Genomic DNA, 69,125 nt, shown 5'->3' on the forward strand with positions numbered 1-69,125 from the left:
ATATTATGTATCAAATGTTTGTATATATCATATATACATATAATACCTTAACAGAACAATATACATTAAGTCCAGTCAAGTATTTTAGGCCTAAAATATAAAAACAAAATGGAAAGAGCTGAATGATAAATGAGTTGAACACATTTCACCACTCATCCAAGATGTTTTAAGATTCCAGGGGTGAATATTTCCTTGGCTTTAAACCTTGTTCTCCAGAAACTGCAATATAACATTGTTTGATTTTAAATAAATATATGTTGTTATATGTATATCAGATTTACTTTTTAATTATTTTACATTGTACTTACTACCTTAAGGATAGAAATAATTTTGTAAAGACAGACTTTGAGGTGCATTTTTGTCTTTGACATGTGTGTGTGTGTGTGTGTGTGTGTGTTTGTGTTCAGAAACTGACCTACCTTCATGACATGTTACAGAGACCTCCAAATTCACTTCTGTACAATAACTGAAAAACTAATTTTCTGCCTCAGGTGCCTTCTCACCTACAGCTACACGGTTTGGTTTTGTGCTCAATGTTTTTTCCTTATTTTGCACTTTGATTATGATTCAGTCGTGTTTCTCATCTGGCCTCCCGTTTCTTCTTCTTTTTTTGTTTTGGATATGTTTGATGTGTGTGCTTGTTTTCGTTTTTGTTGCCTCTGCCTTTGACAGATGAATTTCTCCTTGGGGATCAATAAAGTGTATCGTCTCATTTCATCTCATCTCGTCTCATCACCTCAGCCATGGCCTCCTGCAGGAGAACATTAATAACATTAATGTTAGATGTAGATGAGTGTGCCTACAGGTAGCCAATATTTAGATCTAATCATACTCGACCATAAGTAGAATGAACAGATAGATAGATGGACAGATAGGTGGGTGGAGGGAAGGCCAATTGTTATTCATTCTTCGTTGAATGGCTTAGCTAGAAAACATGCCAGTAAAACTGAGCAACAGCGCCCCTTGATGGTCGGGATTCGTAACTGAAAACCTGCCAGGCAGCAAAACACACAGAAGGCTTCTCGGGCACCGTATATTCGCGGAAGTTGACGAAACATTATGTAGTAAGAAAGGATGGGAGATTCCTGCAGATAAACTACTCGAAAATAGTATTTACGTCAATTACCTTCAAAACCTCGATATTCCGTGTTTTCAACATGGAGGATGAGTGGGAAGAGGAGGTACGAAATACCATCAGCGTACTAGCGTTAGCTTCATGTGGCTAAGTGAGCATGTTAACGTTAGTTCTACTAGCCAGGGGATCGTGATAAGATTAGAAGGACTAAATGATCAATAGTTTAATTTCAGCATCGGTTATTATGTTAAATTTAGCTTTTCAATTGGGAGTTAAATTCGGGGACACACAACCAAATACTGGTTTACTGGTTTTAGCTTGTATTTAACTCGGCTCCTTGACGTGAACGTGTGTGGGAATCCCTGAGATAATTCATTTTCTGACCAAGATATTGCGTAAAACCCCTGGCAATGTAAATAGTTAACTATATTACTATATCGTTCTCTTCTATGCTCTTTCTATTACTTAAAAGCATCTCTCTTTTTGTTTGTTTAGGAGCAGCTTGTTGTGGTGGAGCTCTCTGGTATAATCAACAATGACTTTCTGTCCAAGTGTCGGGGCACGTGCAAGATACTGGTGAGTTAATGCTTTGTGGTAAAGAAAGACACAAAGCCGGGTCACCATGCATGACATGTACATCAGTGTAGGTCTCTCACTGCAGCATTCACTAAATCAGTTTTGTCCATGTGATCCAGGATATTGACAGCGAGAAGCCAATGATGCAGGTTGGACAATATGTGTTTGCAGGGGAATATGAAGGTAAGAATGAACCTTTAAAAAACCGACTTGTGCCTGCTATTAAAATATATTGCACTGTCCTCCCTTTCCCTCTTCTTTCAAATTGTTATGTTGGAAACATGTCACTTTACATCACCTCCAAAGAGTAATTCTAACCTGAAACACTGTCACCACTTCCAGTGATTGACTTTTGTGGTTTTAGTAATGAAGAATGGCCCAAATTGCACCGTCAAAAGTCTGATAATATCTGATAATTGCGGAGAGGTCAAGTTGGGAGTGTGTGTAGCGTTGACAGCATTACTAATATCTTGTTTTTCAATAGAAGTTATGGAAATAAAGGCATACATTTAATGATCATGGTTAGTCATTGTGGTGCTGACTATTTTTATCAGCACAAAAGAGCCTCCATGAACTCCTATAATAGATTTTATCATAATAAAGAAATGTCAAACAGAAATTTGACTTGCTATTCTTCCCTCTTTAAAGATGCTTTTGGAACTTGTGTGCTGTTCGAGGAGGGACCGCAGAAAGGTAAGGTTCTTCATATATTCTTAATGTTTATTGTTGTGTGTTGTGTGTCAGTGATATTTGAGGGTTTTCTTTTCTTTAGTTCAATTATTTCAATGTCCATTTTGACATACGTTTGCAGGAAAAGCAGACAGTGGTCCAGAGCTCAAGTACATGTGCCACACAGTGAAGAAACTGATGATGCAACGAATCTTCCTCACTGAGAAGAAAGAGGGTGAAACCAGCACAGGTCAGCCAGAACAGCAAAACTCATTATGGTGCAAAATCTGTTGTGATCTCTTTCTTCTAATGCAGTTAATATAACTTGTGTTGCTTTTTAGGAGTAACTTCACCCATTTCATTTTATATTATGCAGCTTGACAAAGAATCAACTTTGCACAACATTGTTAAACCTGAATATATTTTTTTCTGTGTTGTCCCTGCAGGAAGTGGTGATAGTGGGGAACAGCCCAATCAAGAAGAAAATGCCAACCAACAGCAAGAGACAGAAGTAGATATGGACAACGCAGATTTGGAAGACTCAGCAGAGAGCTGAGATATGGAGGCATTGCTATATTATGACCTCCCTATACAAGTGTAGAGACACCAGCATTTGTGAGGCTGTGAGGGACTCTGTCTGAAACAGAACACTTCTTGCACAATGTGTCACAATCCAATGCCTCTTCTTCACTGAGCCTCATAATCAGTGAATTTAATATTTGATACACAACATAAATGTGGTTAAATGACACCTGAAAGGAAACCAGGCTTTTACAAATCATAATCTAAATCCATTCCTTTCAAATCCACATCAGAGAGGTCCTGGGAAGGGCAGTTACAGAAATGTGGTGGAAGTCAGCTTAGCAGCAGGAAGTCCTGTCATTGTGCCTCTGATGTCATCATTTTTTCCCCCACTGATGGTGATGAATATTTAACCAGCAGAGGGAGAGAAATCTGCTTGAGCTGCAAGGTTATAGTAGCGATGTGCTCATTGGTGAATGAGCTGTTTATATGTTTAAAGAAGTGAGAAGAGTACTTGACTTAAAAATATCTCATCTTATATCCTATATTTTTCTGATTTGGTTTTATCAGCACTACCATGACTATGGAATTACAGTGTTAAAGCCAAAAGAAATAAAGTATTCGTTAAATAAATTAATTGGACTCACTGAAAACTTGCAATCTTTATTTTTCGAGTGTGGGTCTTATTGTGCTTTTTGTTGCTTTTTTTCTGAAATTTCTTCTCATTTGATGAATACGCGAAAAGGTGCTGTGTTTTTTGGTCGTTGTTGTGCAGCTTACCTGTCCCGGACAACGTGGAGTCAGTTTTATGAATGAACGAAGTTTTGTTGACTTTGAGGACGTGGCGGTTCTAGACCAATCCAATCACCAATGTTTCCTCGAAGTAGACCAATGAGCGAGCGACATCGCACTCGCCTTGTCCGAGCCCGATTGGCTGGTTGGCGTTTTAGCACAGGAAGTACATGGGTGTGTTTCCGAGGGGAGGGTCTTAAGCTGCAACGAAGAACTTCCCTGAAGACACCGGTGAGTTCTCTTGATAAATTGTGGTTTAAAATACAAAAAACAACTCAAACGTGTCTCTCCTATCGCTAGTATTTAGAAGTACGCAATATGGACGATTATATGGTTGCTTATTTATCTTCATTAGACGAGTGAAATTGCAAGTCAGCAGGTAAAACTGGTACGCTAGGTTAGCCAGCCTAATGTTAATCCCTCACCTAAAACTGGGTTTTGGATGGTAACGGTAACTAATTGGAAATAACGGTCACGAACTGTTGCTGCTGACTCGTAATGCAAAGACGATGGCAAGATTTAAGGTGTCGAGACATGCAAAAGTGAGAGCACAGACACTGACGTGTAACACTAAAGCAGAGACAACGTAAGCGGTGAACGTCTGTCAGTAAGTTGATGGTAAAATAGTAAAAAAAACAATATTTATCTCTCCAAATACTGCATTATATCGCTTGGTATTAGAATGGCAATAACGTTACGTTCTCCTCATATCAACTTCGGTTGCTGGCAGGTGACCTTTGAATATTTTCTATTGGAGAAGATACTGAGAAACTGATTTTTCATTGTTTCAGCCCTGATTTGTGTGTTTGAAATTTTAATTTGCCAGTTTATTAGCATCACCATATGAAAACAAGTACAGTCTAAGAAAACAGCCCTAAAAAAATAATAATTTAAAATTGTTTTAGAGTGCTATTGATTCAACTTTATGATCATTTTGGAGACGTTTTTTATCTGGGTGTATCTAATAAACTGACAACTGAGTGTAGTTTATCGATCGATTAAGAATCCTGAGGTGTCTGTTAAATAATTTATAAACTGTTGCGTATGAATGATGCTGTTGATAGTTTGAGAACTGTAGAGCTGGCAGTAATGCAATATACGGGATGTCAGCTTCTTCAAAGTACCAGAAGTGCAACAAATAAGGGATTGCGTCAGCTGGAACAGATTAGCCTAGCAATTCACCTCTCATGGTCTCAGTATTTGCTTACACTGTGAGTCATACACTGCTATGTGCAGAGCTGAGTAGCCCTGAGTTCAAAGATGTGATCAGTACTGACAGAAAAGTGCACGGTAAACTTAGATATGCATGCAACACAAAGGTTTTTACCAGAGTGCACTGTTTGAGCAATAACCATAGCTTTTTAATGTCTTCTTTTTACCCCTCGTCCAGACAGTGTTTGTACATACGCAGGATGGAGCTGCGACCACTTGTCATGTGCTTTGCCCTCTGTGTGGTTTACGCCACCAGCAAACCCACAGAGAAGAAGGACCGTGTTCACCATGATGAACCCCTCAGCAACCGAGAGCACGACGATGCAGAGGGCTTTGACTATGACCATGAAGCCTTCCTGGGACAAGAGGAGGCCAAGACCTTCGACCAGCTCACACCAGAGGAGAGCAAGGAGAGACTCGGGTAAGAGTACATGTCAGGGAGATTGTTTTAATCTGTTAATCTTGAATTACTGATATATGAAGTCAATGGCAATCCTTTTACGTTACTGTGGTAATGACCTAGTTTCACCTCAGGGGAGCAGTAAAGTTCGTTTGAGGTGACACACCACTAGATAATATGAGGGAACAAGCTGAATGTTTGCCACATTTCTGTCATTTCTCTACAGCATGTTGGTTGAACGTATAGATGACGATAAGGATGGCTATGTGACGGTTGAGGAGATGAAGAAGTGGATCAAGCACGCTCAGAAGAGGTGGATCTACGATGATGTGGATCGACAGTGGAAGAGTCATGACCTCAATGGGGATGAAGTGGTGTCCTGGGAGGAGTACAAGAACGCCACATATGGATACATTCTTGGTACAGCTGCAGACGATCTTCTTTTTATACATTTGATGTATCCCTGAAGTGTTACCTGTGTGGGAAGGGACACAAATTTACATTGCCACACGTACACACATTAAACTAAGTCGCGACCTCTGACTTGCAGATGACCCCGACCCCGATGATGGCTTCAGCTACAGGCAGATGATGGCTCGCGATGAGAGGAGATTCCAAATGGCCGACCAAGACGGTGACCTGAAAGCCAACAAGGAGGAGTTCACAGCCTTCCTTCACCCCGAGGAGTACGACCACATGAAAGACATCGTAGTGCTGGTGAGTGACAAACACACACTCACACACGCACAGGTGTTAAGTGATGACACTAACACTGTATCTTTCACATCCCTGCTCACATCCTTGTGTTGTCTTTTCTTCCTATAGGAAACTATGGAAGACATTGACAAGAATGGAGATGGCTTAATTGATTTAGACGAGTACATAGGTGAGTCCTTATAGCCCTTTGTCATATAAGCATCATCAGTTTGTACAGGTTATTATTGGTGGCAAACCACAACAGATAGGGAATAAAAAGTGAAAAGTGCAAGAAACAGTGAGTCTTGGTAAATGTTGGAACCGTTTTGAAATGATTATAATGACTATGATAAGTACTTGTACAAAGTAGCATTGCAACATCATCAACACCCTCTCTCTCACTCCTGTCTTTCCATGCTCTAGGTGACATGTACAACCAGGAGGGAGACTCCACAGAACCCGAGTGGGTGAAGACAGAGAGGGAACAGTTTACTGAATTCAGAGACAAAAATAAAGACGGGAAGATGGACAAGGAGGAGACCAGAGACTGGATCCTGCCCAGTGACTACGACCATGCTGACGCCGAGGCCAAGCATCTGGTCTATGAGTCAGATGCAGACAAAGTACGAACTGTTACTGTTGTGTAACTTTTAAATAATTTAAAATTTCAACAGAAATTCATTGTTCTTGTGAATTTTACTTCCTGTCTCATTCACTGAATATTGAGGGGAAGTGAAACTGTGTGTGAGTGTGCTTATACAGTACGCACACATGAGTCTGTTGTAATGATTGTACTGCAGTGCTACAAAATACAGAGAATATTAATCATGTGTGAGAGATAGTTTAGATTTAGTTTAGACAAGCCATCACTCTCAGCAGTTCACTCTCATTTTGGGCATTTTTGACAATTTCATTTGTCAGTCTATTTAAGACATTGAATTACAACTCATGGGAAATGCAAAAAATACAGGCTTTTATCTCGGCCTTGCTGCTATAATAGCTCATTGGGAAATGTTTATTGTGTAATTAAGATGAGAAAATATATCTTATTTATTGTCTGCACCCAGTGACAGAATGCAAATCTTACAAGACAGACCAAATACCTACGATAACACATACAAATAAGATGAAGTATCTCCGTACCTTAGTGACAGTGTGTACTGACACAAATACAAGGCTTATCATGTTTGTTATTCTCCCTCCATCAGGATGGCCGTCTGACCAAAGCAGAAATCGTGGACAAGTACGACCTGTTCGTGGGCAGCCAGGCGACCGACTTCGGAGAGGCTCTGACTCGACACGACGAGTTCTAACATCCACCTGCCTCCAAAGACTCTGTGTTCATCTTGTGTAACACCTTACTCCTCCGACAGTGGATGGAGTACATCAGACAAGATGAGCTCGCCTAATCCAACGCCACGGACAATAATTTATTTGATTTCTTGAATGTGTCCCGTTGTACGCGCACTAACGTTCTAAGTAATGTGTGCACGCTTTGCCAGTGTGTCCTCATGCTCAGTTGTGCGTAACATTGGGATATATCGTCAGCCTCTGCTCTGCTTCCACACACTACACTTGCCTTTTCCAGGTCAGGCAAAAGACAAACAGTGTTAGATTTATTTTTTTTTTCTTTGAAAGGATGATTTCATGAAATAGCCATGTTTTGTTACAAAACCTTGATAGAACAAGTTTAGGTATACTGAATAGTTTATCTTGCCATTTATTTTTGCAATGCACTGGACTGTGAAGGGTAAAGCTGATTTCTAGCCATTAGAATTTGTTCTACTCCTCTGTCTAATCATGTAATCCGGCACAAACTCAAAACACTAGTTGCTGATTCACTTGTACTTTGTTTTCATGTCTTTATTGATTATAATGTGTCAATGCTGGAGTACAGGATGTTTGGATTATTACATTTCAGTGACGCAAGGATTATTTGGACTGGTGCAATACAGAATCATGAGTGGGACCACTCTGTGTCTGCTATACTGGTCCCCAAAGCACCCAATTTAACACAAGCTGTGGGTCCTACGTAAGGGCGGGTTGTGCTATGTGTTGTTAGTTAAAGGAATCAAGATAAATTTAGGGACTGATGGATGCTTCGTCCTCAAATGTGGCCTCCTTTCTTTCTCATCACCTCAATAGTGTGTGTGTGCGTGTGTGAATCTGTGTGTGTGTGTGTGTACATATATTACCTGTATTCTTGATGACTGACTTTTTTTGGTGTTTTGTTTTGAGACCTGTTTGATTTAGCTGAACTAACTCTTTTGTGTGCCAAGCAAAAAAGAATTTGTCCTCTTTTGTAAGCAATTTGAAAAACAAGGCTTTTTCCCTTCAAACACTTTGCCCCTCTAAATATGTTTGTTATGCTTGTATTATCACTACCACCATTTATAACCACTGTTGATAATTTTTATGGTATACCATAATGTATATGATAATGTTTTTTTTACAGGCTCACTGCAGCGGCCACCCTTTCACTAGTGACTTTACTGTAAATACGTTGTTGGTCTGCAAACAGAGCACTCTAACAATCAGGTCCAGTTTTTGTGATTGAGAAGGATGTCTCAATAAAAACATAAAATTGGAGCTTTTAGTCTGCTGTAATCTTTTGACTATTGAAGTACTAATTGTCCGGTGCTCTTCACATGGCAGCTGCTGTTACAGGTGATAGTGTTCATCATACTCCAAGCTGTTGTTCTCAGAACATAGATTTCTCTGTTGACAGCTTTTTAAAAAAAAAAAACCCTCCACTTTTCTAATAACTGCTTTTGAAATGATCTCATTTAGTATATTAATATTTAATCATTATAACATAATTAATTAAATATTGGCAATTTTAATTTACAGACACTCAGCATCACAACTGGTGGAGCTTTTTCTTGCCACTCTGCATCTCAGCATGTTAGCATTGTGACACTGGATGAACATGTAACAGGTAAAAAAAAAAAAAAAGGGGGGGGTTAGTAAATTTCATCCAAATGGTTAGAAAAGTCTTGTCTCTTGCTAAATGACCTACTGGGTTTGTTAAACATCGCCAGGTATTAATCTTTGAGATACGGATGCTTAGCTCTGTAACCTAAACCTAGCAGTACTGGGCTGCTAGCATTCATTGCTGTAGACTTCTTCTTCTAGCATGTTGACTGTTCTTAAGGGTCCTGCAATAGTTTTTGGGCAGAGAAGGAGGTCCTGCCCAGATTATTATCCCAACCTTAACCCCCCCAAACCCTTACCTAACCTCAACCTTCTCTACTCTCTACCCTAACCTACCCATTTTTAACTATATACATAACTCCATCCATCTCAAAGTATGACGCTAAACCCACCCCTCTGGCTTGGCAGGTCACTGTGCCTCTGCCTATAACCCCAGTGGGATTTATAATTTAATAACTAGTCTTGGCTCATTGATTCAGTTATACAATAACTTTACTCATGTTCAAAGAAAAAAACTGAGGCAGTTTGTAGAATAGGCATAACAAAACAATGAATGCTGTGAGAGTTTCAAACATGCACTCTGCAGCTAAAGAGGATAAATCTACACGGAACCGCACAGGGCGCAAAACTGCTGCTGCACATTTCTGTGTGAGTTTAAATTAGCAGTTTTCTACACTGAGTGATTTCATGTGGATTTACCTTACACACACAATCTCATTATTATTCGTAAACATTTGCAGACAAAATATTTGATTCATGACAGATTCATTCAGGCTGTTCTACTTGTAATAAGCTTGCAATGAATGTTGTATGCCTTGAAGAAATCTATTTTTAATTTATACTGTTTGATTTAAAAGAGTGCATTGTCCATTCAATGTCACTCATTCCTGTCATCTAGGCCAACTATATGGTATAAATGGAATATTATGTATTCTAACTGTATATACAGTGTTTGAACATATGCGTGTCTTCTTTTGTGGCCTATGTGCTTGTGCATGTATTCTCTCCTCTTACTTGTCTCAGTACCTACAGCACAAGCAGATCCATACTTTAGTGTTTCTTTCTTGATCCATAACGTGTCCGCTTGTCTGTCATCCATCTTCACCTTACCTCCTCCATTCTCTGTCGTCCACCCCGTCACTCTCAGTGCCTGCGGTATTACAGTGACGTCACTTACTAAAGGTGATAAAAATGGGATTACAACGAGCCATCACTCTCAGCAGCTCTTCTTCGTCTGGCTCTAACTCATCCTCACTGTTCTTGTCTGCGTCTTCATCTCCCAGAAAACCATCATCCTCATCCCCCAGCGGGTGGCCATCCCGTGTGTTTCCTGAGTTTGTCGACGGCCTTCTGTCCTGAGACGGACTACCGGCGTCTGCTGCCCCATCTGGGTGTTCTGATTGGTCTGGTTGGTCCAGCGATGTGGAGGGTTGGTCTACCTCTGTGCTTAGAGTCATCGATGTTCGCTCTGGTGTTGCTGGAGGTGTATCAAGGGGAGACGTATCTATGTGTACCAGCTTGGCTTTTAGAGGTGCTTGCTCTGGGGTGGGTGGGGGTGTGCTCATCTGCTTGGGGAGGGATGAGGACTGTAAAGGTGAATATGGGGGTGTCTTCACACGAGGTTTTCGGAAGGGTTTATCTATTTCTGCTGAAGCAATTCGGGTATGACTGCATGGAATACTGGATTGAGAAGAGGGGCTGGTGACAAGGTCAGCAGGGTCATCGCTGGTGGTGGTTTGTGTAGTTTGTGAATCAGGACAGGTGAACAGTGGGGTGTTAGTGGCATCACGGGTTGCAGGGCTAGGACTGTTGTTAGATAGTGCCTCAGTAGGGTCCAGGGAAGTTTCAGTTGGTGAATCAGGGTTTTCTTTGGGTGGAGCAGCATCTTGAGCCATATGTGTGGGGCTCACATCCACAGTGGCTGGGTGAAAGGTGGGTGAACTAGAGGAGCTTTTGGTTGGTGTAGAGACATTATTATTGAAGGGCGCAGGGCTGTGCAGAGTTTCAGTGGGGATGAAGCTGGTGTCGGGTGCAGCAGCCGTTCTGGGTGGAACGGGTCCTCGGCAGGAGGGTAGTTCTTGGTGGGTGTAGATGCCAGGTGTGTTTGGGAAGCTGAAGGAAGGATTACAAGTTCCATATTCTTCATTGTTGTAGGGTTCTTCCGCTATGTTCGGCATGGCGCTACCATGACCCACCTGGAGAGCAACCACAGTCATCAGGTAAAAGAAAAACAATTTTGTATCACAGAGAGGAGGTGAGAGAATGATCCTGGTTCAGTATGACGTGCGTGTTAATTACTAGGCCTTCTAACAACCAGGCAGTCTAATCTTTAGTGAATTAATGAATTGCGAATGTGAGTAATTTACTTTACAGACTTATGAGATGCCTCACCTCACCTCACCTTCAAAGGTCCTGAAAAAAAAGATCTCAAAACAAAATCCAACTGATTTGTTGCTTCTGAATCTTTTCACCACATCTTGTGGCCTTCATCAGCAGACAGTGTTGCTCAGTTGTCATGAAAATGGTTTAGTGGTTGTCATGTGATATTCCATATTTAAGTCACGTAAAAACAACTAAATCATCTCCATGACAACTGAGAAACCAAAGTCGCTGATGAAGGCCACGAGATGTGGTTGAAAGCTTCTGAAACAGTAAGTAAGTCGGACCTTGTGTTCAGCACGTTTTTGCCAAACTGTATGAACTGTTCATTTACTTTCAGTAGGATTAAGACAGTTCATTAAGGAGGACAGGAAATATAGGACAAGGATGAATATTAGCTTCAGTAGGAAAGAAATAACTCACCAATTGGAACCACCGTAAGCTCTGTGGGAGTATATGCAGTAGAGAATATTTCAGAAACTCAAACTTACTAGCGAACAAATCTTGATAAATATGAATCTGGATTATAGAGATTAAGGATCTCACCACATTGGGGTGCTTGCCCTGGGCCACACAGCCTCTCTCCAGCGGGTCCCTCTTTCCCTTGTGTTTCTTCTTCAGCCACATCACCACAGACAGGATACATCCAAGTACAGTCATGAACACCATCGTCAGGAACAAGGCTTTGCCCACAGTACAGCCTGTCAGACGGCCATCTCCCAGTGGACTAAGAGGGACTGCAGTGTACACAGGCAGACACACAGGGAGTTTGTGTCAGCCTGCAGGATCATCAGCAATCAGTAACATGCAATGTTTAAGTGTGTGGCCTTACTTGATTGTCCTTCAGATAACACCTCCACCACTATGGTAGCAAAGGTGACATCACCCGACTCTTGGTCTATAGCCATTACCTGCAAGGTATGTTGACTTTTTATCACATCATTGCCTTTTTATTTATGTCTTTATTTGTTATGAGAGTTTGTGCCATACATTTTTTATCAAACCTCACCTCTAGAACGTGTTTCTGTTTTGGTTTGAGTTGATCGCTCTTGGCGATCAGAAGCCCCTCCTGTGTGATTTGGTAGATGTCTGTGTGATTGGATGAAGGACTGAAGGTGCAGTAGATCATGGGATTGGAACCCTGTTAATTTGTGGAGAAACAGGAGGTGATGGGTAACAATCAAATACAGAACTGCTTTGAATCGTTTTTCATGTGTGTGGAGTGTGGTGAAGTGCATACTTGGTTGAAGTCTTTATCTTGTACATGTAACATCAGTGGTTTGCTGCCATAGGTGTTGACCAGAGAGGCAGGGCTATTTCCTGCAGTTACAAAGCCTTGATATTCAGTCATGTCAAACTCTGGATAAAACTGGTTCACAGCCAGAACTTGGACCGACACTGTAGCAACAGAATACTTCCTTGGGTCGTCGTCCTGATACGCCTGAGAGAAGGAAAGAGAGAGCAGTGAGATTGATATCTTTCAAGCCGGCCACGAACACTGAGTATGTGACTCTTACCATGACCTGTAGATGCAGCGCTGGAGTTGTGAGTCTGTCTGTAACCCCCCGAATCAGCTTCACCTCCCCCGTCACCCTGTCCATCAGGAAACGCCCATCATCGTCTCCTAGCATGAACACAAACGCAGTTACACTTGTTACACATGTAAGCACAGCACATTTAAAGTATTAACTTGCATCGGTGCGTATTGTACCTGAGAGAATGGCATAGCTGACTGGAGAGCTGAGTCCTCTGTCTCCATCCACTGCATGAATGGGACCAGGAGAGAAGTCCAGCACAATGTCCTGCAACATGACACACATTTGTTGCTCAACAAGTCGGATCCTCATGACATCTAAAACAGTAATCCAGTGAATTGATCTGGATCTTGCAGCTGAAATCTATCATTTGGATTGAAACAGGGGATTGTCAAAGGTCCACATGGCCTCAAAGTTGTTTGAATCTGAGTTTTAACATTAAAGCACTGTAAGAGAATACAAATAAACATAGCATCCATGTAGCATCCAATGTAGTATCATTGATAAGTTGTTCAGTTATAAGATCAGTGTGACTGAAGGAGTGTTTAGCAACTGACTTCTTCCCCCTCTGTGACATTGACTGTGTACACAGGGCTGGTGCAGATGCGACTGGTCTCATCCTGGAAAAGCAGCATGCAGGGCAGGAACTGTGGGTACTGATCATCTCCATCCAGGACGGTGATGGTGATGTTGGTGCTGGTATTGTAGCGCTCAGCAGTGCTCATTTCCTGAGATACACAAGGCGAGATTTCTTTATGGAAATGGATGGATGCATTAACAGAAGTATGGTTCATCTTCTCCAATAGTAATTGTCAGGAGCATTAGATAATCCATTTTTTCTGTCTATTTTCTAATTAATTTAGACAAATGTGTAGGTATATTTACTTAGAAACTGAACTCTGAAACAGTGAAGAATGAAATGTACATAGCTTACAGAGGCGTGGATGGTGACAGTAAGCAGGGTTTTGGTTTCATAGTCTAGAGGCTTGGACAGGATCACCTCTCCACTGTTGGGGAGATCAACCTTGAAGTACTCTGCATCAGGCTGCAGAACACACACAAACACATTAAAGATGCGGTGATTGTGTGTGTGAGTCTTTTATTTTTTTAAAGAGTGAAAAGTTAGAACTCACTGATGTCTGGTCAATGGAGTAAATTATCTTGTTGTTATCTGCGTCTGTGGCCTGGACAGTAAAGACCACAGTATTCACTGGAGTGAGCTGGAAAACACACAGACAGACAGGCACTTTAATCTTGTATGTTTTGTGTAAGCACACACAGATTTATGTACATGTGCTTGAGAAAGTGTCATACCTCACTAATAATAACAGACTGGAGAGTGTCTTCTGCAAACACAGGGGAGTTATCATTCTCATTGAGAATCTCCACCATGATCCTGTACACACTCTGCAACAACAGCAAAAAAACAAGACACACAGAGGTTTGAATGTGGGATGACGCACTGAAGAGTTATGGGTAAGATGACAGGACGAAGTGTACCTGAAGTGTGTCCTCCTCATAACACGACAACTCAGCCATGAGGACAGGACCCTGGGCCTGAGAGACAGGAGAACAGAGAGACAACACCAGATTTTGTATTGTATTGTATTTGTTGTGCACTCTTACATTTGCCTACTCCTACGTAAGTGTATCTATAGGTTTGTAACGTGCAGTTTCTCTCATTTGATGTTAATCATACAAGATTACATGTACAACATTATTCAAAATTTCATATTTTCCTTTAATGGTTACAGCGTAAGAAATGCACGTTCCAATATTGTGATGGGAAGATGACAACATTTCGGAGAAAGGCAGCAGCCACACTTGATGAATTGATGCAAACGTGTTGAATAAGGTGAATTCTACATGTGGACCCACGTCACATGCTAAATATGCTTGATGAAGATGTAATGTAGCTGTACAAAATGTTTTTAGTCTAGAAATATTTCCTTTTTACGGATAGGGTGACAGTAGATAGATTGAGAGCCATAGAGAGAGAGAGAGAGAGAGAGAGAGACAGAGTGCTAATCTGGTTGACCCTTTAACAGCTGCCATGATGTAAGACAGCTGGCTGGGAAGAGGATGACGGTAAGAGAGATTGTGTTCGGTCCAAGGACAAGGTTGTAAGGTTCAATCTCTGATAGTTTGTTCTAAACTTAGATACAACTTCCTCAATGTGGCCCCACACTATGAGAAGCCGTCCTAGTGACTCAACGAAATGGAATTACACACATAAAATCCATAATCCCTGCATTGTTTTCATGACTTCCTGATTATAAGGAAGCTCCAACGCTCAGATCAGTGTTTAAGAGGGCGTATCTCGACTCATGTACCTCTCGGTCGAGGACTTTGTCAGCTGATGTGTTCAGCCGGATGTTTCTTTCATCCAAGAAGAACCAGTCAGCATCCTTTCCATCCAGGCTCCAGTGAACCCCCTCCATTGTGGTGTCAGCCAAGAGTTCAGCAACGATTTCTCCCGAATGGCTGTTTTCTCTGATTGTTGCGAATACATCCTGACCATCCAAACATCCACCCCACCCTGACATTCCTGTGTCAATGCAAACACACACACATATGCAGAGTGAAAGAAACCCATTCATTCTGGCCAAGAACCAAACTCTAATACGAACAAATGTGAAGTGGCTGTACCTGTGGCTGTGTGCAGACATAGGAGGACCAGCAGTGAGCAGACTAGAGCCTTGGCCTGAAACAAACTCAATTTCAGCTCAATGAGGGCCATTCCTGGGCTCAGTCAGGCCTCAAGAACCAGTTCTTTCTGAGTGAAGAGAGAGAAAACAGGATTAACTAAACACGGCCATCCTTTCCCCCTTCTACAGTATGAATGAGTGGGCTAGACTTTACTCTGTGCCTTGGTGGCAACACGTCTTAAGAGTCATCATTAGGTTAAGACCTCCTAATGTATAAACACACACACACACACACACACACACACACTGCTCTGTCCCATAATTCCCTCAAATCCCTTTTAAGTGAGTTTCTGCCTGGCTTTCCCCAGTCTGAGAGCAGAATAGTAGCCCTACGATCTGTCTTCTCTTCATGTTTCTACAACCGCAAACATTTATGAGGTCAGAAGTCTAAGTAACGCTAAGCAACAACTCTGTGATCCTGATATTTGTTAGAGTTATGGAGTAACAATGAATCCCTATAGTAGGAACTCTACTGTACAGACATCTGCTTAGAAACTTGACCACAAAATTAAACTTCAGCTATGTTCCAAATAAATGAAGGTGTGTGACTAAATGTGAGCCCCAGGTGCACTGGTGCATGTGCTTGAAAGGTGTGGGGGGGTGGGGGGAGGCGTAACAGGATCTGGGGTCACATCCTACTAAAACAACAACTCTGCTGTAAATGCAAGGTAAATGAACACATAAGCTTTTCGTTTAACTCAACTGAGTTATCGTGAATGTGAACACCGACTGTCAATACTGTTGTTCAGCTGACTGACCTGTTGTTCTCAAATCCTCTGCAGCTTGTCTGTCAGCCTCCATATCCTCCTGACTTGTGATGGAAGCAGCATCTCTGATTCCCAAAACCCCGAAAAGCCACTAAACGCCCCTCAAAAAAACAGACTGGGGCTTTTAGGAATAATGACAACAATATGGCCACACACACACTAACGCACACACTGACCCCCCCACATACATTAAAAAGCAGACAGCAGCTTATGGTGTGTATCCTGGGATAAATGTCAGCTCAGAGGCTAAAGAGGGCGGGGCTTACCTCTTCAGGGGGAACGACTGAGCCAATCAGATTAGATATGGCAAGAACCTGACGGTGAGGTTGAGACCGGGTTCACAAGTGAATTTAACAGATTTGTCTGGTACAAAGACACTTGACCTTTGTTTGTCATGCAATCAAAGTTCAATGGTCGGAGTGCCAAGTCAGCTCTTGTTCAAGCTGTAGTTGCTGTATTACAGAGAATAACAGGAAAAGTATTTGTCTTTAGCAAACTAGGTCTTGGCAGCTTGTATTACACTTTAAATGTATATATATATTCACTGTATTGTATAGGTTAGAACCTGCTTAAAGACTGTGATGTACTTGTACTGCAACATGTACTCTGGCTACACAGCTTGCGCCTGTTGGATTTGTTCAATTAGTGACATGTGACAACTAATGGGGCCTGACAAGGGATTAGCTATCAAACATCGGCTGTTAACCTTCTGAAGATTAACCCACATCCTTTTACACACTTGTCTCAGCAGGCATAGGCACACACACACACACACACACACACACAAAGACACACTTAAAGGAGTGTGTCTGCACATATCTTAAGGGCTCCTGCGATGAAAGCTATCGTCTGGCTCCACAAGAAATGTTTTGGTTAGTGCAGCCTTGTGAGTGGTTTCCATTGTCAGAGAAAAGCGGGGGGAGCAGAAGTGTTAGCCTCGGGGAAAGGTTGAAGACTGCACAGTCTGTGTCCCTGAGAGAGAGTGCAGAGGACGAGCATTTCTCAGATCATATAAATGTTTACAGATGGCATTCAAGCAGCATTAACAGCAGTGAAGTGAGACGACGAGACAATCCCTGTTTGTTTTGTAATGTTATTGTGTTGTCATAATAAGTTAGAGTTAGCAATAGCTGAATAGATTAACATAGATGTTGAGTTTGTATACTGTTACTGCTGTGATTGGATATGACCACTGGATGTCAGCAGAGATGTGGTTACAATAGATGACATTATGGTAGATGATTGATAGATAACACTTGGTTTTGTCAACTACATCATCTCAACATCTGTTTTTCCAGCATATGTGTGTTTTGTTTTTTCTTCTAATGGTGTTACCTGAAATGAGCTGGACCTTCAAAACTGCTGCAGAAAGACATTTCACCAGACAAACTGATTGTGGCAGACGCTGTTTGGAGCGTAACTCAGACTTTGCTGTTTATACTCACATGCTGTGAAATACTTATTTAATATCATACTTCATATGTGAAACAAAACACAAGCATTTTTCACCACTACATTTTTTCCCATTGTGTGTACAGATTTATGTGCGAGGATATGTAAACATTTTATGAGCAAAGTAAAGTTTGCACAACCTCTCAAATAAATCAGTACCAAATGAATGCATGAAATGATTAAACACTGCAATAACAAATGCTGAATTAATGTTGTGAGACCTCGTAAATTCAGTATGCAGTATGGTGAGTGGCATGGCTCTAAAGATGGCAAAGTTGGTCCGTTGGACTAAAAACTATATGATGGATTAAGATGAAATTTTGAACCGACACCCAGAAGATGAATCCTAATGACTTTGGTAATGCCCTGACTTTTCCTCTGGCGCCAACAGGAGTTTACATTGCCATTACATTTTTCCAATATTTTGGTTTATGACTAAACACTTGCTAAGCTAATGACATTCCATCAGCCTCAGCTGTACTCGACTGTGCACCTCGACCCAACGTAGGCTGGGTGTAACACTAATCTACGTCCTCCACACAAGAGAAAGGCCCACTGGGTACAAAGAGGGTGTGAGAACAACATTTTGTTCCCTTCAGTGTTCCTCTGGGAGGCATTTCTGAATTGTGAAAAATGTATAATAAATTGCCGCCTTCATAAATCTTGATACATTAAAAACTGAATCCCTTAGCAAAGCTTTGCTGCATTCTTGTAGTTCCTACTGCTTTATCACAGTCTTCAATCAGCCCTCTTGGCCTGGAAGTGCCATGCCGTCCAGAGGGATTGAGTGTATGTTGGAAAACCACCAAAGCGAAGAGAGCCATTCCTGTGGGGAAAACTTTTTAATTGTGATTATTACAGAGTAACTGGCATGAGTCATGGATGAGGTTTTTCTTGGTATGTGGACAGAGGGTGGGAAGATCTCAGTTAAAATCAGGTGTTCAAATGTGTGTCTTATTCTCCTTTAAGCCTGGATCTCCTTCAACAGATAGAATCTCCAAAACAAATCTGGAGTGATGAGGGACTCTCTAGTCTGCTGCATCCATTAGGAAACACCTGGGTGTCCTGTCACCACACCAAAAATACTTCAGCAAGACAGACGGGCATACATGTATGTCCTTCTGCGTAGCAAGTCTCAGAGCTATTGCTTATGAGAGGTGTACTCAAAGAAAGGCTCTGAAATAATAAACACAGCAGAGATGAGAAGGACAACAACTTGAGGGGGAAGAGTTGTGGAGACAGATGTGGGGGGGTTGAGCACAGTGGGATGCACACTGGGACTGTTTCCAAAGCAGTGAAACATGACTACTTGTGTTTACCCCCGCCCTCTCTTTCTCTCTGTGCACACACACACACACACACACATACACACACATACATTTTTGGCTGCTTCAGCATGGCTCCCCTCCAGTCTCCAGACCAGGTTTTAGCTGATTACCAAAACGGGGGTCTTTGGGAATCAACACCACTGAGCAGTGCTTTTTTTTTTCCTCTGACAAAATGAGGGAGAACAGAGGAAGAGAAGACTTCCCTCACAGCTATCCTTCTGGGACTGGAAACTGAACGAGACAGAGACTAGATCGAGAGGTGACCTCACGCGCACTGCACACCTGAACTTTTCTGCACGTCTCGCTCAGAACAGGCATCTCAGAGCAAGCATAGTAATAATCATCAAACTTCTCTCAGCCATCCGCCTTTGTGATCATGCAGCGAAAGTGTGTTGTAGATATGGCCCCAGGGGGGAATGTAAGTGTGTGACTGCAGAGAAGCGACGCCCTGCCTGCATCCAGATGTTTCATGTTTCCCCTGCGCGCTCTTTGGAAAGGTCTGCTCTCAAGAGGAACAGGGAAGTCTTGGACGTACATTTCCACGGTCCATATCAACAGATCGGGTTTAAAAGCACGATGAATTCCATGCTCTTTGTGTAAAGTGTTTGGATTTTAATCCAGGAGTTTCTCATTTTTGCGTCTGGAGAATGGAGAAACTGAGGACGCTCGTGCTGCTGGAGATGCATTTGCTGTGGGTCTTTGCGCCTCCTGTGCAGGGGCACTCAAGTCCAAATCACGAGAATGGTGAGCTCACAAAAGTGTGTTTTTGGTCACAAGTTGTTTAGTTTACATTTTCATAGTTTTGTTTATTTTGATTTGATATGGAGATTATACTTACAGTCATCAAACTGAGGACACTAGTTATGGAGAAGCATGTAGAAGGTATTTTACTTTGGTAAAAGTAGTAATACTACAGTGTGAAAGTATACTTAAGAAGTAAAACAATTATTTTTTTCCAGCAAAACATTCTTAACTGTAAATGTCAGTACTCATTTCGTAGTACAGAGTATTATATATTATTATATATTAAAGTACTGAGTTATTATTGCTCTTTAATTATATGCAAGTAACATTTTATTGTTGTTTTTGTATTCAAGGTGGAGATCATCTTACCTGCATTACATGTTGTTGCGAGTTCAATCTTAAAACAATGCATCAAATATTATATGCTAAAGTAGAAAGTATAAAAATACTCAAATGCAAGTATTCAGCATTAATTGTATTAAAATACTTAATTTGTGTACATGTACTGAGCTACTTTCCACCAATGGGAGACACTATAAATGTATCCCATCAGCCAAAAACAAACTTTCATTTTCTATCTGCAGATTTAAAGAATTGTATCAGATGTTCTATTGCATTAATTTAGACGCAGGCAGATCAGACTGAGAGCATCATGCCGGCCTGTTGGTGTTGTTTTTGAGGTCAGCCATGTGGGACCGGCCGATGAATGGCTTCATTCTGATTCCCTCTCACACAGACTCACTCATCACAACCCAGAAACAGACAGTGTCATCCTCCATTAGATAGAGCATGGTCTCACGGTTGTGTATGCACTTTCTGTTTTATCTGCCTTCTAGTGATCGACCTTCTGGCAGCTCTAAACATGTCCCACCAAATAAGCGGCGTGGCCAGAGTGCAGAGTCCCGGCAGTGTGACATACAGACTACGTCCCAGAGCACCGTACCTGACTCTTCCTCGCGAATATTCCCACTTCTTGTACTCCAACCTTCAGGGTAGCATGGGGGTGTATTTGGTGGGGCAGCAGGCATCGGGCTCCAGTGCCACTCTTTTTTCTCTCTCCTCTGCGTCCTCGCCCATTCTCCAAATCCTCTCCTCCACCCTCAGCAACACTCTGCTTTTGGACTACCGGGCAGGAGGAGGAGCTCAGGGCCTCGCCAGCTTTCACTTCCCCGGGAGAAACCCCTTCGCCGGGGAGGAGTGGGTACAGTTGGCTGTGAGCCTGGAGACTGACAGAGTGGCATTTTTTGTAGACTGTCAAGAAGCTGTGGTTCTACCGATAAAAAGTGAAGAGAGAATCAACCTGGAACTGCCTCAAGAAGTTGTTGTCACTCTTGCCAGCACACCAGGAAAGAAAGACAGCAAATTTATTGTGAGTTTCTTGCGCATACTACATACTTACTCACATACTGAAAGGACAACACGAAATATCACCTTTACTGATTTATTTACTATTTACAGTATTTTGTGATGATTTTTTAGGTTAGTAGTGATTCAACTTACAACATTTGACAAAGATATTATGCCATGAAAACCTTGTAATCATGACTGCCTCCTCCTGAAAACAATCTTTTAGGACAAAATTGAAGACACTTGCAGTTCACAAAACGAATGAAAGCATCAAAAACACAGCAACATAACAGTCTACTGTACAGGAACTACAGTTATGTGTCCAACATGTATACAATTATTCTACATAACTTACACTTACATTCCATATTTTCTCCCTCCATTCAATGTGCATTCTGTATGTACAGTAAAATTTAGTTTGTGAGCATTTCTGTGTTTCTGTATGCAGGGATATTTGAAGACGGCTGAGATTTCAATGAAAGCATATCTAAGGCGACCATGGCTCTGTGACAATGTTACAGGTAAAGAGAGAGGATCTATATCAAAACTAAGTGTAAATCTTTGTTTGGAGGGTCTAATGAAAGGAAATAATGTATCTGAGTATTCCATTTGGGCACAGAACAAGAATTAATGTATATGGAGATTGCCATAAATATCCAGATGTTTACTTTGAAAAACAGAGTTCAAAGTAAACATTTCAAAGCTCACTGGAGAACTGTGATTGATTTTATTTTTTCTGGATACTACATATGTGTATGTATGTTTGTGCGCACACGCTTGTGAGTGTTTGTGCATGTGCATCAGTATATCAGTTTGTAACAGCATGCTGTGGGAGGCTGCAGCGTAATTCCCTTCTCGTTTCCTTTAGCTGCTTTCTTTGTCTTCCTTACTGACCCTGATAACTTATTACTCAATGAGTACTCTTAAACTGGGAGACATGGCAAGATTTTTTTGTCAGTGAAGAGTTCTCTTGTCATGAACAACATATAAACTATTGAATAACTGAACTTTATTTTGCAACTCTGTCTGGAATGCTGAACAGTGAAATACTCCTCTCATTTTCACAATGAGTTAAAACTCACTCACTGGGGTTAATGTGCACAAGATCATATCTTTTGGCCCTGAGGCAGAAAGTCCCCCAGTTTATTATTCCTCAGCATGGGTCTTAATTTTGACAGCATTTGTCCAGGATGTTTGTTTGGGCTCCAAATTGGTTCGTTTTCTTCATTTAAGAATCATTCAGGAATCTCTTCTCTCACCAACTGCTGCTTTCTCCTTCCAGATGCTCTGCCTCCGTCTCAGTACACAGATGCCCAAAGGTCAGATTCTCGGACTGAGAGCAGTCGAGTGTTCCAGCAGGATGCATCCCCCAGTAAACCTCAAACAAGCCATAGGCCAACGAACCAAACCAACCATTATCCCCAGGACGTCCAGAGTGACCAGCTGCAGAGAGGTGTGGTGCTGGGGCCCCCAGGATCTCCTCAAGGGGTAAAGTCTGTTTCTCAGGCGCAGAAAGACGACAGGCTGAAGAAGCTGGAGAGGAGGCTAGAGGAACTGGCTCGTATGCTGGACATGGTCAAAACTCAGGTAAGTATTGCACTTGGAGTATGTGACTTTCCAGGATAAAATAAGACTGTCAAGTGATATAAAGTGACATGACATGGCAGTATTTTTGTTTTTCGACAGAATGCAGACCTACAGTCACGTATACAGTACCTGGAGGGATGTGAGTGTGTGAGGCAGCGATGTGTGTGGGAGGGGCGTGAAGTGGAGGATGGCCAGCACTGGCAGATTGACCTCAACACTGTGTGTACGTGTACATCTGGAAAGGTCACATGCCAAGCCAACATCAAAGGTAACAATGACTCAGGTTCAGACAGCTCTCTCTCTCTCCCTCATTATTTATTTGTTCATCTTTGTTATACACATAACAAAACACAATAAAATATTTTTAAAATGATTTTACCGCACATTCAACAACCTAACACTAACACACATTCAACTGGTGTTAAGTAGGTAGTTTGCAGATGGCCATCCCTCTCCCAGACCCTTGTCTTTCTAACCCCTGTCAAAACGGAGGCGTATGTTTCGTCTTGACCTCTGACCCCGCTGGGTTTTACTGTTCCTGTCCCCCCAACACCAAGGGACCAGTGTGTCACAGACAGCTGAGACAGGTATTTTTGTGCCAGGAGTAGCGTGTTACAAAACAACAAAATGTCGATGTTGGTGTCAAAAAGCTTTCTGTCCAGGCAATCACCTAACCTAATACTTAGGTTTATGACAAAATTCTAGCAAAACTGACATTCCCATCAGATTCAAGAGTACTTTGTGTTGAGTGCCAACCAACAAATGTTAGCATGCTAACATGCTAAACTGAGAAGGAGAACATGGTTAATATTTTACCTAAACCTAAGCATGTTAGCCTTGCCATTGTGAGCGTCTTAGCATGCTGGCATTATTAAGTGCTTTTAGCTCAAAGTCTTAGTCTTGTAATGTTGAGCATGTGTCCTTGTGTGCTTGCAGTTTCGTCTACTGTAGGTGTTTCATTGTTTTAGTTTTGAAGATTTGCTTATTGTACGTTTGGTTACCCGGCAGGTCACCAGAACTTTTCAAATGCTTGAGGTGGGTCACAGTCACAAATGAAAATGAAGGTTTGAAACCCCTTTCTGTTAAGTCTGGTGTTACTGTAGTTGTCCTATAGTTTCTTATAGTTATAGCATGTTCTTTTCAATAATGTTGTTTGTATTTGCTTATGTACCTTGCTACAAGGCAAGTTGCTGCCACAGTAGTGAGTTAGACATTTTGGGAAATACACTTTTTCGCAAGTTGATTAGAAGATCAATACTACGGTGCTGGCGTGCTAATTTTTTTACCTTTGGACTGAGTGCGGCTTGCTGTTTGCCCCTCTTTCCAGTCTTTGTGCTAAGCTAGCGTCTCCTGGCTGTAGCTTCATATTTAACATATGAGAGTGGTATCAATCTTCTCATTTAAGTCTCAGCAAGAAAGTGAATGACTTCTCAAAATGTCAAATTCTTCCTTTGTTGTAACTGATCTAGTTTTTAGATCACTCTTGTGATTGTGTGACTGTCTGTTATTTGTTTATGGTTTAGCTGTAGAACATTGCTTGGCCTGCTACATTGGGTGAGCCCAATAGCAGTGCTTTGCTTTACTTTTGTCCTTTGTCAGTTCTGGCTATGGGCAATGCAGTGGGGATTAAGGCTGGGTAAGAGGCCCTGTGTCCCCCCTCCCCACTTCTAGGCATGTTGGGTACCCAAACCAGAGAACAACTGTGAAGGGGTGCGGCCATTTCAACGCCGCTGGGCCTTTAATCCTACCTCTGGCCTCTGTGAGGACTTCCTCTACTGCACTGGAAACAGCAGCAACAACTTCCCTTCCTTTAATGCCTGTAGGGACCAGTGTATGTCGGGTGCGTGCTGCCTCCGCAAACCAAGGCAGGGTCTTCCCACTGGCTACCAGCATTACAGTCAACATGAATACAACATCTCCTCTGTGAACAGGACTCTCTGGGGATACGACCAGGATAATTTGGAGGATGATATGTGGTACAGCAATATAGACTCCAACCGTACTGAGCTGGAAGGAAACTTTAAAGTAAACCTTACAAGGGTAGACTGCCGCAAGGATCAGGATTTCACTTTTACCTGTGATTACCTCTCTCTAACACAGTGCCAAGCTTTGGTGAAAGACCAAGCTGGAGAGGCACAAGTAATGAGTTTCTCCCCTGGAGTGAAGTGCTCTGATGTGAGATGTGGTGAACGTTGTGGATGCTTCCTTCAACGCAAGCTATGGAAATACGGGGAAAGATTCAGACAAGGCCATGAAGAGTGCATATGCACACATAATGGCAGAGTTGACTGTACGTGCAGACACCTTACCCAGCGTAAAGAGATCAGAGACCTCACACTAAGAGAAAGGAGGTTGTACCAGCGGGCTATCAGGAAACTCTACGCCAAGCCAGGTAAGACTGTAAATCTAAATGTTTTTGTTCCTTACCTTTTTAAAATTCAAACCATACCTTTGTATAATTATTATGGGTTTATTTGGTTCTGTGTTTGAATGTGGATTTAGCTGTGTGGAAGGGCTTTGCACTACTGAGAGCTGAGTTCTCCCCTCTGGCTGGTGATCACGCCTTCTTCCTCCCCTGGCACCGCTACTTCCTGCAATTAGTGGAGCGTGAGCTGCAGTCAATGTCATCATGCAAACTGGCACTTCCATATTTTGAGTGGACAGTGGACTCTGGGTCAATGAAGTTCTCAGCTGCCTGGCAGGCTGGATTGTTTGGAGGAGATGGTGAGCTCAGCTCCAGCTGCATCCCACATCACCCTTTCCAGGGCTTGACATCCCGTTTCCACTGGTCCCCTTGTCTCAGACGAAGTTTCAACTCCTCGGTTTGTCAAACAGCTTTTATTCATTTAACAGCCCACCTTACTGTACTTTCCTTACATTGCAGTGTTTTGGTATTACTGGTACCAGGTTTGTGAACTGATTTCCGTTGATTCCTTTAGGTGTGGCTGCCAGATGCAGTGACCCTGCAGAGGACTATAAACCAGGCAGACTTCCAAGTGTTCTCCCAGTCTCTGCAGACCTTTTCTGGTCTCTTTAGACTTTGGGTAGGGGGTCACATGGCTTCACCTTTGGCTGCTTACGATCCTTTATACCTGTCACACATGGCATTCATGGACAAACTGTGGGCAGAGTGGCAAGAGAAACATCACCATAGACAAAAAAGACAAACTTCTAGAGACGATCATGGTCAAAGCAACATCCTTTACCCTGCTAGATGGAGGCATGTGAAGATGAAGCCTTTTGATGTTACCCCTGATGATGTGATTTCTACCCAGCAGCAAATGTGCATTGTATATGTGCCCATAACCATTGGTGCACCTTGTAATATGACATTGTTACAAACACACTCACAAGGAAGTCTGAAATATCAGAAGCGTAGCTTTGACAAACACAACTCACACCACAATAGTTTTATCATTGGGGGCTTTGACAGCAGTGGTTTTGACCGACATGGATATGATCGTGATGGCTATGACCGTAGTGGTTGGGACAGGTGGGGCTACGATAAAGATGGCTTTAACCGGGACTTTGTTGATAGGGATGGATATGACATATCTGGTTTCAACCGCTATGGGTTCAACCGTTCTAATGTTACCTGGTTTGGCATGCATAATAATGGGGTGTTTGAGAATGAGAAGAAGAAAGAACATGAAGAGACAGATGAAAAAGAAGAGAGTAATGATAAGACACACAGAGACAAGGTAATGTCCAAGCTCTTTAGTGACAAAGGCTACAGTATCTATGGGTTTGATCCATTTGGTTTGGATCGCGGTGGGTTTGATGCATTTGGCTTTCGAACAGATGGTTACGACAAGGACGGGTGCAACTGGTTCTTCAATGGGCCACACTACCTGAGGTTCTACTTCCACACGCAGCAACAGTTGATGTCATCCAGTGACCAAGCTTTAAACCGCATCACCCGTACCTGCCCTCCAATGACCTCCCTGCCCAAACACTGGGCCAGGCAGGACTGGATGACTTTTGATCTGGACAAAAGCAGTGCCCTGAATGGTCAACTAGAACAGGAATGGATGGGACAAATTAATCCAGAAAGTGATGATGCTGGTATGGCAGGCACTCAAAATACGAGCAACATATGGCTTCCAATCACACCAGATCGCAGGTATCAGCATTACTAGCAGAAAGTGACAATAGCCTTGTAAAGCTAGCCCATAATTTGTTGTTTGATGCTCATTGTGGTATGACACTCAGTAAGTGTTTGCTTGGGAGAGGCATCATTTGAAGTAGGTTGCACTGTTGATTACTGGAAAGTGCCTTGCTTACCCAGACACCAACATGACCATCCCAGCCATGCAGTCGCAGATCCATGCTTTATTCTAAACATAAAACAGATTTTCTCAAGTTGCAAAGTTTTCAGTCAGTGAGTCATATTATCATCTAAACCTCTCCCCAAAGCTCTACCATCCAACTACCAAGTTTGAAACTAAAATCTTATGGTGAAAACAGAATTTAACATATATCAGCTGGCTTTACGAGGCTAATGTGGCAATAGTTAAATGTAAGTAAGTTAAATGTTTTCTATTTTTTTTTTAGCATTTCAACCAATGTTGTGATCCAATTTCCCCCCAAACACTGTCTGTAGGTTTTGTTTCAAGCTCCACTGGTTCAGCGGCTGTCCCCTTGGCTCTGCGCCTATCACCTGCCCTGACCTCTGCCATCAGGCCCGTTGCCATTTTTACCCAGAGGCTGTCTGCCATATACACAATTGTGGTTCCTGTTTCACAGAGTGGCGGGATCCAGTTACTGGAAACCATGTTATATGCCATGGCTGGTAAACACTGGATTGTTTCCCAGAAAAATGGAGGAACAAAGTGCTTTTCACAGCAGTGAGAAGAGATTGGACCATCAATTGGACCACCACTGGAGCTCAGAGAAACAGAAAGCATTTTATGATAAGGATGACTGCTGAAAGGACTGATACTGGAATAGAATATGACAAAGACTTCATTACCTTTACAAGGATTGTCCATTTGTACTGCCCCATTTGCATTCTGACATGAACTCTGTATGGTCTACCTTATCTCCTCTATATATGGTATTAAACTGTTGGTTCACCCAAATTACAAAAGAAACAAATATTTATATCTTCTCACGTACCTCCAGTGGTATCTAGCCAGGGAGCTACTTTTGTGGTGAACAAATTCCATTAAAAAGTTAAAAAGTTCATCAACTTTTCAGTAACAATGTCTCTGTTAGTCTGGATGATCCACTGACCATACTGTCAGCAGTTGGTTATTTGAACTATTTTTCGGTTGAAAGAAGCACACTGAAAACTGTTGACAGCAAGGTTTGTAGATTAAGAGCATCGGGGACATTGTTTCAGGAAGAAGATATTGCTGTTGCATTTTTTAAAACGTGATTTACACTGTGAGCAGCACAAACAAAAAAAAACAAGTAAAAAAAAACAAGACTTTAAACCAATATTTTTATATAATGATGGATCAAATGAATACGTGTGATGTGAAGGGTGTCGCTAGTAGTGACCTCAGCTCTATGGAGCTTATTGTTTTGGTTTTCGGCCCACAACATTATTGTTTTGGTCCATTCTTGCCACGCTCCTCTTTCCCGTTACCCTGTTTTTGGCAAAAAAAAATCCTAAAGAAAACTGTACGTACACTACCAAACGGGACAGACAAAGTTAGCAACTAGCTGGTGAACATATTCAAGCATTGAGCTGTTAATAGCTGGTAGAGACAAAAAACAGAGCTAAGAGAGTGTGAATATTTGACTTACATTCTTCGGGTTGGCAAAAACACGACTAAATGAATGCTAATGCTCTTCTTTACTGTTGGATGCATAAATAGGCAACTTTATAAGAGGATAATTTGTCAATGTTATGTCCACAGCTTGTTGTATTGTATTTTATATTATTACCATTTACCAAAGCATAGGCTGCTGTAAGTTTTAGAGTATATTGTCATTGTATGCTAATACAGTTGTGAGCAACTTCCTAGTTGGTGCATATGAATGCAACCGCCTGTCATCGTAAAGTGAAACAAATGTGGGACTTAAGTTGATGTTGGACTGATCTCATTAAGGACTCTGTCACTCTTTGTCTCTTTCTCTCTTGCTAATTTCACTCCCCACTTCCACAGAGTTATGTAAACTTTGTTCTGTCCTGCTTATTGTCCACATTTTCGCCTCAATGTAATACACATATGACCACACAGCCCACTGTCCCCTCTACCCCCCCCCACTTGACTCCTCTCTCTCTTTCACTGTCTGTTCATCCATCTTCTCTGTAATTGTTTCTGCATGTTGGCCAGAAGACTCCAATGGTACCCAGTTGATACACACTCGCAGACTCACACTCCCACACACACACTTTGATCTCATGCATGCTTGGCTTGTTAGAGGAAATGCCTGTTGGCTGCTGGCACAGTAGGCAGCCTCGCAAGCCCCTCTCACACTCTGTGATTACTGCCCTCTCACACACACACAAACACATTGTCTTTGTCCTTTGGAGAGACGTCATTAAAATAATTATCTGCTGAAATGTCCAAGCTAAGCAAAAAATAATATTTGATGAGCTCCCTGAAAGCCTTTGATGAAAAAGATTGCTCTCCAGTGTTCATTATGTGATATACTGTAAACAACTTTCTTTTTCATTAAAATAACTTAAACAGCCACAGACTGGGGGAAGCTGTTAGGGCCGTGATCTGATCTGTTTTTTAGGGAATCCTTCGCAAAACTGCTACTCCCTGTTTCTCCCACAGTAAATCTCTTTCAGTGTTAATAGACTTGCCGTTGGTAGTCTTTAACAGCTGGAAGGCTGCAGGCACTTGTGGTTATAGTTTCAGCCCATAAAGCATAGTGTGTGTGAGAGCAAGCACGTCTATATTACATCAGAAACATGCTGTTCTGTCATTACTGGAGAGAGAGCCGAGCCAGATGTTCCCCAGTGACGTAGAGTAGAGAGAAGGTGAAGAATATCTGCATTGATAGAGAAACTCAGTATATACTCCAACTTTTTCACCTGGGATATGCAGACACACACCCCCAAGCTCAAAAATGTGTATGCACTTAAACTTCTGTCTCATCTTCAGGGTGTGAGCTGGATGGCACAGTTCATAATGTGTCCTACAGCACGCTAGATGGCTGCCAGACATGTACGTGTAAGGTGAGACATACACCTACATGAACACAAACATTTGTATCGAGCCTGAACAATTACTCTGGTCTTCCTCTGTTCAATCGTTTTCTCTCACCTCTGTGCTCCTTCATTGCTAACAGGGGGGTAAGAGGGAATGCTATCCCCTAACCTGCCCCTCACTGGACTGCACACAGAAGGAGACTACACCTGGAGACTGCTGCCAGCGATGCAGAGGTAAGGACACAGGAGAAAAAAATCTGTACACAACAATATTTGTTTGGGACAGAGATCTAAAACAAAACATTAAATGTGCCTTAGTAAATCACTTAAACTTAATTTAGATCTAGTGGATCAATCATCAATGTTACCATCGCACAGGATGCATATAGGGGCTCATCTTTGGCAGTCTCTCTCAATCAGTCTCACTTCACTGATCTGAAGTCAGAGTTTAAAAGGGTTGTTCCAAAATTTAATTGTCTAATTTTCTCACAAAAAAAATCTTCGAAAATCTGTTTATGTCTGTAAACGATTCCTCATGTTGGTTTTGGTCAGACAGAAACTTTATTGGTCTTGTCAACTAGACGAGACAGAGGTTTGGCAACTCAAAATTGTTGTTACTCAGACTTCCCTCTATTAATACAAAGTGTTGACAGTTTAATACTAACCAGACAGACAGCAGGGGGTGCAGATGTGCTTCCACAGGGGAGGGATGATATTAGTCCATTTGTCCAAGCTGAAGTTTTATCCTACAGAAAGAGGCTTTTTTTCTTTCTGTTCTGGTGTTGAATTCACATTCAACCATTCAACTGCTGGTAACACCATAATAGTAAAGCAATCTTATGTAAAATGTGTTTGCAGGTTGTGTCCATTCTGGTGTCCAGTATGATCACAGAGCCAAGTGGAGGCCAGTAGAGAATCCCTGTGATGTCTGCTACTGTTTGGTGGGTCTAATACCAACTGACCATTTAACCTTCCATGTTTTCTGTCACCTTCATCTGCACTGATACTGTTGTCTCCTCTCACCAGGAGGGTCATGTTCGCTGCGAGAGGGAGCGGTGTAACACTCCATGTAAAAACCCAGCTGCTCCTCCCCCCGATACCTGCTGTCCAGTTTGTCAAGGTGGGCTTCTTTAATTCACTGTAGCGGTGTGTGTGTGTGTGTGTGTATGGGTTGAGGGAACTTCAGAGACAGCGTGTGTTTGTGTGTTTTATAGGCTGTAGTATGAACGGTCATGACTTCTCTAATGGAGCTGTGGTCCCTACTGGAGACCGCTGTCAAGAGTGTAATTGTGTGGTACGTCATTTATCATCATTTCATCATTAGATTTCATTTTTGTTGTGTCTATAAATCATTTGTAAATCATTTTATTTTGAAGTTTATCTTTAGCATATCTTTCTCTTCCAGAATGGAAATGTGGCTTGTTCACCCCTTCCCTGTCGTGCCTTGCCTTGTCGAAACCCTGTGCATCACGCTGGAGACTGCTGCCCACGGTAACCAACCTGCCTAATCTCATCCATATCAACTTCAAGCCTGCATTAATTCACCTTATTCATGTCCTACTTTGAATGTGCAGATGATATAGGTGTACAATGACGCATGTTGTGGTGCAGATGAGAGACCTTTTTACAAAGTTTTACATGTTTACGTTGTGTGTATGTGACCTGTAGGTGTGAGCAGTGTGAATATGAGTCCAAGATGTATGTGGATGGACAGAAGTTCCCCTCCAGGAGAGACCCCTGCCTCCACTGCCGCTGCTCTGTGAGTTCAGTCTGGCAAGGTTTTTTTGGTTATGTGATGTTCATGTGACTGGACTCATGATGTGTTGGCAAGGTTTCATGACCCAGGGGTTCAATGAGAACCTGTCAAAGCCTATTGCACTTTCAGAGGTAAATTTGATTGCATTTGAAAATGGGATTAAGTCTGAAAATCAAGCTGTAAATCCTGAAGTTTTAGTGTATAGTTTGGCCCAACAAATACTGGATTTTTTTTGGCAGATACTGAATACTCAATATTTGGGAAAAACAATAATTGGCCCATAGTAATTTGTTAAAACATACACACATAACATAAAGAAAAAATCTTGATACGGATCTCATAGATTTGTTTTTGTAAAGAATTGTGCCCTGTATACATCCAGAGCAGGATATTTTACAAATACAACTTATCAGTGCTCTCTGGCAGACAAATGATGTAATCAGACACTGTTTCTAAATGGCCTCAAACCAACTTTTGCATTTACCGATGCAATACCGATAAATCTGCATTAAACTAATATCAGCCAATTTATCGGCCTGGTCAGATTTATCAGTCTAGCTCTAGTTCATAGGTTTGAGCTTTGTTTCTGACAGCAACTGAATGTTGAAATGCTCCATCAGAGTGACACATTTAATCCCTTCTTGTGTCTACCTGTTAGGCAGGTGAAGTGTCTTGTGAGCGTATGGATTCATCATGTCCCCAATTACGCTGCAGTCATCCAGCTAAGCGCAAAGGAGAGTGTTGTCCCACATGCGATGGTCAGTATATCTGGAAATTTGGTTAAAAGAAAAATACAATTTCTTCATGTCTTTGACACGTTTGTTTTGCCTATTGCATTCCATCTTTTACTGTTTAGACTCAAGCAAACATAGTCAGAGTTTGTATTTGTTCCCACAGAATGTGAGTATGACAGGAGGGTGTATGCGGATGGAAAAGTGTTCACCCCAGCTGGAAGTGGACCCTGCCTGCAGTGCAGGTGTAAGGCAAGTCCGTATGGTATATTCAAGAAAGTGGAGAAACTTTGATGACTTTAACTTTAATGAGCAAGTGTGTGTTTGGCTTCATTCACAAAGGGATGAAATGTTACTACCTTTGTCTCATGCCTCAAAAATATCACAGCACCTGATGGGTTATGGTTCTGTATGCTCTTTTAAACTGAATTGTCATAATGTTGTCATACTGTGTATCTGTCATAGGGTGGGAATGTTATTTGCCGTGAAGAGAAGTGCCCTCCTGTCCAGTGCTCCAACCCTATTATAGACCCACATCTCTGCTGTCCAATCTGCAAAGGTAATAATGCACTCTCACACACACACACATGCAGGTGCAGCTCATCAATGAATATATGACAACTCCTCTTTTCTCATTGTAGTGTGTGTGTTGGAGGGGGTGGAATATGAGGACGGCTCCAACTGGTGCCCTGAGGGTCCCTGCTCCAGCTGCACCTGTGTGAATGGAGAGACTTTGTGTACACACACACACTGCCCCCCCACCGAGTGCCTGCATCCCACCAAGATCAGTGGTAAGACTGTGTGTGTCTGAGCTTTGTTTACATGCAGATGACTGTGTAACATCAGTACACTGTCTCGCTCCTTTCCTCAGGCTCCTGTTGTGCAGTGTGTGAAAGCTGCACCTATAACCATCGTATTTATAACAACGGCCAGAGGTTTGCGACCCCTGACCAACCCTGCCACATCTGCACCTGTCAGGTGAGCACGTCTCCATTCACACACACACACTACACACCACTGTTCGCCTTCAAAACCTCCTTATGCAGCCTTCCCTTCTCCTCAGCATGGCAGTGTAGAGTGTGAAAGAAGACCTTGTCCTCCACTCAACTGCTCCAACTCGTACACACCACCTGGAGAGTGCTGCCCTAAATGTCCAGGTACTCAAACTCAGAAACCCAGAAAATGAGTTTATTTTCATTTCATTCACTCAGTATAACGTCTATGCTTTTGCATCTTTCCCAGACTGCTCCTTTGAAAACCGCATATTTGTGGATGGAGAGGCTTTTCCTAACCCTCTGAGTGTGTGTGAGGAGTGTAGGTGTGTGAGCGGCACGATTGACTGCCACCAAGCACAATGCCCTAATCCTCACTGCAACGCCCCTCTGCCTGGAACATGCTGCCAGAACAACTGCAATGGTGAGGAAATATGACTTTTCTATCAAGAACACAAAATAAAGAACAACAGTCTAACAAATTAAAATCTCACAATGACACAATATCCCTCTACATTAGGCTGCAGCTATGCTGGGAAAGAGTATCCCAATGGACAGGAGTTTCCCCACCCTACTGACACATGCAGGACCTGCAGCTGCATAGTAAGAATAACCAGCATCACAGCATGACTAACTGACCCTGATGTGTTGATCTTGAACCCTTGAAGCAGGTTTTCATTTCAATCTGTGTTGTGTTTGTTACAGAATGGGAATGTCCAGTGTCTGATGAAGAGGTGTCCACCGCTGCCATGCTCCAACCCAAATGTGCTGCCAAGAGACTGCTGCCCCCAGTGTCCAGGTGAGGAAGTGCAACAGAGACAAGTCCAGAGGGGTGACATACAGTGTGTCTACAGTAGTAGTTGCTATTCAAGAGACGTGAGGCACTGCTTTAGGTGATAGGGACAGGTGCATGCGTGTGCTTTAAAAGCAACTGGAGGTTTGTTACTGTAGTTTGGTTCGTTGGCGGGTTTATCAAGACGGGCAGCATTTGGAGCTGCAGAAACATTAGCGAACCGAACTCTTTCTTTAAGTCATATCTAAACACACTGACGTGATACACATATTTTTACACTGCTGTACTCTTCCCGAGGATACAATTATCTCCGATTCCCATCCCGAATAAACGTCGATAAATCCGCTTAGAAATCATTGGAAAAAAAGACGCCCCTAACTCCGGAACTTGCCTGAGAATCGAAACGTTTTTAAGTTTTCTTCAGTATCAAAATAACCCAGTGATAGTTGTCTGTACATGCTTGGGCACATTGCAAACAGGAACTGCTAATAGCTAACTCGGCATACTTTTACTCGTGTTGCCAAAATGTAAACAATTATAGACTAAATAAATGGGGCTCAACTTGTAGCCCACAGCTAAGGGCAACATACTTCCTGCTTACATCTTCCAAAGCCCCTAGCATTGTGTTTTTTACACTTGACTATTTGTTGTTACTAAGAGAGCTATTTCAAAAGTAACAAAATAATTAGGATGAAATTTGATGGACTGATTGGTGTTGGGCCAGAAATCAGTATTATTGGTATACTTAAAATAATAATACAATTATTATTGTGATACTTTGTCTTTTTTGTTACAGTATACTGTGTATTTATTTTAATGTATTATCTCTGTTAATATTATGCCTATCTATTGTAAATGCAGCTATTATGCCCCTTTTTTTGCCCCTATTTTCAGTCGGTATTTTATCTTTATACACGGTTGTAAATGATGGCTTTATTTGGTCTTCTTCTGATCCTCATTTGGAAAACATAAAGCTTAACAGAGAGCTTTATAGAAATCTTTCAAGCATCTGTTTCAAATTATTTGCCATCAAGGATTTGGGAGTTTGAAGGATTTCCTTTCAGAATAAAGCTATACCTCCTAATTGAATTGACCGGGTTTCCCCCTCTGTGGTTGAAATCATCTGCTGTTCGGTTTGTTTCTTGGCTCATGATTGCACATAGTGGAGGCGTACAGTTTATTCTTTTCACTGATATTCCTCCAGCTCCTCCATCGGACTGTGTGTATGAACAACAACCCTACAGACACACTGAGCGTTTCTACCACCCGACTGACAACTGTCGATCATGTGCCTGCACCAATGGGACCGTTCACTGTCAGCGCAAGCCCTGCCCCTTTGCTGCATGTTCTCACCCCATCACACAGGAGTGCTGCCGGACCTGCGAAGGTACAATCCTGCCAAGATACTGTAACTTAAGCACAAAGCAGTTCCAGCAAACACATTATGTCATCCGTTGCAGAGACCTCAGCAAGTTTGACACAGTTGTTCAGCCACATAAGAGACTGCACTTTTTCTAGTCTCATCATGTTTTAATGTCTTATTTCCCCTGCAGGCTGCCTGTATGAGAGTCGAGAGCGAGCTAATGGGGAGACATGGGATGACGCATCAGACCCTTGTGCAGTATGTGTTTGCCGTGAGGGCTCAGTCCGGTGTGAGAGGAAGCGCTGTCCACCCTCCAACTGTAAACACCCGGTCCAGAGACAGTGCTGCATGTCCTGTGATGGTGAGTGATTGAAAAACCTTACAGCAACTTTCCAGAAAAAATGTCCCAGTTACTGAAGATGATCCACAGACTTTCTTTGGGAACTATTTTCCCAAAGTTAAAAAATATCTCCAATTTTCTACTTGCAGGCTGCACCTTTCATGGTAAAGAATATCCTGATGGCACTGAGTTTGGTGATGACAATGACCCCTGTGGTGTATGTTACTGTTACGGAGGGGAGGTCATCTGCACCAAGATACCCTGTTATGGAGATTGCAGCCACCCGTACAAACCACCCGGACAATGCTGCGGAGAATGTGAACGTATGTGAAGTCAAAGTCAAACTCTGCCCACATTCCTAGTTTAGGATCATTGATTTTAAACTTTGTCTTTATTTGATAGGCTGTTTCTATAACAGCGTGGTCCTCACAAATGGACAGTCGATCCCTGACCCAGGAAACCTCTGCTCTGAATGTACCTGCCAGGTAGCATCAACACACTCACCCACATTCACAGACACATTCCTGCTGGTTAATCTCCTTAGACACTGTGTCATGCTTACTCTCTTGCAGAGCGGTTCAGTCCGATGTATGAAGAAGTCGTGTCCAGCAGCCGTCTGTCCTCACCCGGTCACCAACTCATGTGGCTGCCCTGTCTGTGACGGTAACCAGCTTACAACATACCACAGTTCATGTTATGTAGAGTAAGTAAATAATTGATGTTTAACTCTGTGTGTAGGTTGTCAATACCAAGGCGTGAATTATGTTGACGGACAGATCATTCCAGGAGGAGAGGGAGGGTGCCAGGACTGCACATGCTCAGTGAGAGAGAGGAGGGCTGCATATAGTTTGGGGCTGTTGACTCTCCACACTTTCACAGTACAGCTTATCTTTTTTTTTTCTCCATAGAGAGGCGAAGTGGTGTGTTCACAGAGGCGATGCCCTGCTGTGTCATGCCCACACCCAGCTCTGGATGGCTGTGCATGTGGAGTGTGTGATGGATGCAATTTTAATGGACGAGGCTGTTTCAACGGAGAACGATTCCCACACCCTACAGACCGCTGTCAGCTCTGCTCCTGTCTGGTACTACCACACACATATTTGAATTTGTATCCTCGGTAGCTTTTACTTATACGTATGATCCTGAAAATCCATGAGGAAACCCAAACAAGCAAGCTGGTCTTTGCAGTAAGTACCTCACTGGTCTTAGAGCTGCGGGACAGAACATGTGAAAGTCACTGTGAGATAATAGATACATCAAAAAGTATTCAGTAAAATATGAAATGGCATGACCAACATGTTTGAGGTCACAGGGTTTTATTAAAGGAATAGTCCAACAGAAATCTTAACAAAAAGTATCAAATACCAATGGTTTCCAATGGAGACCAGGAGTCACAGCAAAAAACATGTCAAAACATATGATAACGGCAGCTGTTACAAACTGTCATGGCTTTCCCAATAAATTGATAAAAAAATTATACTTCTTGTGGCACTTTGGTGGAATATTCCTTTAAGCCACTTTAAACCCTGTGAAGACATTAAGAGGAGCTTGTGATTATATTGATATTTATATTATATATATATATATATATTTTGTACATGGAGCATAAATAAACTCCATCATCTACTTATCTTCAGTTGTACAAGGACTAATTATAACTGACTATGGAAAGGAAATATTGTCAGCGTCAGTGTGTGTGTGTGTGTGTTTCTGTGTGTAGAACGGTGGTGTGGTGTGTTCGCATGTGTCTTGTCCAAGTGTTGCCTGTGGGCGTCCAGTGACCCCTCCTGGGGAGTGCTGTCCTGTCTGCACAGGGATTTGTCGTCATCAGGGGAAAGACTATCAGTCCGGATCCTCCTTCACTTCGCCCTCTGATCCCTGCTCGTCATGCTCCTGTCTGGTCAGTCTGACAAGTCTTACTGAATGAAAAGTAAATAAATGATCCAAATTCAAATTGTCTGATTACTTCCACCCGTCTTTCCACCCTTCATCCCCTCCTCTGATCAGAATGAGGTGGTGAACTGTCAGAGGAGACCTTGTCCAGTCCAGTGCTCCCACCCGGTCCCTTCAGACACCTGCTGTCCCGTCTGTGACTCCTGCCTGTATGAGGGTGTCGTCCACTCTCACAGTCACACCTTCACACCCTCCTCCAACCCTTGCCAGCGCTGCACTTGTGTCAGAGGCACCGTCACCTGTGTGCCCCTGGTCTGCCCTCCGACACCGTGTGTCCGACCCGTTACCAAACCAGGACAGTGCTGTCCTGAGTGCACAGGTACTTCCTGAACTGTTTGTGTAAATTATGTGTGAAGGCCTACATGTTTCCATCCATTCGAGCAATATGTTTAACCCAGACATTACTGTAGCAAATGTGTGGCCTTTAATATTTACATTTTCTTTTTTTACAGCTTTTTAAGCATGACACATTATTGGAGCTGTTTTTTTGCCTCTCTGTAATATGTAATGTCTGATATTCTAATACTATAAGAAATTATTCTGCAGTAAGTTTTTAAGAGGAAGAATGAATGATATACAGGATCATTCAATGTAACTCCATATTTACTCACTCCTTAAGGGCTCTTTTTCTACAGCCATTTTCAAGCTTTGATCTATAGAATATGATACAGTTTTATAATCTTGAAACAAATTGACTGAATTTGTGGGCTGCTTATAGTGCTGATCTCAAGAGAATTAACTTTTTTGTCTCTATTATGTTAAAAAAAAAAGAAAACTGAAATAACCGTTATTTATGTTGTTTCAAATTTTACCAATTTGTGCATTTAACTTTAAGAATATAACTTTAGAAAGCACCTGAAGGTATTTATGAGAGTTGAAAAAATCCAACGCACATTCGAGCACATGGTCACAAAAAACATCCCACATGCAAATGTGTCTTGTCTGTCTCTGGTCTCAGTGTGTACACTTGATGGACAGGAGTTCAATGACAGGCAGACATGGACCCGGAGTTCAAACCACTGCTCCACCTGCACTTGCCAGGTCTGACTCCTCCATCTCTTGTCTTTTCCCTCCATGTTTGCACTTTTCCTTGTGTTTGAGTGCTAATCTCTCTGAGTCCTGCAGGCAGGTGAGGTGCAGTGTGCGTCTCCTCAGTGTCCCAAGCTGCCTTGTATGCATCAGGTGACTGATCCAGGAGCCTGCTGTCCTCGCTGTAGAGGTAAATAGATCACTGGAAATTAAAATCACAGGAGGAAATTGTTTGTTTTTTTTACCAATGATTGAATTTTTCCTTCTCAGGTTGCGTGTATGGAGGAGAGGAGCATACCGAGGGCAGCAGCTGGTTCGCAGACTCCACCCCCTGTATGACCTGTATGTGTGTGGACGGGGTGACCACCTGCTCTGAAGTACGCTGTCTGTCTCCCTGCATCAACTTCATCAGCGTGCCCGGGGAGTGCTGCCCTGTGTGCGCTGGTAAGCAAATAAGGATCTAAAGCACATTAGCTGCATTTTCCAAATCAGGCCTTTTGGTGTTTGATTATCTAATATGATTGTGTTTGAGTAGACTGTGTATTCGAGGGCAGAGTGTATGGTCCAGGTGACAGCTTCCATCCCGCCGATGATCCCTGTCAGATCTGCACTTGTGAGGTACAACACATGCACACCTGACAACTGGAAACCTGATTGTGACATTTTCATGCTCAACTTGTTAATTTAGTGATTATATTGATTTTGTTTTAGATTAATTGATTAATATTTTAGTAGATAAAACATCAGAAAATCTGAGTTTATCAGTCCAAAACCCAAAGATTTAAAATTTCCAATTATACAAAACTGAGAAAAGCAGTAAATCCTTACACATGAGAAGCTGGAATCATAGAATATTTGGCATTTTTGTTTAATACATTTCTTAAATGATTAAAACATTGTTAAAATTGTCACTGATTAATCATCTGTCAATCAGTTCAGTAGTTTAATAATAGAGGTCAAAGAAATAGATATGGAAGATACAGAGATTATAGTGGAAGTTGAAATAGAAGTAGTAGTAATAATCCAACCTGTGTGTATCCCAGGTAATGCCGGACGGAGAGCAACACCTGAGGTGTTACCGAAAGCAGTGTCCCAGTCTGGTCGACTGTCCTAAGAGCAACATCTTGTTCTCTGGACCAGACTCCTGCTGTCCTGTCTGTGCACGTCAGTACTAAACTGCTCTTGGTGATGCACTGTGTATTATCTCTGCGCTGTCACAGCGCTCTGTAACATTTGTGTGTGTGTGTGTGTGTTTAGAGCCTCTCAGTAACTGCACCGCTGCACTGATTGGCAACGAGGTATTGGCGACAGACGACCCATGTTTTACCTGCCAATGCAAGGTACTGTAGCAACAACACTTTTAAATGACCTTTTACTTTTTTCTGAACTCAATCTGCAGCTAAGGAAGAGACTGACACAGTTTATTATAACCTGTAATGCAAACAACTATAACAGTAGAACAAATATGCAAGCTAAGTAGAATATCATCTGTCATAAAATATTAGTTTCTTTCAATTTCATTGCCTTAAAAAATGATGGGTAGTCTCAGAGTGAAGTGAGATTTACATCTCTGCACCTTGAGATCTAAGTTACATACCGTGTGATTCTGTGCAGTACAGTGATGCAGTGTCTGTGATTTAGGACCTGACATGGACCTGCTTACACCAGATCTGCCTCCCGCTCACTTGCCCCGTTAACGAACAGTTCACCCCTCCGGACTCGTGCTGCCCCGTGTGTAAATGTGAGATAGCGCCATCTTTCTTCCTGTTTCTCTGTTCCCTGTGCCTTTTTAAATTTAAAGTAAGTCTTATTGGCATTAAAACATCCTTCATTGTGATGGATCTCCTGTGTTTCACACAGATTGTGTGATTGAGGGCCAGAACAGACGTATGGCCAACGGCAGCAGCTGGACAGACAGCGATGACGACTGCGTCACATGTACCTGTAACGTGAGTCTTACAGAAACACTTAACACACTAATGATAATAACATTTACACACCACTATACTAAATAATGTTTGAATACAAGATGATATGGTAGATCAAATATTAACACAGGTAAAATGACAAGTTAAAAAAACAACAAGAATTTTGAGGAGTGATTTCGAGGAAGACACTAAAAGATGGGTCTGGCTGTAGGATCTCAAGCAGTGTTCAAATCATTTACTTTATTCAAAATAGCAGTACCACACAAAATACTCAATATTACAAGATATTACATGAAGAAGTCCTGCTTTCATAATTTTACTCAAGTAAAAGTATGTATGACATTTAACATGTAGTGAAAGTATCAAAAGTAAAACTACTCACAATGCAGAATGGCCCCTGTCAGAGTTGATTATTATTGATATATTAATATGCAATACTGTACTGAATGGTGTAATTGGTCAAGTTGGAGCTAATTGTAATGTTAAATACAATTGGGTGCTTTAATCTATAATGAGGCATGATATTTTATAAACTGATCACATGTTTTATGTATAAAATCTTAATCTGAAAAGTAACTAGTGACTATATCTGGAAGTACTCAAGTAATACCTCAAAATTGTACTTGATTACAGTACATGAGTAAATGTAAACTTTCCACCACTGGATCCGAGATAGTTCATAGGTCTCGTATCTGTGTCTAAAGTAATGCGTTTTTTCTGTGTTTCTGTTTAGTTGGGCTACATTGAGTGCAGCATTGAAGAGTGTTTACCTGCAGTTTGTCTGGATGGCCAGAAACAAGTGAAGATTCCAGGGAAATGCTGCTATGAATGCCAAGGTATCACAGCCAGCCCGTGCAGTGAGCTTCTATAGTAGTGCTTGCTCAAAGTTTACTAAACACGCTTCATGTCTGTGTGTCTTTGTCTGTGCGTGTGTGTGTGTTGTAGACTCGGGGGTGTCGTGTTTGTACCAGGGAATAGTGTATCACTCTAACGAACAGTGGGAGGTGGATGAGTGCACCAGCTGTACGTGTGTGTCTGGAGTCGTGCATTGTCACAGTGAACGCTGCCCTCCCCTCACCTGTGCAACAGTCAGTATAACAAACACACACACTCTTTCTCAGTGTTTCATCATAGTCTGAAATGTTCCCATGATGCCTCACTGTTGTAAACTTTCAGTCTGTAGAGAGACATTAAATATCTGACATTTTCTCATCAGTGTTTACACTCTGGCTGGTTCCTCAGAGCTCATTTTCACACTGCAGATGTTTGTTTGGCTCTCTCTGAGTCTCCTGGGTTCCTCCATAGTTACAAAGCCAGCGTAGCTGAGTCTGTGTGTGTGTGTGTGTGTGTGTGTGTGTGTGTGTGTGTGTGTGTGTGTGTGTGTGTTTTTGTGTGTTTGTGTGTGTGTGTGTGTGTGTGTGTGTGTCTGTGTTTGCTCTTAGGATGAGATGCCAGCCATTGTCCCAGGTTTGTGTTGTCCTCATTGCCTTCCTCGTCCAGCCACCTGCATTGCCTTTGGTGACCCTCATTATCGCACCTTCGATGGCCGCATGCTGCACTTCCAGGGAGCGTGCACATATATCCTGGCACAGGACTGTGAGGGTGGAGACTTCAGGTGAGTGGGTCACCATGGCTACCCAAGCAAGTGCTGTATGGTTGTTTTCTTGACTACTTCTCTAATTGTTGTTTTGTTCTTGGATACTTTCACCTCTTCCTGCCCTCTAAAAGTCATTCAAGTGAAACAATCGTAGAAGGAAAAAGACATATTGTCTCAGTCAGCTTGTTAATATGAGCGATGAGGTCAAATTAAGTTTGCATAGATTTTGGTTATTTCACATGACAAATGAGCTCTTCTCACTGCTTTGAAGTAGGCAGGACTTAGTAAAAAGGTGATGTCGCATACTTACATGCACCAATCAGGATTTAGAAATATTTGAATCAAAATGTGATGACAGCTGAGGAGTTGCTTGTTTATGTTGCAAAGCCACTGTTGATCAAAGTAGCCAAGTTTTCGAGTGTTAAAACGTATAAATAAATATTAACTTCCCCTGAACTTTAACTTTGATTGTTACATATTTAGTCATGCATATTTACGTTAGAGAGAAATACTGTGGATTTTAAAACCAAGTTTCAGGGGCTTTAAGAGGTCACCAGACCAAAAAGGTTGGGAGCAAGAAAATGGCAATAAAAGACAACAACAAACAGCATGCCATTTCATGTTCAATAAAGAAGCTGATTTTTTTTAATACATTTTATGAAATGTTAATATGTTAATAAGTGAATCACTACACTCTCTATGCCCTGCTCAATGACTCCTCTTTGTTCGTACAGTATTCATGCCACTAACGATGATCGTGGGCGTAAAGGAGTGTCCTGGACTAAAGAGGTGACTGTGTTTATAGGAGACGTCACAGTGCAGCTGCTCCAGGACTGGGTTGTGAAGGTTTGAGCCTACGAATTCTGAAAATGATTTTTGTACTGTCATGTTTTGTGTTATGCATCCACTCAGCCATTTTTACTCTTGTACTCTTCAGGTGAATGATGAGGTTGTGACTTTGCCGTTCCTCAGAGAACCGTACATCTTTGTAGAACGGCAAACCAACACCATCTTACTCAACACTAACATCGGGCTGAAGGTACAGTCTTTTGTCTCTTTTATCTCTCATTGTCTTGTGAAGGAAACACTAACAGTTTGGACACTGCCCGTTTTGTCACACACTGGTCCACCTTTAGGTACTGTGGAGTGGTCGTTCACATCTGGAAGTGAGTGTGCCAGGCTCCTATAAGGGCCACACCTGTGGTCTTTGTGGGAACTTCAACAACTACCACCAGGATGACCTCCGAATGCCCAGCGGACGACTCAGCCTATCAGAGTCTGACTTTGGCAACAGCTGGAGGGTAAAATAAATAGAGAGAGAGACAGAATGAAAGAAATAAAGTTAAATTTTCATACAAAAACAAGTCAAACAACTGTTTGTCATTTTAGGTCACAAATGGTAGCCACTCCCTCTCATCCTGTCGTCCCGGTGAGGATGTTGACCCCTGTAAAGACGCAGGCTACCAAGCCAAGAAGGGGGCTAACGCTCGCTGTAAGGTCCTGAAGTCTGCTGTCTTTAAGCCCTGCCATCGTGTGGTGCCTCCTGAGCCGTGGTACGGAGCCTGTGTGTATGACCTCTGTGCCTGCGGGGCCAACACTGATGAGTGTCTGTGTGACACACTGGAGGCCTATGCCAGTCAGTGCAGAGAGGCTGGAGTCATCCTGCAATGGAGGAGCCCATCACTGTGTGGTGAGTTAAACACACACACTTAAAGGCCCTGTTAATATATTTTCTCAATCAGCTTCTTACTATGAGCAATGTGGGGAATAATCAGCCACAGTTAGAACAGTTTTCTGTTATTTTTCTTTGTGCTAACTGATTCGAAGCTTGGTAAAAGTTGGAAAAGGTGACGTCACATACTTATGTGCACCAATTAAAATTAAGCAACATTTAAATCACAATATTTTGGTTGTTTGCTTATGATCAAAATCTCACCCACACAATACTGGTGAAACAGATTACAGTATAAATCACTTTCTTGTTCACTCATTCACTCATTCACTACTCCCTGTATAAGAGACAGGTTTCCAATGTCATCATGGGCTGTACACCCTCACAGGGTTCGAGAACAAACCTGAATGCTTAAGAGCTTATGACAAGATCAACATGTGAAGTTGTATAATGGGTGAAAAATGTTTAATATCCCAAGAAGGAAACTGGTTGGCTCAGAGGGCATAATTAGCTATTATTATTATTATCATGACTCATATCCGTGTTTTGGATCAAAAACTCCACCTGCGTCTATTGTAAACTGCTCTGTGAAGTTTTACAATGCAACAAGCCAGCCATGCGCAACAATTTAGTCTCAGTGAAAATGAAAAAGCAGTTTTCTTTTTCGAAACAGTGATCTTATTGTTGTCGGACACCTGCTAATTCCTACTGGTCACCAGTAAAGGTCAACAGAAGTCATACACTTGAAGCCATAGTGGTCCCAATGTTCTCAGTCTCTCATTGTTCTTTCTCTGTGGCTGTCTTCCACAGCTGTGGGCTGTCCAGTGGAGAGGGGCTTTGTGTTTGACGAGTGCGGGCCCCCGTGTCCCGTAACCTGTTTTAACGTTGATGTACCACTGGGGGTGATAGAGAGCCACTGCTTCAAGCCCTGTGTTCCAGGCTGCCAGTGTCCTGCGGGTCTGGTTCTGCACAACAACTACTGCATACAGCAGGAAAAGTGCCCCAAGATCATCCACGGCAACCCCTCATAATGCTCAAACTGCTCATTTTCAAGTGGACACACACATGCACTGCAACCACTAACAATGTTCAATCCACTCAAGGACTGCACAAGCCTTTTGTTACTGTATACCCAAGTTTGAAATGGAAGAATATCCCAAGAGATGAACCTCCATGACCTCTGGATTTAACATATCAACTGAAGTGAAATACGGCATTTTAGAGTTTTTATAAACATTGTTATATGTAGCACTGAATATTTATACTACACAAGGGTTTGTTGTTTTTATTTCACATGTTAATTTGTATTGTCCCTCCCTGTTTTTGTTTTACACATTTATGAGATATTTTCCACAGCCTTTAGATTACTTTAACAGTATCAACAGAGCATTTGTTTACTGTACAGGTTTGTTTCAGCACTGTGTGGTGTCTGACTGTATATACAGTAAGCCACATAATCTCAGGTTTTCTCTTTTTTTCATTCTCCATCGCACAATAAAGAAAGGCTTCACTAATATTTGTGGTATTTTGTTTTCTGTTCAAAAATACATTAATTATTCATCAAGACATGAGTATGATCTTGGTAACGCCTTTATTTATGTTATGGGTAACTTCTAATTTCCTGAACAAAGTTATCAATAGGACCTTTCTAATTAATTAATTCCAATTAACTAGTTGTGTAACCTGGAGAGTATTTTAGTGAGTGCACAGCAGGTCAGTTTAGTATGCGAAAATGTGAAATAACTACAATTTAGCATATATGGAGAATACTATTTCTATATAATAAATGAATACAGGATGAATATTTACTTGGGATTTGAAGTAGCACTTCTTTCAGGGAAATTCCTCTCAGTTAGGAAATCCAGTGGGTGTTTTGTAAGATTCCTGATGACATATACTGTATGAGACAGGCAACACAATACACAATTGACAAGCTGGGATCCACCAACTTTCACTAGCAGTTCAATGTTACAGAACACTTTTCACACAGGTGTAATGTGTCACACAGTCATGGCATCACATTTCACTCTTCTCTGTCTACATACTCTGTCACTTTTGTTGCCTGGTAACCTGATCCAGCTGTTGTCCAGAGGACTGCTGTAACCATAGTAATAGCCTGTATAATTTATCAGCCCACGGTGGTGAAAACATGGAGCAGGTAAGATGTTTTGATGTTGGGTGACAACAGCATTTGTTTTCCATGTGTAAAATACAACTAATGTCCTTGTATCTTCTTTCAGGATTGTATCGCCGGTCTGTACCGATCCCTGGGTCTGTCTGTCGGAGGAGAGTTTTCCTCTGAAGATGTGAGTCTCCTCTACCGCAAAGTGTTTCATGTTCCCTCCGATGCTGATGAAGCACATGTGGCCATGGAAAAGGTAAAAACTCGTAACTTATTTTAAACAACCAACATCACCATCAAAATCAAAATCTTCATCGTCACATAAATACTCCTATTTCTCTGTGCGTGTTTCAGATGGCAGGAGGTGACAATAGGTGGTCCTGTGTTGGTGAAAATGTGTTGGACGTTCTCCTAGAAATGGAAAGGGAGAGGGAAAAGAAGGAAAAGGTAGTTAATGAAATGCTTTTCTTTTCTCTGAATTTCATATGACGGTGTCTGAGAAACCAAGTGACCTAAATATTATTTTGTCATCACTACTAAGAGTCAATACTGTTATCTCCAGCTCTACTGGGACCTCCAGCTGCTAAATGTTGGAAATCTCGACACTCTCTATGTGATGGACAAGCCAGATATCATCGGTCGGCATGTGCTCCAAAGCGCAGACCCAAACACTTTCAAAAAAGCCTTTGACGCAGGCAGTTTACAGGTATGTGCTTGCAGTGTAGCAGATTTTTCTCCTGCATGGAGGCAGTTGCTCTGTTCATCATTACATTTACTCTCCATGCACAGAAGGAGAGACCGGTGGGGGGAAAGGAGCAGTATGGGAGCGTGAAGAGGCTCAAGAAGGCAGCCAGGCAGTGCTGGGCCAGGTGAGCATCTGGAGTTTAAGAAGTTGAAGGAACTTTACTTCAGTTTTCTTTTTTATAACACAATATTTGATACTTTGACTCTGTGAGATAGTTTAGCTCGAGCGTCTAGGAAGGTGGTAGGTAGGCAGACTCAGCAGACATGAGGATATCACAGTACAGAGGTAAGTATTTTATTTTTTACTCCACTACATTATGTGTATATGAAGAGAGTTTCTAGTTACCTTGCAAATTGGGGCTATTCTTGCAAAACATACAGTAAGATCATTCTAAAGCCAGTGAACAGACCAGTAATGTCTGTTATGCATAAACCCACCTAAAGTCTGCTAATGTCAGCTAACATAAGCCACCATTAGCTACTGGTCACACCAGACCAAGTAAGGCTGTAGCACCACACTCCTGAGTGTATTGATTTGAGCAGCAATGCATTTTATTGCAAATTAATTAAACTTTTAATTTGTTTGAAGAAGAAAAAGTCACATCACTTTAATTGAGCATTTACTCATTGCAGTGTTGCTTCTTTTACTTCAAGTAAACTATTAACACCTTTATGTGATGTTACAAGCTACCCCTTATGTATGGAAGTGCTTGTTTACTATAATTATAATGTTGATATGTGTTTGTGTTTATCTTCTTAGATTGGCGTCACAGGGTGCTCAAAGTATATTGCGCTCTCCCGGGCAGGGCCAAAGCCTAGGTATTAGAGGTCAGGCCTGGGGCTGCGTCTCCCTGTCAGACGTCCTCCTCTTGGTGGAGGTGAAATATGATGTGGTGACCCACTTGCTTTACACAGAAATGCTCCAGGAGCACTACAGTAAGGAAACGTTTCTCTGAACTGTTGTCACAATATAACAGAGAGCAATCTCTAAGTACAACTTACTCGGCATCATAGAGCCTGGAACAGATGCTTCACATTTTTTTGGGGTGGGGGGGGTGATTCCACAGCTCTCAGTATATGGGAGACTCTGCTGCCATGGCAACAACACAAGGAAGAGGAGGGGCTGGAGGATCTTGCAGAGGAGGCTTTGGAGTCAGGTGACATGCTTCGTTTGGCTGAGCTGCCAGGAGCATTCAGGATATACAGGTAACACACATGCACCAAGGTTATTATTGTAAATGTAAGATGATATGAAAACTAAATATACTGAAACGTTAAATTGAAAACAACAATATTTCTTGGTTTCGAAAACAAACTAAAGAGAAGTAAAGATACAGTGTGTACTGAGAGCAGTAATGTCTGTTACCTTCAGTCATGAATAAAAACACAGAAAGTGTACGTGATCAAAATTCAAGTAAACATTACAAACCACCTGCCATTTTCCCTTAATGGGTGGTAAAACATGGGCCTGCCTGGGAGCATCTTTTAGAAGCCATCCTGAGTCCAGGGAAGAGTCGTGGTCTGCCGTCTCGCTCCTGTGTGAGTTACACACATTTCGTCAACAAGAAAAGGACACACTAACAGTCCTGGGTGAGAGGTAAATACTTCTGAAACACATCAGGTGCAGATGACACACATTTTAACCTGTTGGGAGTAAAAGCCAAAATGAAGTCAGATGAGTTGTCAATCCCACATATATCCACATGCTTGACTTTAGAATAATCTTGTAATAATCTTATTTACTTACTGCATGATCTTGCTCACCTTGTACCCAAAGCAGGTTAACGCTAATGCAAGGAATTGTTTGCAAATACATTTTTATTCCAGATTTGATACACATGGACTCTAACCAGGTCTGGAATTAGTTGATTTATTAATCTTTTGCCTTCCAGGCTGGACAGGGAGAGCCTGAGACTGTTGTGTCTATTCATCAGTTTGGCAACTCTCAGAGCTCAGAGAGAAAAAATGTCCTACAGCGCTCTACTGGCAGCTCGTCAGTCCTGGGAGACATGGTGAGCCAACAAACACCAACAGTGAAAATAACTGCAAATGTACTCACTATCATGAGGTCTTTGGACACTCAGTTTCAGCTGTCTGTCTCTCGTGTATCTGTTCAGGCCACATGTTAAGAGTCCATGCAGAGCCGAGCAGGCTGCCCTGTGGCTACATGGTGAAGAGGGAGAGCAACAGAAAGACTTGATCTCAGGATCACCACAGCAGGTACTGTAAATCTGCTGACAGGCCACTGACTCTGAGACATAGGCAGTGCATCATGTCTTAACATTATTCTTGAATTATGTTGTTTTGTGGAGTAAGATTGTTTTGGAATAATGGCTAAAAGGAAAACACTACAGTACTTTTATCAGGAGCAGAACAAAAACTTTGGCCCCATCACAGCAGGCAGTGCTGCAGTTGCTGGTGCTGACTCAGGAGCAGGAGAGGAAGCACCTGGTCAAGTCGGTACACGGGATCTCCCTGGAGGATTTGCAAGAGCCAGGTTGCACAGTCCCTACAAAAGAGGGTAAATCAATATCTTCTTCTTTTTCTGCTGCATGTTTGTCAGAATTGGTTTTCTTTTGTATTCTCATTTCTGTGCTCCATCTTTCTGGTTTCCTGTTTCCTATGTAGATAGTCATAAGCAAGCTGCTTTAAGAAATGGCTATATAAAAAGGCTGAGACAAATCCAGGCTAGCCTGCACCCTCAGCCACAACTCCAGACCCAGCCCCAAATGCAGGCCCACATGAGCAGTAAACCGGCGATGTCGTCCCAACATCAGCTGGAGGATTGTTCCCTGCTCCTCTTGACCTGTCTGATGGAGCTCCAGGAGGCCCAAGCTTCTGCACTACTGCCAGCACTGATGGACAAGGTGAGTCAAGACAACCACAGCATCCAATCCGCTGTAACGCATGCTCTTTTAACAAAGCACAGCCTGTTAAAATAATGATGTGTCTGTTAAGAGTGCACAGGGTGTCCAAGCTCTGCAAGATGAGTATGAATCTGAACTTCAAGCACAGCGCTACAGCAACTCACTCCAACTCCTGGTCTCAGACGACCCTCTTACTTCAGGCTCTATACTCACCTCAAAATTAACCGAAAATAGCAGAAAAGAGCAAATCACAGTTCAGTCCTGCTGCAGTGGACCTGTCGAAGTTCAAAACAGTAGTGGAGGGCCAGCTGAAGCTCAGAGGGCCGATTCAATCAGAGGGGCCAGCAGAGAACTGAATGAGGTGCAAGCTGCAGATGGGAGTGAAGAACACGACGTCTGTACAGGTAGTGCAAACACAGGCAGACATAGATTACCATACATTCACAGCTGCAATTACAATACTTTGCATTCTCCCAGGTTGCGGAGTGGCCATGGAGGACCTGCCCTACTTGGAGATCTTGTGTGTATCAGATGCATCAAGTAATACTCATGAGAGTCTTGCTGCAGAAGGAGGAGCCCAGGAAGAAGAAGACGGTGGTGAAACAAAGAGCCCGCAGAGCTATGAGAAACAGGGCTCACTGATCACCCTTGCTTGGAGCAAACCACCAGAGGATGACACTGACTATAAGGCAGAGGCTGCAGGACAGAGCCAGGATGTTGGGAGCAGTTTGAAGACCCAAGTCCAGTCAAGAGACATCAGCAGCGCAGCTGAACAGTGTGAGGACACTTGTGGTGATAGAGAAGATCTATTCCAGTCTGGTACCACAGGTCATCCTGACGCACAGTCTGAAGCAGACCAGCAGAGCAACACAGTACAACAGGTACTCTGTACACAAGTGTAAAGCACACCATAAAACATTGTATTACTATCTCATGCATCTGATTTTTTGCCCTTTTATATTCTCATTAGTTGACCTTAGAGAAGAGCGCAATAGCTGATCAACCAGAGAAGGGAGAAGTTGTATCCCACAGTGACCTGCAAACACAGACCCTGCAGGCTGCACAACCACATCTCTTGGTTGACCCTCCTGAGATTCAGCGGCACGCTGGTGACCTCTGCTCTGGACTGACCAATGAGCATGTGGAGGCAGAAGTGGCTGAGGTGGAAATGTGTCCCACTGCAACAGAGTCAGAGCTGTGGGACCTGAGAGGGCCTGACCCTGCTCACGCTGAGGACCAGAAATATAAATCGCAAGCCACAGTAAGTCCACCGTTACATATTTGTGCAACCAGTGCTCATAATTCGAGCATTTTCACATTATTCACTCATTTAAATGCTGTTTCCTGTTGTAAAGGTTGACTGTAAGGTTGACTGTAGCCCTGCAGAGAGGGAATCCACACTGATGGAGAGAGAGCGAGCCACAGAGCCGGTCTCAGCAGTGGAGAGAGAACGGACAATGCGCAACCTGGTGGACATGCAAAGAAAGGTGGAACAGAGGCAGCAGAGAGATAGAGAGAGACAACTTCTGAGGGTGAGAGAGAGTAGGGATTTCTGGCACAACTTCAACTACTAGAGAAAAGTGGATAGAGGGCCACTGAAAGAGTGTTCAGATCAGCGTATGTGAGAGGCAGAGGTGACATGTCACTCTGACACTGTTTGTCTTTCAGGTCCAGGAGCGTCTGTCGATAATCCAGAACAGGCAGGCAGAGGAAGATCTGCTAGGCCTGAAACACACAGACAGACTGAGGCACCTCACACAAGATCTACCACCTGTAAAATACTGTAGATTGAGCAAATCAGTCAGCATATTTCTATCTATCTAAGTTTTATATTATCGCTATAACTATTGTGTTTTAGGAGGATAAGAACCAGCAGAAGACCGTTGTCAGAGAGAGACTGGAGCAGCTGAGAAGAGAGCGCTCCTACGTCATGCAGTCCAAACGAGACAGGTAAGAAATCACTAAATTAATGTTAACCTCCATCTAATTCCTTTGGGTTTCTGGTCTATTCTATTTATATTTGATTTAATTTTATCGCAAATATTTTATTCTGGCTTGTCTTGCTTGTTTTTGAATGTCATTGTAATGCAACACACTTTGAATTGCCTGCTTGGAATGTGCTACTGAATATAAATAAAGCTGCCTTGCCTTTTTTTTTTATCCTTCAGAAATACTGCAGGGTTTAAGGAACTCCTGGGTCCAGTAGCTCTCCACAGCAGAGAAACAGATGATGGAGCAGACTGAGAAACTACAGCTGCTTAAATTCATGTCGTTAAAAGAGGGATTTTAACTTAATCCCATATTCGATATATGATTCTATTATGCCACATTGTTCCTCGTATAATATTCTGATGTGTTCATGCATATGAAATAAAACAGATCTCAAACATATAGTGACTGTTTATTATACAGTTTAATTATCATTTTGACAAACATAAGCATCAACAGTAATGTCATTTATCAATGACCCCCCCTCAGTTGTGTACACCTATTATCCCCCTGTGGTCTAAAGTACATACACAACGAGTCACAGAGGTGCATGTTAACAGTCTACAGAGGTTCTATCAACTCACCTTCATGTGAACATAACATTTATATTGGCACTGTCGGCCATTACTCACTTGTGTAAGAAATAATGTGACTAGAGGGACGCTGCTGTAGACTTTGAATGCACCTATGGACTGGGGCTGTATTTATTTACAGGTAAATGGGAATGGGAATATTGTAACATGTCAAAGGATGTAAGTTTGGCTAACAACTCTACGATGGGGAGATATGTATAATACAGAGGGTCGGTCAGTGGTTTTCCTGCAAGAGAGGAGGATCTCTTGGTCCTGGTGGGTAGGGGGAAAATGTCTACATGGGAGAGATTCTCAGCAAATAAACATTCTGTTTTTTTCCTCTTTAATAGACCCCTATATAGTGTCCACTCACACTGCAGTCAAACACAAAGCAGGAATACCTATCACCCTAACAAGCCAGAACATTCCACAGCAGCTCACACACACTGAGCCACTGCATTACACACATACAGTACATACAAAGTACACAAGTGTGTCCTCAAATCAAAAGAAGAGTACACAACTTAGGTTCAAGATCCATGGTCTCGAACACACTACCATTCAAACCAACAAAGACAGAAAGCTTAAATTCCAAACTAATAAAACATGGTGCCTGACAGGTGTTATACTCAGGGCTTTAATATTCTAGCAATGTGACAGCTGGGGACTAAACACAACCAGTCCTGTTTTCAAAATATGACAGTTGACCGTAGAGGATGAGGTGGGTTAAACGTGCGGTTCTCAGCAGGCTGTGCCGAGGACACACTTTTAGGGCTGTAATCAGGTCAGCTCTTATGATAGCAGGGCACTTTGATAGCAGTGACACGTTGAAATTTAAACAGGTGTGGTGTCAGATTTCTCTATAGTGTCCGGACCCTGGATCTATATGTGTAAGATCTTCAGCAAGAAAGCAGCATGCGCTTGTGTGTGATAGACTAAACTACACCTTATACAAGATAGTCAACAATATTTGCATTTTATACACTAGACTGGTGTTTCCCACAGTGAAAGGTAAAAGCCTGGGATGAAAACAGGGAGGTCCGAGTCAAGTTCAGTCAGTGAACCACTGAGACTGAGACCACCTTCTTGCTGGAGGCTTTGATGAGCACTACTGTCCATAAACACAAAATGGTCATCACACATCCAGCATATCTCTGACTTATGGGCACCATGGAACTGAGGAGGGTGGATATACGTGTATATGTACTTGTGTATATCTCTTTTTCATGGGAATCATGAAAGGAGAGAAATGTGCGTGTATGTGCATCAAGTCTTGAGTGGTGTTAGCAATGGGAATCGAGGGATGTTCATGTATTTATGCATTTATGTGTGTGCATGTCTTTATGTATGAGTCTTTCTATTGGTGTGCGCACTGCACCCCTGGGCCATGGTGACCCCCTTCCTCATCAGAACTATCATTGTAGGCCTCTCTCCTGGCTCCACCTCCTGACCCTTGACTCTTGTCAAATTCTGTCAGGTCAACTTCCTCTGCATCTGCTGCGATAACAGGATTCTCAGCACGAGCAGGCAGCAAGCACTCAAGTTCCTGAAAGAAATTCATTATTTGGATTTTTTTAATTGATCATGACAGCACAATCATTCAAGCTTACTGGACTTAAAATTGTGCAAATCAGGATGTTTAACGACTGCAACTCACGTTCAGTTTTTCGGGGCTAATCCAGTTGTTCTCAGGGAACTGGACGTCAAACTTGATGTAAAGGTCTCCCTTCTCAAATGGGTTTCTGTACTGAGGCATCCCCTCCCCCTTCACCATTCGAATACATCCTGCCACAGAATTGTCAGGCAATTTGAACTACGCTTTACATTTGTACACCACTTCACATATTATTATGAGCTACAATACCAATTTAAAATCCTATTATTTGGGATTTGTTTTATATTCACACAATAAATGAGAAAATTAGAATTACATTCCACTTTCTCAAGTTTTAACTGTCATCAAAATGTTTGTGTATGCCTAAGATCTGAGGTAAAAAAAAGGACATTTGTACACAAACCATATTGACTTTACACCTTTACCAGGTCAGATTTTTTATAAACAAAAAGATGGCTTGTTGCAAAAATGGCTGGTAGAGAAAGTAAACCAAGCTGCTAAATCAAATATTTACGAGCAATTTGGCTCATGGTTGATGTTTATTTCTCACTCTGCTTAGTTCTGCAACCAGCATTTTTGCTGTTATTCCATGTATAAGTGGCCTGCACTCCATTAGTGTCAGTGTGGATTGCTTTTCCAAAATGTCTTTTTTTTTTAACACTTTTAATCCGTTGTCCCAAAAATAAAGGTTTGCACCACCAGCTGCAGTAAACAGTAAATGTAAGAGTCATCATCTTTTGCGCAGTAAAAAAAAGCAGGAATGTCACGAAACAAATATAATCAATTAATGTGGTATGCAGATATGTTTACCTGGCTCAATGACCTTGCCAGGTGGGTATTTGACAAGCAACTGACGTCCATCAAGGTGTGTGACAGTCAACTGGAAGCCACACAGAGCTTCAACCAGGCCGATACGTTGGACCATGTGAAGGTCACTGCCATCACGGCGGAATTCCTGATTTAGATTGAAATCCCAAATGTGTTGTTTGTTTTTATAATATGATTATCAAAAATGTAGAAATATCCCCTAAATAACAACAATTATCTTCTTAGCCATGATAATAAAGTCAACAGGCTAAACAATCAATATCAGAAGCCAATTGTTTTTTTTTTTACCTCATGTTCTTTCTCCTGCAGCACCAGGACTATATCTCCTGGTTCAACACCTGGTGCTTGGTCAGCTTCCCCAGAGAATGTGATCTTCTGTCCATGTCTCATGCCTTTGTCCACATGCACCTCCAGAAGCTTAGTCTCCTTACACACCTTATGACCCTCACACTTTCTGCAGCGGTCCTTCTCATTTATCACTTCACCTGCGCAAGCACACATACAGAGATTGGACAATTTCAAAATGCTGTTGTGCTCGTTATTATACTTCATCCATGTCTTTTAAAAGTACAATCAGTGTGTGGGTGTTAATGGACAATATTACCCTCTCCATTGCAGTCTGTGCAGACTGACTGCATCTGTTGGACCATCCCAGGGGCCAGCTGTCTAATCATGATTCTCATACCTCGTCCTCTGCATGCCACACACTTCTGCACTGCTCCTGCCTTACCCCCCTGACTAAAAGGCAAACGGTAAAATATCAGCATTGTTAACAGAAATGTCTATCTCTCAAAATTATTGCAATTACATACCATCTTCTGTCAGGGCTTTGAAACTATAGATCATTATGCAGTTTTTTTTCGATAATAAGAATTAAACATCCAAAGCAAACTCACCCATTACAGGCACCACAAAGGACATTCTTACTGAGCTGCAGTTTGGTGGTTTTGCCATTGTAGAGGTCTTCAAGAGAAACTCTGTGAAAAAAAGAGTTTACATTACACATTATATTTTAACCACCCACTGAAGCACCCAGACTGCATTAAAGTAGCATACTTACTTCAGAGGGTGTACCATATCATCTCCTCTCCTCTTGCCTCCATTGCGTCCTCTGCCCTGTCCCCCCATGAACCCAAACAGTCCTCCGCCAAAAATGTGAGAGAAGATATCGTCCATGCCAGGCCCTCCGCCTCCTCCCTCCCGTAGCCCCTGTTCTCCATAGCGATCATAAAGCTCCTTCTTTTCTGGGTTTGTCAGTACCTCATACGCAAAACTGATCTCTTTAAACTGGAAAATGAAGAAAAGAAAAATCAGACAGCTTGACACAGTGTAAGATACAAACGATTCAGTACATCACAGCAAAAAGGGCCAAGGAGTTTTGTGTCTGATGAGCCCCTCTTACGAAGTAAAAAGAAATTAAAAAGACAATCTATTCTCTCTTGTCATGTTCTTGCAGAATCAGAGGAGTAAAGTCATAGAGCAGTACAAATCAAAAACTGATACACATTTCTCTAGGGAAAAGCTGTTTCATGTTGTGTACTCTGATCTGTAACTTGTGTTAACCCTCAAAGAGTTGGGCTGTGTGACTATGACAAACTAAGTTGACATCATTTCTTGGTCCCAATTGTTGAGCAATTGAGCTGCTCCTGTTAGCGCTGTTACTATCTAAGGTGTTGCTGTTGTTACCATGACATGCTTTGGTGCATCATACCTTGTCTCCAGCATCAGGGTTCTTGTCAGGATGGTACTCTTTGGCCAATTTGCGGTAGGCCTGTAATAAATCAAATAAAAACGTGAATAAAGCTGTGAGCACCCTGAGCTCAGGTGCCAATGGTGTTAAATAGCTCTGCTAGCAATCACTAACTAAGTGTATTAACTGGCCGAACTAGCCAAGGGATTGACTTATGGGCCTGCTGTCAAAAACATCAGGACACCAGCAAGAGCATAGCTGCCTTTGACATCTCAGACACTCAAAACACTCGAGTGTGAAGACGACGTCAACAAAACTACACCCGAAAATCTGCATCTTTTGAGTTTGTATCTAACATAAAATTAAAAGCATTTCATTTTGGCAAACAGGTTTTGTAAGTGAATCGCACTGTCGATAGTCGCCATCATCTAGCATGGATGACAGGCGATTGTCTCGCAATAGTTTAAATCAGACTAAATATATCGAGTGGTTTAAGTTACAGAATATAGGACGAATATCCAAACGGTCACGAACAGTAAAATGTCTCACGTGATGTTTAGCAAGGGCTGAAGGTTTGTGGACAATAAACAATTCGTTGCTGCCTGATGTTTGGATGGAGTCTGGAGTACAGAGCGACGTGCATGTTGGCTAACTACGTCGAGTATATAGTAGCTACATGGTTGACATTAACGTTAGCTAACGTTAGTAACCACCACACAAGTTCATCTATAAACGTTAACTCAAGACTAATTTCATGGCAAGTTTAGCGTTACCAAATGTTACATCACACAAGCGAATTTCTTTTTGTGATATTTTACCTAGCTGAGCTGTTTAGCTAACGTTAATTGCTTCGTTACCGCTCGACTTGGCGTAGGGTATTTGCTGGAATGTAGCTATAATCTAACGTTAGTAGCCGGCAAGCTATCACACTCGTGGTCACCAGTGTATTTCTTGTTTTTCGGCAGGCTAGCTATATCCTAATGATTTAAGTAGAAACGATGAAAATTATATTGGTATCATTGGTATTTCACAAACACCCATGAGTAGCTTTAATTATCTTCACAAACGTCGTGCCACGAAGTACTGAACTGTTAACTTGGTAGCTTAGCTTGTTGGCTAGGCTAGCAACCTCGCAAACTGCTGCTGAGCATCTCTAGCTAGCGTTCAGTAAACTAGCTCACGTTTATTAGCTTGTTTCTAGGCCACATCTCACTGCTGACCTCTCTTCCTTTTTTAATTCTGTTCTTATTCTAACAAATTTCCTTTTCGTGTCAGAGGGTACGTACCTTTTTTAGTTCATTTTCAGAGGCAGATGGTGAAACTCCGAGGATGTCATATAGCTTAGTATCCACAACGTTCGCCATGATGCTAGCCGGCTACACAGAAAGACCTTCTGCGGAGGTTCAGCTGAACGAGGAACCGACGCAAGATTCACCGGCTGGGACTGTCCAGGGTTGCCAGATACTACGACAGACACAAACACCCACTCGGAAACAGATGCCAAAAAACAGCAACCATGTTATTCACACACTTAACAGTTAGGGGGCTTTTGTTTTTACGTTGAATGCATCCTTATCTTCTTAAATATTGAACAAAATGGGACGTTATACATAATGTTTCCAATTCGGAACGTTTTATTATTACTGATATTAATCTGGTGGGTTAAAAAGCCCGCAAGCGTTAAAGTGCATTCATGAGGTTGAAAAGGCTATAAATTTACTTTTAGACTTGCCAATCAGTGCCATAAAACACTTGCTACAAACATGTATTCAATTTTATTTTTGAAAATTGTATTTATATCTAGATAACGTGAGATAGTGTGTGGGAGGGAGTTAGGGGCCGTCTTTAAAGTAGGCTACACTACTCTGAAGGAAGACCAGCATTTATCTGAGGTAGGTAGATCTGAAAGGCCAATCCATAGGGAGCACTGAAATAAGGTCTACAATGTGTCTTGGGACATTTTCGGCATCACTGGAAATTTTCCCTCAGAAAATGGTGGCCTAATTTTGGTTATATCTAGTGCCAGTCATACTCTTAGCTGCATCATAACCATAAAGCCCCTGTTTTCTGCTCATTACTCAACAGCTTTAAGCTTTGCTATTTCAATTTTTAACAAAGTCAAACAAAATCATTGGCTATAGCAACTTAACTCTGAGGTGACTAGGAGTCACTACTTGTTATTAAAAATACTTACATCTGTCAAACAAAGTCTAATGTCTCCTGTTGGCAACTTTGAGATTGTTCAAATATTACCTTTGCTTAAGGATTAACAATTTCTGCAGAAATTGGAGGGCTAAAGAAATACATAATCCTACAGCAGTGGTGGAAAGTACCTTCCTTTACTCAAGTACTGTTGTTAAGTATAATTTTGAGGCACTTGTACTTTACTTGAGTATTTCCATTTTATGCAACTTTATAATTCTACTCCACAACATTTCAGCTAGAAATATTGCACTTTTTACCCAAATACATATATTTCACAGCTATAATTAGTGGTTACTTTTCAGATTAAGATTTCACATACCAAACATAATCAATCTATAAAATATTATGCATTATTTTAGATTAAACTACCCCAAAATATATAAAACAATTACAATTAGATCCACTTCAATAAACAACAATATTAAACTTCTGCTTACATGTTAATGTATCAATAATAATGATCCAATATTATAATAAGATAACTCTCACAGGGGCCATTCTGCATCATGTGAACTTCTACTTTTGATACTTTAAGTGCAGCTTGTTGCCAAACTTTTGTTTCAGTGCATGACTTTTACTTGTGGTGGAGTATTTCTACATTGTGGAACTTCTTTGACTTGAGTGAATGATCTGAATACTTCTTCCACCACTGGCCTACAGAGACTCCATAGGCTCTGCTTTGGTTTTTGCCTGGCTGGCATCTTATTTTTCAGCAATTGTGTCTGGTGATATAGCTCCACAGTGCAGCTGCAGACCTGTAACCTGACACAATCGCAAAGTCCTGTTCAGGAGCACCAAGGTAACAAAGGGGGACCAGAGTTGGTACAGCAGGTTTTGGATACGTTTTTTTAATCATCCTTTTTCTGGGGTTCATTTAAAGCTTGTTTCAGTGGCATATTTGTCTTGTTATTTATCTGCCTTACGCTTTTGTTCATGTTGCAACCTATTCAACAATCAGATCGGTCCCTGGGCTTTTCGGCAAAAATCAGAAGAAAGACAACGACAGTCCCTAAACACTTGTCGCACCAGAGGCCAAAGCAATTTCTTGTAATAGTGAAATAATTTGTTTTATATAAATTTTGTATCTTATTGCATCTTCTTTACCACAATTTGATGATTGTGATGATGATGATGATGATGATTCTGAATATCACATTATACTGCAGTACTTGATGCTGTAACTGTCACACAGCTCCTGACAGCAGTTTTTCAGGGTGACAGCAAATACACATCGAGTCGGTCTCATGTTTATACAATTGATGGACAGCTGAACTTTTGATTACGTTTTAGGTATCCGCCATTTTGATTTCCAAATCTGACAGATTTTTTGTTGCCTGCCTGCTGAAGTATAATTTGGACAGTGTCAACACCGCCGCTCGGCAGGCCAACCGCCGTGTAACGGCACTGTAAATGACATTGCAACCGGGAAAGGGTAGTATCTTCAAGCTAGCAACGCAGTCGTGAATAGCCAGCTATGGGCCTCCGGGTGACCTGACAGCCAAAGTCGCCGAGTTGCCGTTCAGCTTGCAGATGACGACTGATAAAATGATGGATAAAAGGTAACAGTCGCTTGTCTTTTGGAATAAAACATATGTAACATAACGTAAAAACCTGTGCGAGCTGCCTCTCTGTCGGAGGACGGTAACGCTAGCTCTGAATCAGGAGGACATCGTCCCACCTAGCCACGCAGCCGTGATAAACAACTGACCAATGTTAGCCTTTGATCTAACGGCTAAACATCGTTATACCGTATTGAAATAGTTTGGTAACGTTAGCAACATGATTGAGACATTGCTAGCGGGCTGGTTTACAATCTGCATGCAAGGCAAGTGAATGGCACCGTCCTTAAGCACTGGAAACGTACTGACAGAGGTTGGTAAGAGGAGATAAGCTAACTTACGTGAAGTTACGATAACTGTCTAATTTACCTTGATTCGCGTTGATATGACTGTTACCCTGTTATAACTAATATCCGTTAATAGCTCATTGTAACCGTTAACGTTACCAGCTGATGCTTAGGACGCAAGAAAGGCCTGTCTTAAAGCTGACCGTGGTTGTGCTGTTGTTTGACATTTAAAATCCATACCTAGCTAACTTATGGGGAAAGGATGAATTCCTGGAGTTCATAGTCTGAGCTCTAAAACACCTGTTTGTTTAGCCTCAACATGTTTATTGAAGGGATGGGCACACCAGGGCAGCATACTCGGAGATGGTTAATGTTATGCAATACATTTTAATGGGGATTAGAAATTAGCAAATTATGATCAAGCCTGATTTTACGCTGTAAAACGATATAAATTACCCACGTGTGCTAGTGTGTGACTGCTGATTTTGCAGTATCCGAGATCGTAATTATGAAATTAATTTTCATGCTGGGCCTTGTCCACAATTTAGGCAAACACATGCTTTATCAGCCTCATGTTCACCAAGAGAGTCAACTGTTTAATCTAGTGGATAATGGACTGAATCATAGGCCAGTTTTACTAAATGGATTATTTACTGTATCTGTGCTCTGATTTGGTTCAGGGGGATGTAAGGTGAAGATCCCTTAAAGCCATTGGCCAGTGACAGCTCCTGCCTACCTCGTACAGTGTTCAACTGTCATCATCGCCACACCTAGTCACAAGTTTGCACTTTGTAGTAACACAGATATCAGCTAATGCAAGTAAGTAAGTCAGTAGTCCTTCCCCAACTCACTGGCTGACACATTTGCTTTCTTTAAACTCAAGTATTCATATCACACGCTCAAGCTAAGTGTCTTTCTGCAGGGGATTTGTTTTCTTCAACATTGTTATTACTCCAGTCGTTATTTGCTGATGTAACTGTATGTGCGAGGCCAATCTCAAAGCAAGCTGGGTAATGTCAATACACAGATGTGCAGCACTAACTGAATTACAGATGCATTGCTTCCTGCTCTCTCCTGAGAGCAGTGCGAGCCTAGTCTTTGCACTTACACTGACTTTAACTCTTCTTCTATCTCTAATGAAGACAGAGCAAATCTTCCTGGAAATGATTTTGTAACATTTGTTGTTTCTTATTTTCTCATTACCAGGTTGAAGCCAATCTCTCCTGGGTTTGTGTGTCTGTTGTTGGCATGAGTGAAGTGGGTGTGTTTGTGTCTTCATTGCGTGAATTTGCTGATGCTGATTGATGCCCAGGCCATGCAATGTCAATAAGGCAAATGGCTGTTTAGCAAGATCTGATACTACTCCTTGTCCAAACGTAAGAGCATATATACATGCATACAAACAGTATATTTGATCACAAAATTAATTGTTCAGCAGAAAGTGATGTCATTAACTTGTACATGTATGTCACGATACTGATCACCATTGCCACATCTTCTTTTGGTCAACAGCCAAGTGTTCTTGCCGGTGACGTCAGCCATGTTTTGGAAGTTTGACCTACACACATCTTCTCACCTGGAGGCTTTACTGGACAAGGAGGATGTCACGCTCACTGAGCTCATGGATGAGGAAGATGTGCTGCAGGAGTGCAAGGCCCAGAACAGGAGGTCTGTTTTTTGTTAGCTTTAGGATATCAGCAACACATTAATATCATTACATTTCAGTTTAAAGTAATTCATGCTGGTGCTTACTGGTGCTTCTTTTGTCATCATTTTGGATTTGTAGGCTCCTCCTGTTCTTGTGTCATGACCAGTGCATGCAGGAGCTGGTCCGTATGATTACTACAGAGCCCCCTGCTGGTGTAGAGGAGACCAAGCGCTTCAAGTAGGTGGTTGTGTAGAATCCGCTGATATAGTGTACTGTATCCAGGAAAAGAGATGTGTTTTGCTGGTGCTGCACTTCAACATATCTCACACGTGCCATTTTGTTGTAAAGATGAAAGCTTGAGTGGTTCAGATTTGTAAAAAATCCAGTAATTTGACTAAATAATTGATAATGCATTTAAAATGTAAAACTACTTAATAGCCTGTTGGACAATCAGCCTGTGAAAATCAGCACAATCCTGTCCCACAAAATATAGTTTTTTTCCGGTTTACTTCAGAACACTAAATGTACTATTGTAGAGAATAAGAATTGGTTTTGTTTCTGCTGAGTGTTACTGCCAGGTGTGTTCTCTTCATTTATTACAGGTATCCAAATATAGCGTGTGAGCTGTTGACATGTGATGTGGGAGTGATCAATGATAAGCTGGGTAATGAGGAGCCTCTGCTGGAAACTCTGTACGCCTTCCTGGAGCAGCCGTCCCCACTTAACCCCCTCCTGGCATCTTTCTTTAGCAAGACAATTGGGAACCTCATCACACGGAAGACTGAGCAGGTAACACACACACACACACACACACACTCACACACAGCTAAATCAAAGGGCATACTTGAGGAAGATGACGTCTATGTTTTTGTGTTGGGATTTAATTCACAAAGTCTGAGGGGTGCTTACAGCAAGCTAATAGAAATTGTTCACACTGGTGTTAAGTTTTATTTCTCTTGAAATGCCAACATGCATATTCAAACACACAAGGCAGTGCACATAGTTCAGGTTTTACCCTGTTAGTGATGTAAGCCTGAGGATGTCAAGGTCAGTAGGCCTGTCCATCTGACCAGCTTGTTGGTTCAGACCAATATGTCTTACATCTGTCCCTGAAAGCTGTGACATTTGGAATTTATGTTAATGTTCCAGAGGGGATGATTTGAAATGATTCTGGTGACCCCTGCGACTATGACCATCACTTTGGCCCATGATGCTTAACTCAGTCACTGGACTTAATGAAAGTTGCTGTGGGTATCGTTGCCACTCCAAAACCATAAAAAAACACATATTTTCACACTACTAGTAGTCACTACTACTCACTACTATTAGTGATATTTTCATTTTTGTGTGCAAAGGTTTTGAATGCAATTGTCTGTAATCGTCAGCTCTCATTAATATGTCTGTGCTGTACATAGAAACTGACAGAGCAGAATTAAAAGAGCATTCTGATTGATTTGTACTTGCATGTGCAGATGTTTTGAAATATCTACCCATTATGCCCCCATATGTTGGAGGTGAATGGATTTGTGCTGCTCTAATCACTGAAAAATGACATCTAAAAAACTGAACAGCAACGTGGCCTTCCAGAAACAATTCAATTTCAATTCAATTGTATTTCTATAGCGCCAAAGCACAACAAAAGTCATCTTATGACTTAAATAGAACAGGTCTAGACCTTGCTCTTTATAATATTATTATAGAGACCCAAAAGGTCCCACCATGAGCAAGCGACAGTGGCAAGTAAAAACTTCCTTTTAAGAGGCAGAAACCTCGAGCAGAACCAGACTCTAGGTGGGAGGGAGGTAGAGAGACACTTACTCACTGCTCTCTGTGTTGTTCAGGTGCTTAGTTTCCTGCGACGGAAGGAGGGATTCCTTTCCTTGGTCCTGAAGCATATTGATACATCAGCCATGATGGATGTGCTCCTAAGACTTATCAGCTGTGTGGAGCCGCCCCCTCTTCGGCTCGAGACACTTACTGTATGAGACAAATGGTCCCACTTTCGCACTTTTACACATTACACACTGATATTGTTTGCAGTTGTAATCTGATGTTTTTCTCAACAGTGGCTGAATGAAGAGAAGCTGGCCCAGAGACTTATAGAGCTCATTCACCCTGAGAGAGATGAAGAGGTAGAAGTACATTTCAGTGTTTTTATATTAACGAGTAACTCGTCAGGACTGAATGTTCATGTATGTGTTTGTGTTTTTCTCTCTCAGAGGCAGTCCAATGCATCTCAGACTTTGTGCGACATCATTCGTCTGAGCAGAGACCAGGCCAATCAGCTCCAAGAGATTTCACAGCCTGACCCTTTGCTGACTGTGCTGGAGTCGTAAGTCAAACAGACACACACATGCATACACACACGTTCGTACTGTCTTTACAGGATGTGGAGGCGATGATATACTCCATTGTGTTTCTGCAGGCAGGAGTGTGTGGAGCAGTTGTTGCAGAATATGTTCTCAGGAGAGAGTACTGAGAGCTGTATCGTCAATGGGATTCAAGTTCTTCTCACATTACTGGAAATCAGGAGGCCTGTGTGAGTGTGAGACTTTAAAGCAATTTTAAACTGTGTATGAATAAGTCTGATCTAGTTCTGCTTTATAAAATTCACTAATATCATTTTTCATTTGAGCCCCGGCCTCTTTTATCTTTTCTAAAATTGTCTCCAGGTGAAGTTAGTCAGTTATCTCTTGTGTGACCATTTATTAAACATCAACAACAACTAACATCTATCCATCTGTTTCCTGTTCTTGATATGTGCTTGGTCTGTGTTTATGACAGAGTGGATGGTGTAATGGATGCTCAGGGATTTGAGAGAAGTTACACTGTTAACAGCAGCATTTTGTTGGCCATCCAACCACACCTGATACACTTCCACCAGCTACTTCTGGAGCCACCCAAGGTACTTTAACAAAGATATAATCATCTGTAGGTCCCAAATATTAGCTGTATAGTGTGAGATAACATGATTAATACATATGATAGTTGTCAATAGAAAAATCAGAGATCCCCTGCACAGCTGTATTATTCATCCAGGTGATAATCACAGGTGATATGAAAAGCATAAAAATAGAAGAAAGGGCTTTGTCCCACACCAGTGAGAACATGCTATAAATATCGAGAATGTTTTCATTTTTGCTGTGCAGCAACTTAAATAGTTATGTCCTCTAACGTTTAGGTAACCTTTGCTATACAGTAATTGCACCTGTATAACAAAACTGCTAAACTTTCAAACTGTTGTTTCCAAAATTCCTCTTTGCCTTCTATCTGTGCACTTTTAGCGAAATCCCATGCTGACTAGTCTGGGTGTGCTGGAGGAGCCATTAGGGAACACTCGTCTGCACGTAGCCAGACTGGTGGCCTCTCTGCTGTATACCAGCTCTGCTAGCCACGCGGTCGTAGCACAGGAACTCTGCCGACTCAATACAATGGACCTGCTTCTGGTGAGATGTGCAAGCATGCTGCATATAATACAAAGTCGAGGAAGTGACAGATGCTAAACGTCCCTTTGGAAAATGTTTTTCAGGACTTGTTCTTCAAGTATACATGGAACAACTTCCTGCACCTCCAAGTGGAGCTTTGTGTTGCTGCCATCCTTCGGCCCTGCGCCCATGAAATGAGACTTCAGCCTGGTTTGGGATCCCAGGAAAAATTCAACCCTCATCAGGATGCTTCACAAGAGCAGGCTTTGACTGAAACCCCTTCTGAACCTTCAGTCACCCCTGAAAACTCTGCACATAATCTAATGGTGACTCATGTAGGTGTCTCTGCTTGTGTTTGAAGCAAGAGGCGTACATGGTATTTGATCTACTGGTCTTTTGGAATTAAAACAATTGACTGTATTTCTCTCTTTCACAAGTTGTTTCAGCACTGCCACCTTGTCCAGAGGATTCTAGAGGCTTGGGAAGAGAATGATAAAATACAGTAAGGAACTTTTAAATAATTGCATGATGTTGTTTTGCTATGCCTATTTAGCCAATGGTCTTTCCTTAGTGTGGCTCTTCTGTGTTCAGGTCAGAAGGTGGTATGAGAAGAGGGTACATGGGACATCTGACCAGGATTGCCAACACAGTGGTCCACAACCTGGAGAAGGGCCCGGTTCACACGCAGATTAGTAGCCTCATCACAGGTGTGTGTGGACATGTGCACTCACATTCCTATGTGGAAAAAAGTGAATTCACACCACTCTACTGGATTGCGTCTTTCTTAATTCTGTTGTTCTTGTGTTTCTGGATGTAGGTCTGCCTGAGGACTACAGAGGGCGCTGGGAAACCTTTGTGGACCAGACCCTGTCAGAGACCAATAGGAAGAACACCATAGATCTGGTAAACACACACACACATGCTCATCTACAGTATATGAAAGCTTTTTGTAATCACACACACACACTCAAACTTCTAATGTGGCATTTGTGGTGGTTTTTCCTTGTCCAGGTTGGCACTGGAAACCCACGCCCTTCCTCAGAGGATGATATGGAGAGCCCTTTCCCTAAAGAACTGACACTACAACAGGTACCCATACATCAGCACGCACACGCAAAATATTGAGGGCTTCTGTTATGAGAGATAGTAATCTAATTCAAGTTGTGATGTGTATTTTAGGCCTTTTCAGACTACCAGATCCAGCAGATGACGGCTAACTTTGTGGATCAGTTTGGCTTCAATGATGAGGAGTTTACTGATCATGACGACAGCATTGGGTAAATGAACTGTCATTCCTCTCTGTATGACAGCGAACTATTGTTATTGTGTGTCAGTTTAGTGACTTCTACTGTTATTGCAGGGCAACGTTTGACCGAATTGCTGAGATCAATATCAACATTGAAGCAGGCCAGGACAGTGTGAGTTTATTTAGATTCTTCATACAAATGTATTCACACATTTGTTCGATGAAGTTGCATTTCTGTAATGCTTGGGGGCTTTGTCTTTTTTTTTTACGATGCATTAATTAATTTTATGGCCACAAGGGGCCCAAAAAAAATATAAACAACCTGACAAACACACAGCCTCCACATATCAACACCCTACAATTGCCTACCTACACATCCCGCAGACAGGTTTCCCTTCCTTTTACATTACAGTCATTTGATTCAATGCTAATGCATCAAAAATATTGATGGTTCAAGATTTAGCCTTCATCTTAGCATTTGTTATGCAGCATTATGAATATTGCTGTACACTGATTAAACTTAACACATTTTATTTTTCCGCTTGTCCTTTGCAGGCTAATACAGCTGTGTTTGAGGCCTGTTCCAAGGAGAGGATTCAGCCCTTTGACGATGATGAAGAGGACATTTGGGAGGAGAAAGAGATCAACTTTGCAACACAAACTAAGTCCCGTAACAGGTAGACACACAACAGTAAATACAGATGCCCTCAACATCAGTATTATGCTTAGAAGTTGCATAATGTATGTGAATTATTATTATATGTGAACATGTTTTGTTTGATTCAAGGTTTGGAGGATCGCGGCCATCCAAGAGCCAAGCAGCCAGTAAAGCTTGTGATGGGACAGCAGCTTCTGGCTCTGAGGTCTCTGACAGAACAGCAGACTCAGACTCTGAGGAGGGAGAGGATCCTAAAGATGACCTGGATCCTTTCTTAAGCCAGGGCCAGACCGAGGCAACAAAGAGTGAGAAACATTATATTGTATAGCAACGCACTACTGTTTTGCCCTATATGTAAAGCAGGTTTTGAGCTGGTGTCTCATGTTGACATTATGGTGCTGTTTATTCTCAGGCACTGGCTGGATAGCAGACTTTGGGGAGGTGAACTCAAAGGCTCCTGCTGCAGGAGTGGGCTTTTCAGCCTGGGACACTCCAGACTCCCAACCAGCTGCCACAGAGGCCGAGGAGAAAGGATGGGCCAAGTTCACCGACTTCCAGCCTTTCTGTTGGTGAGTTTTATTTGAGAAACTGCTCTTAAAGAATCTTACAGCTTTGTTTTGATAAAACTATTGTGCCAATATAAGGATAATAACAATAATAATAATACTTTTGCATTACCCTTTCTTTCAGTAATTATAAAACTACACATTGAGGTTCAATAAAGAAATTGTAGTGATTATTGAATGAGCATAGACTGTATTTGAAGAAAAGGCCCAGCGTAGGCATAATGCAAGTTGGCATCTATATCTGAAATTTATTTGAAGTTAAACAAACAATTATTTTTTAACAATTCAAAAGCACTTTTTTTTAGCACAGGCAGCCATAGACAGCCACTATGACGGGGACAAAGTCACCCTTTAATTGCAATGGCTGTGTGTCTGTAGTTTATTGGCTGTTCTGTGTTATCTGCAGGTTTTCTTATCTGTGTGACTTATATCCCCAGCTCTGAAACAGGCCCCAGATGCAGCTCTCCTGTGGACTCGGAGCTCCGCGGATCAGACAACGCCAAAGCAAACCAGAACCGTGAGTTGCTGCAGCATGGCTATTTGAGAAATAATGTAAAATGTAAATGTTCATTAATACAATATTCATACGCAAAATGATAAATAATATTTTAAGGGCCCCAGTTTTCATCATTGGTGTACAATGCCTATTCAACTCCATATATCATGGTCTGCAATTGAATGTAAATTCTGCACATTCAACTACTTATGTCATGGGCTTTAAAAAACTGTGGCATGCTTAAAATGAATATAGTCAGAGGATAAACTAAATTATAACCCACATAATAAGTAAACCCAAAGTAAGGTGATGGTAATATTAACCACACCTACATGCATTTGGCAGTTCTTACCTACACCTCTTAGTCTCTTACGTCTGTGATGAGTTGACAGTGACACAAGTGTACATGTGAAAGTCAGATGATTTCTTCTATCCTTCACTCTCTGCAGCGTGTGTGTGGAGTGTGTGCGTGGCGAGAAAAGCTCCTCTGGTGGCATCAGACAGCTCTTCCTCCAGCAGCTCAGACAGCGATGAAGAACAAGGCAAGACAGGGTCTGCAACCAGTGAGACGGTCACCACAGAGACCATCACCACGGGGGCTGGCAAGGAGACCATTC

At 42.0% G+C, this 69,125-nt stretch overlaps 6 protein-coding genes across 6 annotated transcripts in view; 4 read left to right on the forward strand and 2 right to left on the reverse strand.

The window, feature by feature from the left end:
* The first annotated feature begins 1,056 nt into the window (after positions 1 to 1,056).
* Positions 1,057 to 3,471, forward strand: gtf3c6 (general transcription factor IIIC, polypeptide 6, alpha). The gene is made up of 6 exons (XM_070907886.1): positions 1,057 to 1,181; positions 1,571 to 1,651; positions 1,771 to 1,834; positions 2,300 to 2,344; positions 2,463 to 2,570; positions 2,767 to 3,471. Exons 1-6 carry the CDS (start codon positions 1,158 to 1,160, stop codon positions 2,874 to 2,876), a joined length of 432 nt encoding a protein of 143 aa, XP_070763987.1. The 5' UTR covers positions 1,057 to 1,157; the 3' UTR covers positions 2,877 to 3,471.
* Positions 3,472 to 3,841: 370 nt separating this feature from the next.
* On the forward strand, positions 3,842 to 8,500 carry calub (calumenin b). The gene is made up of 7 exons (XM_070907253.1): positions 3,842 to 3,865; positions 5,025 to 5,267; positions 5,473 to 5,666; positions 5,797 to 5,963; positions 6,072 to 6,132; positions 6,366 to 6,565; positions 7,151 to 8,500. Exons 2-7 carry the CDS (start codon positions 5,047 to 5,049, stop codon positions 7,253 to 7,255), a joined length of 948 nt encoding a protein of 315 aa, XP_070763354.1. The 5' UTR covers positions 3,842 to 3,865; positions 5,025 to 5,046; the 3' UTR covers positions 7,256 to 8,500.
* Positions 8,501 to 10,045: 1,545 nt separating this feature from the next.
* On the reverse strand, positions 10,046 to 15,530 carry LOC139287191 (cadherin-related family member 5). The gene is made up of 15 exons (XM_070908194.1): positions 15,440 to 15,530; positions 15,124 to 15,338; positions 14,291 to 14,347; positions 14,105 to 14,197; positions 13,924 to 14,010; positions 13,725 to 13,835; positions 13,348 to 13,518; positions 12,967 to 13,057; positions 12,773 to 12,879; positions 12,496 to 12,696; positions 12,265 to 12,396; positions 12,088 to 12,166; positions 11,802 to 11,992; positions 11,679 to 11,699; positions 10,046 to 11,071 (listed from the first exon to the last, which is right to left on the reverse strand). The coding sequence occupies exons 1-15, from the start codon at positions 15,528 to 15,530 to the stop codon at positions 10,046 to 10,048; spliced, it is 2,673 nt and encodes an 890-aa protein (XP_070764295.1).
* Positions 15,531 to 19,692: 4,162 nt separating this feature from the next.
* kcp (kielin cysteine rich BMP regulator) lies at positions 19,693 to 45,507 on the forward strand. Its single transcript, XM_070907296.1, has 46 exons — positions 19,693 to 19,789; positions 20,626 to 21,158; positions 21,585 to 21,657; positions 22,419 to 22,723; positions 22,823 to 22,991; positions 29,791 to 29,864; positions 29,978 to 30,071; positions 30,696 to 30,778; positions 30,864 to 30,957; positions 31,052 to 31,131; positions 31,243 to 31,328; positions 31,506 to 31,596; positions 32,252 to 32,351; positions 32,491 to 32,576; positions 32,790 to 32,883; positions 32,966 to 33,115; positions 33,196 to 33,302; positions 33,388 to 33,481; positions 33,567 to 33,740; positions 33,837 to 33,919; positions 34,022 to 34,115; positions 35,314 to 35,496; positions 35,663 to 35,833; positions 35,962 to 36,135; positions 36,215 to 36,297; positions 36,385 to 36,475; positions 36,551 to 36,633; positions 36,721 to 36,894; positions 37,533 to 37,712; positions 37,820 to 38,084; positions 38,724 to 38,806; positions 38,891 to 38,984; positions 39,065 to 39,238; positions 39,330 to 39,412; positions 39,838 to 39,958; positions 40,052 to 40,134; positions 40,436 to 40,535; positions 40,655 to 40,743; positions 41,456 to 41,558; positions 41,668 to 41,810; positions 42,165 to 42,337; positions 43,054 to 43,165; positions 43,257 to 43,358; positions 43,456 to 43,620; positions 43,709 to 44,009; positions 44,802 to 45,507. The coding sequence occupies exons 1-46, from the start codon at positions 19,693 to 19,695 to the stop codon at positions 45,020 to 45,022; spliced, it is 6,312 nt and encodes a 2,103-aa protein (XP_070763397.1). The 3' UTR covers positions 45,023 to 45,507.
* A 6,611-nt stretch (positions 45,508 to 52,118) lies between these two features.
* dnaja2b (DnaJ heat shock protein family (Hsp40) member A2b) lies at positions 52,119 to 57,782 on the reverse strand. Its single transcript, XM_070907514.1, has 9 exons — positions 57,705 to 57,782; positions 56,440 to 56,499; positions 55,789 to 56,015; positions 55,625 to 55,705; positions 55,333 to 55,466; positions 55,017 to 55,213; positions 54,711 to 54,855; positions 53,943 to 54,070; positions 52,119 to 53,831 (listed from the first exon to the last, which is right to left on the reverse strand). Exons 1-9 carry the CDS (start codon positions 57,780 to 57,782, stop codon positions 53,643 to 53,645), a joined length of 1,239 nt encoding a protein of 412 aa, XP_070763615.1. The 3' UTR covers positions 52,119 to 53,642.
* Positions 57,783 to 62,007: 4,225 nt separating this feature from the next.
* ppp6r2b (protein phosphatase 6, regulatory subunit 2b) overlaps positions 62,008 to 69,125 on the forward strand; it is a 9,463-nt gene continuing 2,345 nt past the window's right edge. The window contains exons 1-21 of the mRNA XM_070906740.1: positions 62,008 to 62,137; positions 62,256 to 62,354; positions 62,720 to 62,906; positions 63,959 to 64,096; positions 64,184 to 64,249; positions 64,337 to 64,449; positions 64,543 to 64,656; positions 64,902 to 65,022; positions 65,402 to 65,563; positions 65,647 to 65,877; positions 65,980 to 66,044; positions 66,134 to 66,249; positions 66,360 to 66,445; positions 66,554 to 66,631; positions 66,722 to 66,819; positions 66,903 to 66,960; positions 67,344 to 67,465; positions 67,576 to 67,751; positions 67,859 to 68,015; positions 68,450 to 68,529; positions 68,958 to 69,125. The exon at positions 68,958 to 69,125 is cut by the window's right edge and continues 43 nt beyond it. Of these exons, the coding sequence (XP_070762841.1) occupies positions 62,010 to 62,137; positions 62,256 to 62,354; positions 62,720 to 62,906; positions 63,959 to 64,096; positions 64,184 to 64,249; positions 64,337 to 64,449; positions 64,543 to 64,656; positions 64,902 to 65,022; positions 65,402 to 65,563; positions 65,647 to 65,877; positions 65,980 to 66,044; positions 66,134 to 66,249; positions 66,360 to 66,445; positions 66,554 to 66,631; positions 66,722 to 66,819; positions 66,903 to 66,960; positions 67,344 to 67,465; positions 67,576 to 67,751; positions 67,859 to 68,015; positions 68,450 to 68,529; positions 68,958 to 69,125 (2,563 nt within the window). The 5' untranslated portion in view covers positions 62,008 to 62,009. The remainder of the gene's footprint in view (positions 62,138 to 62,255; positions 62,355 to 62,719; positions 62,907 to 63,958; positions 64,097 to 64,183; positions 64,250 to 64,336; positions 64,450 to 64,542; positions 64,657 to 64,901; positions 65,023 to 65,401; positions 65,564 to 65,646; positions 65,878 to 65,979; positions 66,045 to 66,133; positions 66,250 to 66,359; positions 66,446 to 66,553; positions 66,632 to 66,721; positions 66,820 to 66,902; positions 66,961 to 67,343; positions 67,466 to 67,575; positions 67,752 to 67,858; positions 68,016 to 68,449; positions 68,530 to 68,957) is intronic.

The sequence above is a fragment of the Enoplosus armatus genome, chromosome 6, assembly GCF_043641665.1.
Source record: "Enoplosus armatus isolate fEnoArm2 chromosome 6, fEnoArm2.hap1, whole genome shotgun sequence".
NCBI classification, from domain to species: domain Eukaryota; kingdom Metazoa; phylum Chordata; class Actinopteri; order Centrarchiformes; family Enoplosidae; genus Enoplosus; species Enoplosus armatus.

Coding starts and splice junctions, on each gene's coding strand:
- calub (XM_070907253.1), top strand. CDS start 5,047: ATGGAGCTGCGACCACTTGTCATGTGCTTTGCCCTCTGTGTGGTTTAC. Junction 5,268..5,472: donor GAGAGCAAGGAGAGACTCGG/GTAAGAGTACAT, acceptor ATTTCTCTACAG/CATGTTGGTTGAACGTATAG. Junction 6,133..6,365: donor TGATTTAGACGAGTACATAG/GTGAGTCCTTAT, acceptor TCCATGCTCTAG/GTGACATGTACAACCAGGAG.
- kcp (XM_070907296.1), top strand. CDS start 19,693: ATGGAGAAACTGAGGACGCTCGTGCTGCTGGAGATGCATTTGCTGTGG. Junction 21,658..22,418: donor GCTCTGTGACAATGTTACAG/GTAAAGAGAGAG, acceptor TTCTCCTTCCAG/ATGCTCTGCCTCCGTCTCAG. Junction 36,298..36,384: donor GCTCTGAATGTACCTGCCAG/GTAGCATCAACA, acceptor ACTCTCTTGCAG/AGCGGTTCAGTCCGATGTAT.
- LOC139287191 (XM_070908194.1), bottom strand. CDS start 15,530: ATGGCCCTCATTGAGCTGAAATTGAGTTTGTTTCAGGCCAAGGCTCTA. Junction 14,011..14,104: donor AGTCTGTTATTATTAGTGAG/GTATGACACTTT, acceptor TGTGTTTTCCAG/CTCACTCCAGTGAATACTGT. Junction 12,397..12,495: donor AAGATAAAGACTTCAACCAA/GTATGCACTTCA, acceptor ACAAATTAACAG/GGTTCCAATCCCATGATCTA.
- dnaja2b (XM_070907514.1), bottom strand. CDS start 57,782: ATGGCGAACGTTGTGGATACTAAGCTATATGACATCCTCGGAGTTTCA. Junction 56,016..56,439: donor ACCCTGATGCTGGAGACAAG/GTATGATGCACC, acceptor TTCATTTTCCAG/TTTAAAGAGATCAGTTTTGC. Junction 55,214..55,332: donor CACAGACTGCAATGGAGAGG/GTAATATTGTCC, acceptor GTGCTTGCGCAG/GTGAAGTGATAAATGAGAAG.
- gtf3c6 (XM_070907886.1), top strand. CDS start 1,158: ATGGAGGATGAGTGGGAAGAGGAG. Junction 2,345..2,462: donor CGAGGAGGGACCGCAGAAAG/GTAAGGTTCTTC, acceptor ATACGTTTGCAG/GAAAAGCAGACAGTGGTCCA. Junction 2,571..2,766: donor AGAGGGTGAAACCAGCACAG/GTCAGCCAGAAC, acceptor TTGTCCCTGCAG/GAAGTGGTGATAGTGGGGAA.